A 72,089-nucleotide genomic window follows, 5' to 3' on the forward strand; every position below is an offset into this window, starting at 1 on the left:
ATGGTTGGAGTAGAGATTAGTTTGGAGGAAAAGATTTTACCTATTAGTGCTTTTGACCATTTAGATTGAATAAAGTTGAGTCCATAATAAGCTTAATGCTTGTGCATACCAATTAATTTACTTTTTGGTGCATAATTAAATTCGAATTTTTAGGGAATAATATGTTAACAAAGAAATGTTACCTAAAAAAGGGATGACCTGCAGTAGGAGAATAAGGAGAAGAACAAGATGAAAACTAATCCAGATAAAGGTTAAGAGATGAGAGGATTGAAAAAAGATATGAATAAGTAATAAACAGTTAGGTTAACAACAAAGGTTGGGCAAAGACATAAACAGGTAAAGCGATTGATAGTTAGGTTGACGAGAAAAGTTGGGCAAAGACATAAACAAGTAAAGTGATGGATAGTTAAATTGACGATAAAGTACGGTAAAAATAAGTTAATGGGAAGTCTAATAGAAGTATATTAAAAGATACTCTATAAAATAACATTGTTGGGAGGATATGAATAACTTGGACAAACTAACGCTTTTGATAGTAAAAATAGAGTACTACTTAATTTAAGAATATACAAAAGTGATATTTAAGGTAAACGAGGGAGGGAAACAAAAAACACAAACTCCGGAATAGAAAATTACCGACCTATTTTTTAATTTTTATGTACAAATTTATTATTATAAACTTTTTATTTAAAATGTATTTACACTATATTTAGTATCAATCATAATTTTGACATATATTAATTACAGCTCTTGTCATTTTCAACATTTAATTGCTAACCCAATATGAAATTATATTTTATATTAAAATGACAATATAGAGAAGATAGAGCAAGTTATATTTAGCTGTCCAATAAGACACTTCATGTGCACCTAATAGCCCCACACTCATGTCAAAACAACTCTTTCCTTTTCCAATTCTTACACACACACACATATATATATATATACATATACGATTTATCTTTCATTATTTCTTCATATATTACAACTAAACTAACGGAACTTGGTTCAGCTCATATTTTCATTCAACTACAAATTTCGGTTTTGGCTTTTACTTAGTTTAAAAAAAAAAAAATTCCCATTTTATTATTTATTAATTATTTTATATATTATTTAAAAAATTATAATAAAAGTTACATACAGATCGATAGTACTTTTTATGTTCTACAAAAATACTATTTTTTTACTTTATAAATTAATATTAATTGATTTATACTGTTTGATTTATTGAGACCAATCACTTAAGTTTATCAATATATTAATAGTGTTGCAATAATAAAGTTGGACATGAGTATACTAAGTTTCTGCATGAAATGAATATTTTAATTATAGTTAAGTTTTCTTATAGTGATAGTCACAATAAATTAAAATTTTTTAATTAACTTTTTATTTATTAAAAAAAATGTTTAAAATTTTTAAAGAATAATATATTTTCTTGCTATATTTCATATCTTGTTATTCTATTAATAAAAAGATAAATTATTAATTATATTAAAATAAACAATTATTTTTTAAAAATTTTAATTTAAAATTTCTGGATAATCATTTACCTTTATTAAATAAATTAGTCTTTTAAAAATTATTTAAGTTTTTAGTAATTTATTAAAATTATACTAATAAAACGGCGAGTTTTTAAAGAAAAAAAATAATATAATTCGTTATTGAGAAGAATTCTTAAGCAAAGTAGAAAAATATATTAATATTAGATTAAGGGTAATTATTATTGATTAATTAAGTTCTTAGTAGACATAATTATTTTTAACACCATATATTTAATTTCGTATTGGTTTATATAGTAATACAAGATTTTATTTTATTTTTTTTTGCATTGGAGAGATGAATTATTAGATACATAAAATTTTGTACATGATATTATGGATCCACTTTTTCCAAGCAGCCGACAAAACAACTAAATGTAGATACACAGTCGTGGAAATATCAAATTAGTTATTTTCATATTTTTGTAAAAAAAAAAAGGATCATATTAATTATTTGCATGTGGGTGATGTGAATTATATTAATATATATATATATATATTATTTTGTAAATAAATGCCAACCAAAAAAAAAAAAAAAAAGTGTGCTTGAAATCCGGGGTGAGCTCGGTGAATGGTGATCTGATCCACATGCAGCCCACCATCAGAAGCAGACGAGACTAAGATTTAAGTGGACCCACTTTCACAATCATATATATTTTTAACTACTTATAAATATTTATTATATATATATATATATTTAAAAAATTACTTGTCTTAAATAACTTAAAAGTACATTATTATTTTGGATGCATCTAATTTTAATAATCTTTAATTGTTAATTGAGTATTTTATTCCATATTTATTTGAATTTTTTAAAATAATAAATTTATTTAATAATTATTTTATACAAATAAATTTAAGTTAGTTAGTTAATTAGTTGGTTAGTTATTAACTACAATCAAGCATATATAAATCTTCTTTATTTTTATTCTTCATTCAATAAAAACTTTTATCTAAAAATAAATTTATTTGAATCTTATTTCATATAACCAATTTATTTAATAATTTTTTTCATATCTATTTAAAATTAACAATATATATACGTTTTACTATCTTTAAAAATAATTGTATATTTCTATAATCATTTCTTAAGTAAATGTCTATTTTTTTTTACATCGTTTTTTTTAAATTAACATGCATATTAATATAAATTATATATATGTTTTATTAATTTTTTGCCATAATAGTCATTTGTATATTTTATTTTTAAATAATTTTTTTAAACGCATAACTTCTTATTTTGACTTTAAAAAGTTTTTATTTTTAAATAATTTTTTATTATATTTTAATTGGTTTTGCTTAATCTATTTTTTATGTATTAAACGAGTAGATTATAAGTTAGATTATCAGTTACTAACTAATTTAAACTGTAAACATGTATGCATAAAACTAGTGTAATTTTCTTTGTTCTTATTCTTTAGTGAATGAAAAACTTTCTTTCTCCAATATTCAGTAACATGGTATATAATAGAGCAAAAATACTACTATGATTCTTGAAGTTTAATTAAATTTTTTTTCTCAATCTAGGCATTTAGTTGGACGACTTATATGTCTTTATCTCTTAAAATTGAATATTATTTTTTGTTATTTACATATTATCCAATATATATCTTAATATCACGAATTTTATTTTAGAATTATTCGTCATCTACTTCAGTATCTTAAATCAAATCCTGATCAAGATTTGTTTTTTGTCGTTATCTTCTTCTTTCAAATTATAAGTTTTTCATATGTTGATTGAGCGACAAATATATCATAATATTTGAGAGAAGAAAATAATGATAAACTATTTTTTTAGCATTATGTAGAATCAAAAAAGTTGTAAGAAATATGCTAAGAACAATGTTATGATATTTTTAAATTATTTAACATTCTCATCTATTTGTTTAGAATAATGTGCATTTAAATATGTTCTTACTAAGACATACATAATAATTTTTAGTTATTAGATATTTTACCATTACTAAAATAAATTTTATTAATTAATAATCAACTCTTAATTATTCAATATTTTCATATATTTATGTGGAAAGGTATATATTTAATTATAAGATATTTAATAATGACTTAAATAAATAACTATAATAAATAATCTTTTAATTTATGTGATACTTTCTGAGAGAATATATACTATAATTTATTTTTATTTAAGATTCTTATTTATTTATATAAATTTTTTTAAAATTATTAATGGTAGTATATGCATTGTATATGGTATCATTTTATGAAAGTCATTTGAAAAATTATATTTGTAAACTTTAAAAGTGTAGAAATGAATGACAACACAGATAATGAATTTGATAATAAATAACTCAAATTACTAATGGACCAAGGAGATATATGAAATTTTATACATATTTCAAGTACACGCAAGTGCAAGCATATGGTAGATGTAACAGCCCCGGAAATTTAGAATGAAATGTATATTAAAAATATCAAATGCGGAAGCGAAGTCAAAATTTCGATTAACATCCATTACACTAAAACCAAAAACGTGCTCACAAAATATAAAAGATTAAACTACCTAAAGGAGAAACTTGAAAGTAAAAGCTACGAATATGACTATGGAGTCTTTAAGCGTCCCCTTCGTCGTCCTCCTGTGGAACCGGCTCGGGAACGATGTCTTCCTGATCTGAAATGATTAAATAAAGAATGAGCTACACTAGCCCAGTAAAGACATCACGATATCTCACCGTCACGGAGGTAAAAGTGGGTAGAAAATAAAAATGACCAATGGAGCATAATTTATAACGAACTCGTTTATTAACATAAAAACTTTTACGGTCCACTTACCTCGGTGAAATTCATAAAACAGTGTACGAAAGTAATAACATTATCATCATCATGAAATCATATATAAACTGTATAACACAATACTTATCAAGCCTTTTGAAATTCAATCGTTACACAATATATTTTCCTCATTTACCAGCCCACTAGTATCCATGAGGATCCATAGGGGTCCCGCTACCCGTTAACCCTTAACACTTGAAATCAGATTCTAGGGCCGTCCTCATACCCCGTCCGATATGGGCGCCAAAACTATAAACCTCATTACCCCGTCCGGTATGAGGGTGAAACGGGCCGTCCCCATACCCCGTCCGGTATGGGCGCCAAAACACATAAGATCTCCATACCCCGTCCGGTATGGGAGACCACAATCCCGGTAGGGTTCCCTACGGACCCGGTCCGTCCACCATCTCCCAGGATATCTAGTCAGACTGACCACGTTATACAATTACCCATTTACATAATTTTTCATTCTCTTTTTCCTCAGTCAGCATCATCAATCCACATACAAACAAGCAAAATGGTAATTTATGCCAAACAGACAACATACAGCATCAATATCCCGGTCATTCAATCTATAATCAATAAAACAGTAAAATATGCACACGAAACTATAAAATGAAAACATCAAACCTCATACTGCATTTAAAACTGTAAAACATGCCAAATAACAGTTAACCGACAACCACACTAGACTCGGGCTCCATTAGCGACCTTAAGCAATTTCACACATTCGTTGATTCATGAAATACCGTTTTATCATTTATTGAACTTTAATACCGTGATAGGAAATAGGGTGAGGGGTCCTTACTCGTTTCGGGGTCCGAACACGGCTTCACAGTGCGCCTACAGGCTGTCCCTAATTTTCCCTAAATTTTTTCCGGGGAACTGAAACGCACTACTGGTACCTGCACGTGTTCCAAAAAATCTCAAATTAGGCCTAGGGCCCCTTTTTGGCCAATATCGCAATTCCGGCACGGCGGTTCCGCCGTGCTCCGGTGACGGCGCCGCCGCTTACGGCTGCGATTCGCCTCGGTTTGGCCGTTTTCGGCCGAATTCGGCCACACTTGCATCGATCCTTGCGATTAAACAACTCTAGGGCACTCGGGGGGCCAAAAAATTACAGAAAACCGAAGCTTATCGGCGGCGGTGCTCTCGGGTGCGGCGGCTCTCCGGTGAAGTTCGTGTTTTGGTGATTCGGCTCTGATCAACCTGTAGAGAAAAGAATGGTGATCACGGTGATATAAAAATTGCATTAAACGGAGGCCGGAAAGGGCCTCATCAGAGGCAAAAACCGAGGAGGGGCGCGGCGGCGCCGCTGGGTTTCGGCCGTGTTTTTCGGCTGTTTGGCCGGGATTTTGGCTCTGATTTGGCCATAGGGGAAATCAGCGTGGAAAAATGAGTCGGGGTATGAAATTTACCTCGATCGGCAGTCGGAAATCTCTCCGGTGCGGCGGCGGGTGGCGGCGGCCGGCTTCTGGTTCGTCTTCTCCGGCGAGGCCAGGCGGCTAAGGTTTTGTGGTCTGGTGTGGGGGTCTTATTTATACCCTTTTTCCTTTTGATCTCAGCCATCCATTTTGATTTAATCTGGGCCGTCCGTTTTTGATTGAATCTGGGCCGTCCGTGCAATTGCATCTGGGCCGTCCGATCGCACGCTTGATCTGGGCCGTCCGATCGCGCATACGCAGATCGCCAACGTGGCCCGTCCCGAATCGACGTGGTCTTGCCACGTGGCAGGTCTCGGTTGGCCGGGACTGCTGACTGGGTCTGCTGACGTGGCTGCTAACGTGGCCTCTCCCTTTTTTTTTTTTTCTTCTTCAATTTTCCGGGCGCTACAACTCTTCCCCCCTTAAAGAAATTTGGTCCCCAAATTTGCCTCGTTACTCTTGATCGAACAGATGGGGATATTGGGCCCTAAATTCTGATTCCAGTTCCCAATTAGCCTCCCTGGGCGTGTGGTTCTGCCACACGACTTTTACAAATGATATTTCCCGGTTGCGGAGTATTCTGCTCTCTCGGTCCGTGATACCGACCGGTACTTCTTCATAAGACAAGTTCTCTCGGAGTGGAAGCGGTTCATGAGCCAAGACATGAGAAGGGTCTGGATTGTACTTACGTAGCATAGATACGTGAAACACATTATGAACCCGGGAGAGCTCCGGAGGCAGTGCAAGTTTGTAGGCAGTGGTACCAATCTTGTCTAAGATTTCAAAGGGTCCAATATATCTGGGGTTTAATTTTCCCCTCCTGCCGAACCTACTAATTCCCTTGAAGGGGGTGACTTTAAGAAACACCCGGTCACCTTTCTCAAAGGCCAGGTCTCTCCTCCGGGTATCAGCATAACTCGTCTGCCTACTCTAAGTTGTCTGGATGTTCTTCTTGATCTTAACTATCTTGGACGTGGTTTCTTCTACTAAATCCGGGCCAAACAATCTTCTATCGCCCACTTCCTCCCAACAAATCGGTGACCTGCACGGACGCCCGTATAACGCCTCGTATAGGGCCATGCCGATGCTTGCTTGGTAACTATTGTTGTAAGCAAACTCTATCAGGGGTAGGTGGTCGTCCCAATGGCCCCCGGAGTCAAGGACACAAGCTCGGAGCATATCCTCCAGCGTACGAATTGTCCTCTCTGATTGTCCATCGGTTTGGGGGTGGGAGGCAGTACTAAGAGACAGCTTTGTTTCCATAGCTTGCTGGAAACTATTCCAAAACCGAGAAGTGAATCTGGGATCCCTGTCGGATACCACTGTCACTGGAATTCCATGCCGTCTGACTATCTCCCGGATATACATTCTTGCCAACTTGTCCAAATGATCAGTCATTCTGATGGCCAGGAAGTGGGAAGACTTAGTGAGTCGGTCAACAATTACCCATATAGCATCATGTCCCGATCGTGCCTTGGGTAGTCCCGATACGAAGTCCATGGTGATGTGTTCCCACTTCCACTCTGGAATCGGTAAAGGCTGAAGTAACCCACCTGGGCGTTGATGTTCTGCTTTGACCTGCTGACATACCAAGCACTTAGATACAAAGTCAGCTATATCTCTCTTCATCCCATTCCACCAAAACTGAGGTAGCATAGTTTGGTACATTTTTGTACTTCCTGGATGCATGGCAAACCTTGAACTATGGGACTCTGTCATGATGTCTCTTTTTAACTCACTGTCGTCTGGGACACACACTCTGTCCTTGAAACGAATCAGTCCGTCGGCAGAGATCTGAAATTCTGAGCTCACTCCATGTTCTGCATCCTTCTTGCGGGTTACTAGGGCGGGGTCGACTGACTGGGCTTCTTTTATTCTTTGGATTAACTCGGGTTGGACTGCTAGGTGGCCCAAACATGTGACTCTCTTCAGATCTCGCAGGCGAACCTGCTGTGTAGCCCCAATGGACCTACATTCTGAAACCATCAGATGGGCTAGGGTGCCTGCACTTTTCCTGCTGAGGGCATCGGCCACTACGTTGCCCTTACCTGGATGGTATAGGATGTCACAATCATAGTCCTTGAGGAGTTCCATCCACCTTCTCTGACGCATGTTGAGATCCTTCTGAGTGAAGATGTGCTTTAAACTCTTATGATCGGTGTAGATCTGAAAGGTCTCTCCATACAAATAATGGCGCCAGGTTTTCAAGGCGTGTATGATTGCGGCAAGCTCCAAGTCATGGGTAGGATAGTTCTTCTCATGATTCTTTAGCTGTCTAGACCCATATGCTATAACCTTTCCATGCTGCATCAGGACACAACCCAGGCCCAGATAAGAGGCATCACTATAAACTGTGTACCCTCCTGATCCACTCGGTAGAGCCAGCACTGGTGCAGTAGTCAGTCGCTTCTTCAACTCTGAAAAACTCCTTTCGCAGTTCTCATTCCATTCAAACTTTGCATTCTTCTTTGTGAGTCGGGTTAGAGGAGCTGCTAGACTAGAGAACCCTTCGACAAACCGGCGGTAATAACCTGCCATCCCTAGAAAACTGCGAATTTTCTTAACTGTTGTCAGCCTTTCCCAACCAAGTACCGCTTCAACCTTTTCGGGGTTCACCGACACCCCTTCCTTCGATATAACATGTCCTAGGAAGGCGGTTTGCTCGAGCCAAAATCCACACTTGCTCAACTTTGCATACAACTTTTTTTCCCTGAGTAACTGTAGGACTTGGGCAAGATGATGAGCATGTTCTTTCCTACTTTTTGAGTAGACGAAGATATCATCGATGAACACGATGACAAATTGATCCAAGAATTCTCTGAAGATCATGTTCATTAGATCCATAAAGATGGCCGGGGCGTTGGTTAGCCCAAACGGCATAACCAGGAACTCATAGTGTCCGTACCTGGTTCGGAATGTCGTCTTGGGGATGTCTTCTGCTCTCACTTTTACCTGATGGTAACCTGATCGTAGATCTATTTTAGAAAAGACCTGTGCACCCTGCAACTGATCGAAAAGGTCATCAATCCGGGGAAGAGGGTACTTGTTCTTAATTGTTAACTTGTTTATCCTTCTGTAATCAATGCACAGTCTCAACGTTCCATCTCCCTTCTTTGCAAAAGTAACCCCGGCACCCCATGGGGAAACACTGTGTCTAATGAAACCACTGTTTTGTAGCTCAGTGATCTGTTTCCTTAGTTCTTCCATCTTGATGCGGCTCATTCGGTAAGGAGCTACCGAGATGGGCTGGGTTCCTGGCTGTAAGTCTATGGTGAACTCGACCTCTCTGTCCGCTGGTAGACCGGGTAGTTCATCCGGAAATACGTCTGGAAAGTCTCGGACTACTGGAATCTCTTGGATACAAACTTCTTTCTTGGGTTTACCTAGTTAGAGAAAATACAAGATTAAGACACTGGGAATTAAGAAAAAAAGAATTTGCCATTAGGGGAAATCAGTACCGAATAATTTTATTAACTTGTAAATGGCTCCTCGTTGGGAGGATTAAATACAATTTTTTTGTTAAAGCAGTCTATGGTGGCGTGATACGCCGCTAGCCAATCCATTCCTAGGATTACACCAAAATCCCCTGGGTCTAACCCTATCAGGTCTACCCTCAATTTCCTATCTGCTATCTCCACGGCACATACCCTGTAGACAACCTCTCCTAGCAATGTCTCCCCCCCAGCGGTAGATACAAACAATAATGAATCAAGTCTATCAGGTGATACACAAATTTTGGAAGCAAGAACATGTGAAATAAAAGAATGTGATGCATCAGTATCAAACAAAACATGAGCAATGTGGCCAGAGATAGTATACATACCATGTACCACGTCCGGGTCTGCGTCGGCATCCTTCTGGGTAAGGTTGTAAACTCTGCCCTGGATTGGAGGCCTCCCTTGATTCTGGTTCCTAGGGCACTCCCTTGCATAGTGCTGGGCACTGCCGCATATGCGACAGGTGTTGTTGAGACAGTAGCAGGGTCGGTCCCCATGATCCCTGCCGCAGTACTGGCAGATCTTCCCACGTGCTGCCCCCGTAGCTTGAGGAGGGGCTTGGACGGCGGGTCTGGGCCTCTTACTGGGTTGGACAGGCATGGTAGGTGCTGGCCTGCGGAGCGGAGCTGAGGGTCGGGAACTTCCCGCTAGCTGAGGGCGGGTGTCGAAGCTCCTTTCTATGATCTGCACCTTTGCCAGGACTGCCGAATATGTCTCGAGCTCCATCACCAGTAAGTGCTGTCTGATCTCTGGGCGGAGACCCCACTGGAATTTCCTGGCCTTTCGGCCCTCATCCAACAATGTCTCCGGGGCATGTCGGCCCAGCTCCAGGAACTTACGGGCATACTCCGACACTGTCATATTTTCCTGGACCAATTGAGCAAATTCCATTTCCTTTAGATGTTGGATGTGTTTAGGGGGATACTCCGCATGGAAGGCCGCTAGGAACTGCTCCCAAGTAACTGGTGCAGGCAGGGTGGCCCGCTTGAGCTCCCACCAGCGTACTGCTTCCCCTACCAGCATGTAGGAGGCAATGGAAGCCCTCTGCTCAGGAACTACTCCCAAGGTCTCGAAAGCTCTCTCAGTCTCTGCCAGCCAGTATTGGGCCTCTTCGAAATAGGATCTCCCTGAAAAAGTAGAAGGGTTCAGTCTTCTGTACCTCTCTATAAAGCCGGGGTCGATCAAGGAAGGAGCGGGGTCCCGAGGTAGAGGGACTGGGGCCGGCAGAGGGTGAACTGGGGGACCCTCTGGTGGCGCCTGCTGATGTGGTGGGGGTACTGGAATGTGCTGTGGCTGCACCTGTTGGTACCGTGGCTGTGGTACCGGGGTGCCGGGTGGTATTGTGGAGGAACAAGCTCCTGCCGGGGTGGCTCGGGATCAGCCTGCTGTAGCGGGGGCTCAACCTGTGCTAGCGGAGGAGGTCCCGGTAACTCCCTTCTCTCCTCTTGCCTTCGCTGGGCAGCTACGAGAGCCTCCACCATCTCGAATAGTCTATCTAAATCCTCCCGCAGTGAATTATCTGGGGCCGCTCGGTTTAGTGGGGGCCTTCCTCTCCTCATTCCCGTATACCTGCATTCATAAGGAATTATTGAGTAACGATATATCGGTGAGCATTTCTCTAGGGCACTATTGTGTAAGGGATGGGTCCGAGGAAATGCAGCTCTGATACCAACTGTAACAGCCCCGGAAATTTAGAATGAAATGTATATTAAAAATATCAAATGCGGAAGCGAAGTCAAAATTTCGATTAACATCCCTTACACTAAAACCAAAAACGTGCTCACAAAATATAAAGGATTAAACTACCTGAAGGAGAAACTTGAAAGTAAAAGCTACGAATATGACTATGGAGTCTTTAGGCGTCCCTTTCGTCGTCCTCCTGCGGAACTGACTCGGGAACGATGTCTTCCTGATCTGAAATGATTAAATAAGGAATGAGCTACACTAGCCCAGTAAAGACATCACGATATCTCACCGTCACGGAGGTAAAAGTGGGTAGAAAATAAAAATGACCAATGGAGCATAATTTATAACAAACTCGTTTATTAACATAAAAACTTTTACTGTCCACTTACCTCGGTGAAATTCATAAAACAGTGTACGAAAGCAATAACATTATCATCATCATGAAATCATATATAAACTGTATAACACAATACTTATCAAGCTTTTTGAAATTCAATCGTTACACAACATATTTTCCTCATTTACCAGCCCACTAGTATCCATGGGGATCCATAGGGGTCCCGCTACCCGTTAACCCTTAACACTTGAAATCAGATTCCAGGGCCGTCCCCATACCCCGTCCGGTATGGGCGCCAAAACTATAAACCTCATTACCCCGTCCGGTATGAGGGTGAAACGGGCCGTCCCCATACCCCGTCCGGTATGAGCGCCAAAACACATAAGATCTCCATACCCCGTCCGGTATGGGAGACCACAATCCCGGTAGGGTTCCCTACGGACCTGGTCCGTCCACCATCTCCCAGGATATCTAGTCAGGCTGACCACGTTATACAATTACCCATTTATATAATCTTTCATTCTCTTTTTCCTCAGTCAGCATCATCAATCCACATACAAACAAGAAAAACGGTAATTTATGCCAAACAGACAACATACAGCATCAATATCCCGGTCATTCAATCCATAATCAATAAAACAGTAAAATATGCACACGAAACTATAAAATAAAAACATCAAACCTCATACTGCATTTAAAACTGTAAAACATGTCAAATAACAGTTAACCGACAACCACACTAGACTCGGGCTCCATTAGCGACCTTAAGAAATTTCACACATTTGTTGATTCATGAAATACCGTTTTATCATTTATTGAACTTTAATACCGTGATAGGAAATAGGGTGAGGGGTCCTTACTCGTTTCGGGGTCCGAACACGGCTTCACAGTGCGCCTACAGGCTGTCCCTAATTTTTCCTGAATTTTTTCCAGGGAACTGAAACGCACTACTGGCACCTGCACGTGTTCCAAAAAATTCCAAATTAGGCCCAGGGCCCCTTTTTGGCCAATATCGCAATTCCGGCACGGCGATTCCGCCGTGCTCCAGCGACGGCGCCGCCGCTTGCGGCGGCGATTCGCCTCGGTTTGGCCGTTTTCGGCCACACTTGCATCGATCCTTGCGATTAAACAACTCTAGGGCCCTCGGGGGGCCAAAAAATTACGGAAAACTGAAGCTTACCGACGGCGGTGCTCTCGGGTGCGGCGGCTCTCCGGTGATGTTCGTGTTTTGGTGATTCGGCTCCGATCAACCTGTAAAGAAAAGAATGGTGATCACGGTGATATAAAAATTGCATTAAACGGAGGCCGGAAAGGGCCTCATCGGAGGCAAAAACCGAGGAGGGGCGCGGCTGCGCCGCTGGGTTTCAGCCGTGTTTTCCGACCATTTGGCCAGGATTTTGGCTCCGATTTGGCCACAGAGGAAATCAGCATGGAAAAACGAGTCGGGGGTAAGAAATTTACTTCGATCGTCGGTCGGAAATCTCTCCGGTGCGGCGGCGGGCGGCGGCGGCCGGCTTCTGGTTCGTCTTCTCCGGCGAGGGCAGGCGGCTAGGGTTTTGTGGTCTGGTGTGGGGGTCTTATTTATACCCTTTTGCCTTTTGATCTCAGCCGTCCATTTTGATTTAATTTGGGACGTCCGTTTTTTATTGAATCTGGGCCGTCCGTGCGATTGCATCTGGGCCGTCCGATCGCGCGCTTGATCTGAGCCGTCCGATCGCGCATACGCGGATCGCCAACGTGGCCCATCCCGTATCGACGTGGTCATGCCACGTGGCAGGTCCCGGTTGGCCGGGACTGCTGACTGGGTCTGCTGACGTGGCATCTCCCTTTTTTTTTTTTCTTCTTCAATTTCCCGAGCGCTACAGTAGATGTAATGGAACAGGTGTGAAAAGAGTAAAATCACCTAAACTCAACCTACGACCATCTTAGATATGTTCATTTCTACCAATGTGCATGTAAATCTAATTTTTGTGTACTCATGAGATTTGGTTGTATTGATAAGGGTAGCAAAAAAATTTAAATAGACGAATTTTTATAAAAGAATAAAAGTTATTTTACAAAAAAAAAAAGAATGTACAAAGTATTCAAATACAATCTTCTAATCAGACCAATAATTATAACGACACGTATTTGTCTAAAGAAAGTGAATTGAGTAAAGTTATTTATTCAAGTTCTATTTCGGATATAAATTCTTAAGTCCACGATGTGTTAAAGATTGATTGATGTTGCTTGTTTATTATGAGTTGAAGATGATGAGATTTCAAAATGTACATTATTTGAAAATAATATATAATGAGTAATTTAATATGTATGTATTATTTTTTCCCTTCATATATTGCTTTTGACATGGGTTAACTAACAGTATAAAATTACAACCAAATAAACTAGACTCCATCATCTTCCCCCGGGCATTACCAAACTTAAAACCAAATAAATTTTTATATGAATTTTATTGATTATATATATAACACATACATAATAATAATAATAATACACTTTTACGAAATATATGAGACACCCAGTTTATAATTTAAAGCTATAATTTTATAAAAAATGGATAAAAATATTTATCATTTTTGTAATAAATCTAATTATAATGCACAATATTCAAAAAACGATATAATATAATCTGACAGATGTATTCAATGTAAACATATGTGTGGACATGTGCATGTGCAGTGGGCTACAGAAGGGTTATTTCGGTGAGATCAAAACATTCCACAACATCTCTTCCTATTAAAGATGGAATCGAAATCAACGTGGTGTATATACATATATATATATATAAAGTGCAGTGGTAATAACGATTTGAAATTACCAAAATGCCCCTGTAAGAAAAAAGTTACGGTTGATGTCGTGGGGTTTGCATGCTTTTTAGGAATGAAACCAAGCCATGTGACCATCTAACAGCTTTTGTCTTCACCATCCCATCACGCTATCAGACAAACCCAGATACGGATCATCTGGATTTGCATATACGCATATACATCGGGAGGGGCTTATTTGTAACTAAAACTCAAATTAATGGCAATTCTTGGTATTTTCCATAAGCCCCGGGGCTTTATTGCAAATACTCGTGTATATATAACCCCATCCCCTTCCTCTCGTTCCTCCTGCATTATAACGCTTCGTATTTCTCTCTTCTTTGACAGAAGAAAAAACTAAAAATGCGAGGGGTCACCTTCTCGTTCGTACTGCTGCTACTTTCCGCCACCGCCTTATCCTTTCGAGACGGTATTATCGATAATACTTACTTTACTTTCTTTCTTCTTCCGATAATACTCAGCTGCAGATCGAATTTCTATTATCTGTTTTCTCTTTGGCTATACATATATATATATATATACATAGAGAGAGAGAGAGAGAGAAGTGAATTACATCTATGTATATATGCTCTCTTCTTTGTTCGATAGCAACTACAGAAGTGATAAATATATACTTACATTTACATATTCAGCTTTTGAGATCTTATTATTCTTTTTAGTTATTTTTTGGAGGTTTTTGTCGATTTCAAGCGACGAAAACAGTGTTTCTCGGTCTGATTATTGAATTAAATGTGTAGGTTTATCTTTTGTCAATTTTCTGCGAAGTTAATTTAATCTCCTTGCAGATAAATTTAATATCCAGCAGGATCTCTGATGAAGATAGTTATCAATCTTTTTCTGATGACAGTTACTTGTTTTTAATTTTGAATTTTGAAATTTCTGTCTTAAATGTCAAAGTCAAAAATTCCCTAGTAGCAATTTGAATAAATGTTTATGTACGTATAGAATTAGTTAAATTGGGTTTCCAGCCCATCATCCGACAAGGAAGTAATGGCGTAGATGGGTATGTCGACGGCCCAGTGCCTGGCTGGTTTTGCAGATAAAGCCACATGATAAGATTTCAGTCTTCCGTCTCTAAATAAACTTACCATTATATTTCCCGGGTCGGGTGAATTTGACATGATAAGATGTTTGTTTGATTACCTGAATGTTGATTATTCCATGAAAGTAGATTGATCTCTGTTAATGGTAACTAAATTGATTATAGGACTGTTGCCGAATGGGGATTTCGAGTTGGGTCCAAAACAATCAGATATGAACGGAACACAGGTGATTGGGAAATTTGCGGTGCCGATGTGGGAGATATCTGGGTTTGTGGAGTACATAAAATCAGGGCAAAAGCAGGGAGACATGTTGCTGGTGGTGCCAAAAGGAGCATTTGCAGTGAGATTAGGGAACGAGGCTTCAATCAAGCAAACTGTTAAGCTCATAAAGGGCATGTTTTATGCTGTTACTTTCTGTGCAGCTCGCACTTGCGCCCAAGAAGAGCGGCTTAATATATCAGTCCACCCTGAATGGAGTATGCTCCCTATACAAACAGTGTATAGCAGTAATGGATGGGATTGCTATGCTTGGGGATTTGAAGCTATGTCTCAGTATGCCGATCTACTTATTCACAACCCTGGAGTTGAAGAGGATCCTGCTTGTGGTCCGCTTATTGACTCAGTCGCCATGAGAGCTTTACCTCGTCCCAGACGCACCAACAGTATATTATCTTCTTTTCTCTTCTTATTAACAATTTCATTAGTTTACATGCTACCCAGATCCAAAAAGGAAAGAAGGTTCACTATTGTGACACTTTTTGCAGAGAATATATTGATAAACGGCGGATTCGAAAGAGGCCCTCTGGTTCTCCGTAACACCTCATCCGGCGTTCTAATCCCGCCGATGATCGAAGACAGACACTCCCCTTTACCGGGCTGGATAGTGGAATCTTTAAAAGCCGTTAAATACATAGACTCCGATCACTTCTCCGTCCCACAAAAGAAACGAGCGGTGGAACTCGTCGCGGGAAAAGAAAGCGCCATTGCCCAGGTGGCTAGAACCGTGGAGGGTATGAGCTATGTTCTTTCCTTCTTGGTAGGTGATGCCAGCAACTCCTGCGAAGGTTCCATGGTTGTCGAAGCATTTGCAGGGAGAGAAACCATCAAGGTTCCTTATCAATCGAAAGGGAAAGGTGGATTCAAGCGCGCAGCTCTTAGATTCAAGGCGGTTGCCAATCACACCCGCATCATGTTCCTCAGCACGTTTTACTCCATGAGAACTGACGATTTCTCTTCTCTATGCGGGCCGGTTGTCGATGATGTCAAGCTGTTGAGCGTGCGCAGCCCATGAGCTATGCTGATTCAAGGCCTTGGATAATTTATATATCCGTGTTTCATATATTTCTTTTTCTTTTTTCTTCAAATACTAAGATTAATGTTTTCTTTTTCCTTTTTTTTTTTTTTTTTTTTTTTTTTTTCTTGAGGGTACTGCAAGGAATTATCAGAGTCGTCTGTGTGAGTTTAATCAAGTAGTGAATCTTAAAAATATGGATCACATATATATATATATATATAATACAGATATGAGAATAGCATATATATATATATAATTATAGTAGTGCTGATTTTACTGAGTGAAAGATGTAATTTAGCAAAATAAATTAAAGAAGAAAATAGCGGTTCTTTTTCTTTCTTGTGTTTCTTTGATGATTTTGCTGCTTCCTCTCTACTTTTTTCTTTTCAAATATCAATTATTATATGTACTCGTAATATAATAAATATTATTTTAAATAATTATTTAAGATTGGTTTCAAAGGCATTTATATACGTACATAATTTACTTAAAGGATAAAGGAAAATCAAACTAAAATATTCTAAATTTTAAAAAATATATTAAATGTCAAATTGAATTTAGTTCATCCTTAATCAACCCTTTCATTTCATACTAATTTAATATTTTAATTCATAAAAATTGTTAAAGCAATTAAATTATTCTATAAATGTAATTAATACATATTAATCTTTATTTTAATCATTTTTAACAAATAAATTAATCATATTTATTATATTTTTAAAACATCCCATCATATAAGTAGGAAAACAGAAACGAGGTACAGTTCCTGTTTTAATAATTATTTAAAAATATTGTCGTGTAGCTCAAAAGTGTTTATTTAAAAATCATAATTTAAAATCCATAATCATGACATATCGGATAATATACAATTAAAAAAGGGTTAATTATCGGATTATGTTCGCTAATTAATAATTTTTGTCCTTTCCTTCAACATCATAACTTCAAACTTCTTTAAAATAATACTTATTTAATAATATTTAAATTCTAATTAATTATAAAAAAAAATTAGACAATCTGATGTAGAATTTTATTTTCTATTTCATTTCTTTTTTTCCTTTTTATTTCATTTTTTAAATCTAATAATTCGAAAATCTATCTCCCTTCTGAAAGAACGCCCACACGTGAACTTATTTTCCCAGCTCGGCGCACTCATATCAACGGCCCAGATTGCTGCGTTACCTTAAAGCTATCAGACGACCCTCGAAAAGTCTCTCCATACATTCTCAGCCGTTAAATACAAACTCATCGATTTTTGACGCTTCTGATTTATTTACTTCCTGTACCGCGTTGCACATGATTTCCTCTCCACCACAATTAGGGTCTCCTTAAACCCCCCTTTATATAAACCCTCGTCTGGCTTCTTCTTCCCTCTCTCTCTCCCTCCCTCCCTCCCTCCCTTCCCATTGCTCGTTGTCCATACCTTCAAAAGATCAAATTTCAAATTGTGAACAAATGGTAAATTGTTTCCTCCCCTCTATTCTTTATCTTTCATGTTTTCTCCATTATTTTTTTTAAAATATTTGTTTTATCGAGTAGATCTTTGCTTCATCTTATCATTTCTTGGTGTAAATGGGGCTCTAGGTTTTCAAGTTTTCTGTCCTCACCGTTTTGTGATTTTCTCTTCCAGGCGTTGCCTAACCAACAGACAGTTGATTACCCAAGTTTCAAGCTCGTAATCGTTGGCGATGGTGGCACAGGTAATTTTTTGTTATGTATTTTTCCCACTCTAGTTTCTGTTTGGTTGCCCTAGAACTTTTTATTTAAGAATGTTTTTACTTCTTTCTTGCTTTAAATATTTTATTTTGTACCATCAGTGGGCCTTAAGACAAGGAATTACCACACCGGAGCATTTCTTTGGCGGAGGATTGGCATTTTCGTTTATTGCTATCTTATCCGATTGGTGTAGTTGTTTTAGCTTCACATTTAGGCTACGTGTAGAACAGAAGGACAATTAGATCCTTTCATTTCCATCATTAGGTGATTCTTTTATGTGACGAATAAATCATGAATTTTGTAAGATATTTTATGATCTATAGGTTTTTAGTAGTTGCATTTCTAGCCTACACGTATTTTGCTAGATGTATTCCAAGCTATGCATTCATGTTTCAGTCTATTTCACTCTTTTAAATCTTCATATTCATTTTCAAATGTCATTATTTTTTAACGTAATTTGAAATTTATCCCTTATCATTCCACTCAGACTTCATTTGAAGATGAGAATTGATGTTTAGAGCAGCTCTAAGCAGAGAAGTTAACGTTTACAAATAAGTTCCACAACTTTTTGCAAGTATGTTTATTCCCAATGGACCGAAAGCTCCATTCAATTGAGTACAGGTTATAGGATGCAAAAGGAAGGACTGTTTATTTTGTAGTAAATTTGGTGTTTAACTCTATTCTATAGGGTTCAGAAGTTTAGTAAAATGGTTGCTTTGTGGCCAAAACAATCTTCAAATGCTTATGCTGACAAATATTCCAAGATGAAAGATTTTCTGAATTGGAGCTGGATAAAGATCCTGCCTACTGATTTTTGAGTAATTGTTCTTGCTTAAAATGTTTTATATGATTGTTTAATTTTCCTTCTGATGTAGAATTATTTGTGCAATGCAGGAAAAACTACCTTTGTGAAAAGGCATCTGACAGGCGAGTTTGAGAAAAAATATGAACGTAAGTCTGATTTGCTTCCTCTGTGTTTTGTGATTATCATTTTGGCTTTGTCAAATTTACTTGAAATTGTTGAAATAAACAAGAAGCACGGTAGGGTTTTCAATATTAAAGTAGAAGAAGTTAAAATAATAAGTATTTAATAAAATTTTGTTTGGAAGTAATTATAATAACGGGAAGAGGGGGAGATTTGAAGTCCACTATTGTTTGGTTACAAAAGTGAGATATACTAAGGGTTTTACCAATGTGACAAACTCCTTGTTTATTAAAGGATGGTTGTTATGATAAATGAGGTGGTGGTATTTAAGAAATTTAATTAAAAAAATACTAATTGAACTTTTTCAACCCCACTTATCTCTCGATTGGGTGGTCAAATAGGGGTTTAGAGGAGTTAGGAGGGATACTGATAACCCTTCTACTCTGATTCACTCTTATTTTGTCTCTCTTAAAAAATTTCCAAAGAATGCTCTCTGACTCTTCTTAACACAAAAAAAAAAAAAACCCACCAAACAGGCTGGAAAGGGCTTTGGTGTTCCTACTATATAAAATTACTTTCTGGAATTCATCACTCTTTTATCATGTGCAGCAACAATTGGTGTGGAGGTTCATCCCTTGGACTTCTTCACAAACTGTGGCAAAATTCGCTTCTACTGCTGGGACACTGCTGGGCAAGAGAAATTTGGTGGTCTTAGAGATGGATATTAGTAAGTAATCACATTGTCTCTGTGATAGCAGATCTCCAGAGGTCATTGAAATACAAGGCTAAATTTGCTTCAAGAAGCTGTCTTATTTTATATGCTACTTGGTTCTTGAATTATTATATTTTAACATGTCTGTGCAAATGTATGTCATCTACAGTAGTAGGAGAACACTAAATTTGTTTGGAAACATACTTTTGTGTTGTTGGTATTCCTGAATGTAGATTTGGGAATTTATGCCCAACTGGAAAAAAATCTCTTTCTTGTCTGAGCTTGCTGTGTTTGCCAAAATGGAGAAACACTTGAAAATGAAAGATGGAATTTTTTTGTAATCCTTTTGTTCTCTGCTGCAGTATTCATGGGCAATGTGCTATTATCATGTTTGATGTTACTGCACGCTTGACATATAAGAATGTTCCAACATGGCACCGAGATCTTTGCCGGTATGAATAGAAACCAAATCTCTGTTTCTCTGCAATGTGAAATTGATGATTTTTACGGCTGTGGATGACTAACCGATTCTTCCACCTTGTGTTTTCAAGTGTTTGTGAAAACATTCCAATCGTGCTTTGCGGGAACAAGGTCGATGTTAAGAACAGACAGGTCAAGGCAAAACAAGTTACTTTCCACAGGAAGAAAAATTTGCAATACTATGAGATATCTGCAAAAAGCAATTACAACTTTGAGAAGCCTTTTCTTTACCTTGCTAGGAAACTTGCTGGGTAAGGACAGTTGGCTAGTGATATGGAGGCTCATGTTCTGTTGATAGTTAGCTGAAGTCTCAAGTATGATTCTAACTGATTATTGGTTTTTTGATAGGGATCCTAATTTACATTTTGTGGAATCTCCTGCTCTGGCTCCTCCAGAGGTGCAAATTGACCTAGCGGCACAACAACAGTAAGGATTCCTTTATAGATCTATAATACATAAACGATGAAGTGATTGTCAAGGAAAATGCTTTATTTCAAAAAAAAAATTGTCAACAAAAATTCTATGGTCTTCTGGAAGAAATGTTGAGAATGGCAGATACTAATCTCACATGCTAACAGTTTTGAACAGGACGTGTTTTCTTGCTAATAATCATTTCTGACATTATGTATGCTTGATAATTTTTGCAGACATGAGGCGGAGCTTGCTGCAGCTGCCAGTCAACCTCTTCCAGATGATGATGATGAGGCATTTGACTAGATGATGAAGGGCTTCATGGATGTCGAGCATGGGGCTTTTGAGTATATTGTGTTGAGGGGTTACTCTCTAGTTGGACATTGAACAATCTGGATTGTAGAATCACTATTCTGTCTATGTTGAGTTTGTTGCATGAGGATGTGTTAGTCTATTTGTTCATTTTGGCTCATACCTACAGGCGGTGGTTATGAGGAATTGGCCGTTTTAATTTTTCTGTTGGATGTTTTGGGTACCCGTGATCATTGGTTTTGTATGATTAAAACAATTAATTTGACTGCAAAATTTTCTAGATTACAGAAGTAGTGTTGTCCTTTTGGAGATGAGCCAACAGATTTCTATATTACATAAATTTTTATAGATGGATAAAGTGTTTTTATCTAAATTATGTGTTTAAGGGTGATTAGTACTGTTGCAGCCGAAGGCTCTTAGCAGCGTACTTAAAAGCTGCCATAAGGAATGAAAGACTTAATTGTTTAGTGAGTTGTGGTTTTGATGCCTCATACTAAACCACTTTGGGGGTTAAAGTTGGGCGTTACTAACAAACGTATCTCACATTTGTTGTTTATGTGTAAATATGGAAATTTTATAAAATAAAAATAAAAATAAAAATTTAATATGAATGAGTTAAAGTTTTAATTTTATATCCAATATAAATAAGATAAAATTGTAATTAATTTGAAAATACAAATTATATTATAAAACTTGAAATTGAGTGAAGTTGATTGAATCTGATGAAGGTTTTACCTCAAAAAATATGGTTATAATGGACCTAAACAAGCGCCCTTCCCTGAAATTAAATAACAGTATGTATGGGGACAACTCACGAACTGTTAAAATATGGTAGTGAAAGACTCTTAAAGCAACTGAGGCTGCTTAGAGGAATAGTTTTGCTTTGTCTTTAGCTGGGTTCCTTCCATTATAATCACAAACTTCCATAGAATAGACCCAAGAGCTACAAAACAATTCGCATATCAACTGCCAAAAAATATTCCATCAGAAAAAATTCCACGGAAAAGGAATAAAATTTCCTAGAAATGTTCCACAGAAGCAGAATAATTGTGTCTTGGATCTCGATTTGTTCAACCAAAATCCATACATATATCTATCTATCTGTTGATAATTTACATGCAATTACGTGATACCTAAAGACCTAGATAGCAGCATATTTGCCCTGGTCGATTATATGAAGATAGATGCCAAGCAATCTGCTTCTTACATGGGAGGATGATTCATATTACGATCACATTTTGCTTGCACCACTTTAAACTTCACCACCACGATAAAGAATCTCAAGATTGTCACACTCTGGCCTTCATTATCCCTACTGGTTGTTCCCATACATGAAAATACCTTGCTCTATTAAATTAGCCAGGAGTGAGAAAACTTGCTTACCTACCTTTTCTTCTATATTCTTTGCTTCATGAGGTGCACAGGCAAGAATCAGAACGCACCAAGCTATCCTCACTGCCTTACTTTACCAGTAAATCTGAATTCATGTCATCTTCATTCCGCTCTTCAAGTTAATCTGAACAAGTACATCACCAGCCAGAATGAGCGTTCCAGTCAAACACTACAAATCCATCACTTATTATCCATTTCTATACAACTTTCACCTTTCACCAATCAGCCTAAAAATTAGTCTCTTGGATCAATTCTAGTTTGAGATCAGTTCAGTCTTGGACTTAGATGGATGCATACTGGTGACTAATTTGACAATAGCAAGAGAACAATTTAGCACACCTGCACAAGTTAAGCCATAAAACTTGTAGTGGATTTCTAAAAGCTACAGGTGTATCCCGTACATGAAAATATATTTAGATTTTATTTCCTAAAATTCATATATGTTTTCATGTGTTTATTATGAGTAAACACCTCTATGATTACTTGTTCGTGAATAAATGGAAGTATAACTAAAAAGAAAAAGCAGTTTTCTAAAAGTCATTGAGAACAACTAATTCTGTCAAACCTATCCTCATTTTAACTCTCTTTCCTAAATGTAATTTTATTTTTAACTACCTTACGTGGTTTGTATGTATGAAGTATAAACATAAATGAATTTAGAAAATGAAAAGTAGAAAATATTTTTTGTACCAAACACACCCTAAAGTTTTTACCCTCAACAGACAATCAAAATAATGTGGCATCATACGAAGCAAGCAGCAACGGTCATGTACCAACTGCCCTAATCTTCTGAACAACTGGCAGTCCACTTTTTGGATATTCATCATCATGATGTTCTTATCCATCTATTCAAATATCAATATTATGAGTGTAAAATCCAACCATCTTCCCGGGGCTGTTTGGGGATCCAGATGTGGCTCTGCAAAGATGAATTGTCAAGTCATTAAGAAATGAACAAGCTGATAATTTTCAACACAAAGTACTACATAAGCTGCAAACTAGCCTAGTCAACCTTCAAGAATCCAACAGTCATGAGTAATAGTTGACTGTTAATGTTTATTCAACTGGCCAAGAGAATGTAACTCACATCTCTTTAATGGAGCTTGATGACTTGAGTTGGGAAAAAGCTGACACTTAGAAATTATGGGAAGAAATACTGTCATTTAGTACGTAGAAACTTTATGACTTAAGAGAAACAAAACTAATTATCACAGAAATTACCTGATGAAAACAAGTATAGTTAGTGAACAAAGACATCTCCTCATGAAGAATTGAAGAAGCCATTGTTTGTACATATCCTGTAAATGTGTCTTTCGAGCATTCACCCACTCTTATTCTCAAAAGCAGTTGCTTACAGGTCTATTCCTTCCATTTTCAATAATGAAAGCAGGAAATAAAATCAAAAAATTTCTAGCTTGATCTTGAGTTGTAAAGGACTGGGAAGGAACAACAATCTTAAAGGTTCTAACCTATCATGGCAAAAGAACTTCGTGCCAGAACATGCTCCTCAGGTATCCATGAAGGAATATTATTAGAAGTAGAAAATACCAGTATGCAATTCAAGAAATGCAACTAGTAAATAGAAGTGCTTTCTTTTTTTACTTTTGTAAGAAGAGATTGCTAAGAAAGTCATCAAGTAAAATTAATTACAATAGCACGCTCCTGTCCTGCAATTTGGAGGAAATGATATAAATCAAACCAAATCAATACCAAGAAAGAAACATTTACGGTCAGAGGAGTTTGTGAACTACTAGAAAGAAAGAAACATAAATCACCAAACAAGAGCGGTAGTGTTCTGCGTTATATGGACCAGAACTAGACATGACCTTCCATGTCAGAATTTCATGGTAGCATTTCCACAGTATTGCATTTACTTCAGAAGAAAACCTTGATGGTCCCACCACACCTTGAACAAACTACCGAATCAAAGTAGAGTAAAAGAAGATAAAAATAGTGGCTGGCCATAATTGTCCTATTTGTAAAGAACTGGATGCAGTACTGCACCATTTACTATGTCAAGGGGACAGCCGTAAACCCCAGCATCATTGCTAGACCTTTTGGAAGCAAGGTATGTATGCCTCCAACACTGGCCCTGGAAAATGCAGGCTATCATCAATAAATTCAGAGTGGAACTTTCTATATTATTAAGTGTTATCAAGAAACCCAGCTACAGTAAAAAATTGGATATAACAGGATAGCACACTGCAATAGACTACAAATGTAAGGAAGAAATGAAATACAACTTCCATAACTGAGACAATAAGATAGATCTCAACATCCAGGCTTCTCACTCCACACAACCACAAGATACAAAATAACTTCCAAATTCCTCCTAAAGAAATGTCATATTAATCATGATTCAGTTTAATTAAAATTGACAAATGACCTGCCAATTTCACCTGTGAATATACATTTACAACACATTACATAAACATTAGAGACATTCACAGACACAAAACCAAGAAGATAAGATATTAAACTTATCCCTTAAATCTCCCACCGTCACATATTAATAGGGGTTTTATAGATATAAGGGTCCAAGACAGTTCCCTTAACAGCAAGCAATTATTCGGCTGAAACTGGCCTGGAAATAAGCCTTGTGCTGATTGAAGTCAAGATCTTTATTAAAATATTTGTTATACAGGAATTTGAAGAAAATGGGCAGGAGAGAGAGAGAGGGAGAGAGAGAGAGGGAGAAAGGGAGAGAGAGAGAGATAGAAAGAGAGAGAGAGTACAAAATGGTAACACTATAACAGTAAAAATTTGATTCCCAATTACAAGATTCCACTGTCTAGATTGCCATAATTCAAACAGTTTTGACATGCTACAAGTTGTGACAATTTATTCTGCTTACAATGTTTCCAGGTCTTTACAGCAAAGTAAAGAAGACATGACTGGCAAGAGGGGGGGGTAAGAAAGAGACATCTTACCTACTATTACTAATATAAGAGCTGGTTCCAACAGAAATTAAGTTCTTTACCTCCATCAAATGTTCATCATTTGAAATGTTTAGTGAGAGTCGGAGATTTGTCAATAATGCTTCTTGTTCCCAACTTAAGGGCCCAGAAGCGAACAATGCCTCTAGGGTACTGCGATATGCATGCAATTCTAATCTATGTATTCTTGCTGCAACATCCTCTTCTAAAGGAGAAGTGCACTTTTCTTCATCTCCACAGCCATAAAAAGAGTCAGCATCACTACTAAGGGTATCTACATCTGCACTAGAACCTGCTAAAATTCGACTAGACATCATACTCTGATTGTAACTACCAACACTACAACTACCAACAGAGCATGCATCACTATCAGAATCATTAGCTTCTGAGCTTCCTGCACGAAGATACTCAACAACAAAATTTGACTGTCTTCTCTCCATTTCACAATATCCATTTGAGTGTTTTTTAGAGGAAGCATGCATGTATATTTTACCCAAACTTTCTCTTGGGCAAGCAACAGCATCTACCTTTTTCAGTACGGAGGAAGGATATCCTGACATTACTCGTCGGCTCAAACTCTCCCTATCAATTACTATCACTTTACGAGAATTTCCACAAGCTTCAGCACGAGAGGAGCCAAAAGGTGAAACCCTCTTTAATGTTCGAGCAGATACAACATTAGTCTCCAGACAACCATCATTGTTCTGAACAGCCGAATAACTATCTCCTGGTTCAACTGCTTGCCAGCCTTGATCATAATTCGGAATCAATTTTTTAATAGACTTCCCAAATCCAGCTTCACGATCCTGAAAACAATGTCAATATAAGTCAGTCAAGAAACAGTGTACAGGGAAAATCAAGGCACATGCTAATATTTTCCTGGATGCACATATCAAACTTAGGAGTAGTTTAGAATAAATTTTTTTTGAAATAAAAATTGTAGTTTAAAATAAAGAACATGGAATGTGAACTTGCTTCCAAGGGAATACTATGGAATCCATTTGAAACTGAATTTCTATACTTGAAATAAAGCATATATTTACTAAAATTCAATTGAACTATTATGTTTGAAACAAATTCGTTTCAAGTTTAATTTCTGTTTGCACAAAAATAGTCCTCATATCCTTAATAATATATTTCATTGAATTCGCAGTTATTTTAATTTTCAATTCTACTTGTTAAATTACACAAATTGGTTTTCAGCAAATAAATCTTTCAAGTGTATGTGTACATATGCACATCTGCGAATATATTTTAATAGAAAAGAATTTCCTAGTTATTTTTTCAAAAGGATATCTTTTTACTTGTTGCTTAATAATTTTTAAAGTGAGAGTGAGAGTTTATAATGATATATGAGGGTATTTTAGTCAGTTTCTTAAAAATCCAAATTTTATTTCCAAATTCTATTAAAATTGATATAGTTTGGTGTTAACTACAGTAAATCCTTGTGGAATTCGTTTTCTTTAGTTCGAAACAATTTTATTTTAAAATTTAGAATTGAAAATGAATCCCACAAATTTTTGGGTTCGTTTGTTCCAAGAACAGCACCGAATTTACTTTACAAAAAAAAAGCAAATAAACAAGACCAGAAACACACACATTCCAACAGACTCTCGTTCAAAGAGCTTGGTTGCAGGCTTGATAAAAGTCCAAACTACCAAGAGACTGAGTATTAGTCTAAAAATGGAAAAGAACATAATTCAAGTGAAATGACTTACGACAAAAGGAATAAATTTCAAAGGACGAGACCATTTCACAAATAAATATATGGATACTAAAAGCTATGAGCAAGGATAATAATGAGAATATGACCAAATCATGTGCAAATAACATAATAATAGACAGATATTTGGTCAAAATAATGTCAAGTGACAAAACATAAAACCAAACTTTGGCACATTGACAGCTTGATAAAGAGATGCAAAACAATGGTTTTCTTTTTTGCAAAGGAAAAAGGAAAAACAATATGATAGATGCTTTTTTCACTTTAGAGAGAACAAATCCCTAGACATCATTTTATTCTTTGGTATCCAGGAGCTAGAATACTTTGGGATTCCACTCTCTCAACCTGCTTGTCATCATCTGATGGGTCTACTAAGGCTGAACTGAGGGCGTGGGCAGGCAAGCTTAAGAGGAAATCTGTGTCCCTCATCCCTCTAGCCATATTTTGGGTGGTTTAGACACGAAAAAGGAAGAGAAGAGTATTCGAAGGCATTTTTCCACTTTTGAGAGGATTACAGGTGCTGGTCCTGATCTCAGTTAGGGACTTGGTTGAGGGTCCTTTATTGATGTTTTTTCCTTCTAAGTTTATTTTGCCTGGGTGGCAGTCCCTGCATGCCTTGCGAATACAAGTCTTTTTCCCTCAAAAAATCCAAAAAAAAAAAGTAAATGGCAAACAGATGAAATGAGCAGGAAGAAATTTACCTTTCCAATCACGGACCATTTATCATATTGCCATGTTTGACGCACTCTGATGTCAGTCTTGGAGACTTGCAATTCCTTTAAAGATCCAACCAATCTAACCAAATAGTAGTTCCCACCCATATTGCTAATAACAGTAGCAATTTTCCAGGAAAGATCATTAAACACCTCTACCATTTCCCCTGCTGCCCAGTTCTTCACAGCAAAGGCAGGCGGGGAAGGCCTTATTATCTTCCTTGGTACTCTGTCCACAGCTGCCTCATTCATTGAACCGGGGGGACAATCATATCTAATGCTGTAAGTACGCCCATTACCAGAGACAATTTCAGCACACCTCCATGAAGGCACGTCTTTGTTGATGAATATCTCAACTTTACTCCCTCTCTTAAATCTCATGATGTAAGTTAGTACAAACGCAATTCAAAGAACCTGCAACAGTCAATGACTTCAATCTAACTAATAGATTCATGCTACTCTTTTGATTAAAAAAAAACTAACAGATTCATGCTACAAACTTAACAAGTAGTTTAAGCATTAACAATCCAACCAATCTCCATATTTCAGAATTTATAAATGCGTGAGACTGACAAAGATCACGAGTTCATCATCTTAAAATATATAGTAAAACAGACGTTACTGGTCAGTAAGAAGCGCCACTAACATTGTGAAATTGCAATCTTGCGAACAAATTTAACGAAAGATATATTTTATCAAGGGAATTTAGTCCTCTGCATAAATATATTTATTCAATTTACTACCAGGGAAAGACCCAAAAAGAAAGAAACAAAAATTATATAATCTCAAAACAGAATTCTCCTCAATAACATAAAAGTAACCGAGTAACCCCTCAAAAGATTAGATCACTGCAATGTATTAATAAAAAGACACTGAAAAAAAAAAAAAATGAAAATAATAAAATAATTAATCAAGATTAGATTTAACGAATCAAACTTGATATTGCCAATCATGTCCAAACCCCAATTTCTTCAAAAAGAAATCCAAGTATGAGGTAAATAAATACAATCACAGGAATGAACAGACAACCTTTTGTAGTTTAATCAATGAAAACCTAGAAAACTTGATTGAATAAAACACAAAATACTTTACTGACCTTCCTCAATATTAAGCAAACTTTAAAGGCGTTGAGACTTCGCTTTTTTCTCTGTATTTTTCTGTATTGTTTCGTCCGAGAGGTTGAAGGAAATTGGAAATTAGGGTTTGCAAGGATGAAAAATACAGGATTATCAGATACAGAATGAATATATAAATTTTTAATTTAATTTAATTTAATTATATCCTTTCTTTTTATACGTGGGAATTAAGTTTATTCTCAACCAGAAACGGGGAGGTGCATAGTCCGCATCCCCCTTGGACTTTGAATAGGAAATTAATTACATTTTTTTTTTCTTCCAATAAAAACTAATTAGATTTTTTTAATCATAATTTAGTTTCTTAATTTATCTTCTTAATAATATAATTATATTTTCCATTTTATATTTGATATAAATTAAAAATCATAATTTAATTTTGGAAAACATTTTTATTAAGAATTATCAAGTGAGTAAAAAATAAAAATTATATATTATAAAGTTGATTTTAACTTAAAAGTTTAAAATTCATAAATGATCATATCTAACAATAAAATTTAAAAATTTATATCGTGTATATTCTTATATAAATTTAGGTCGTACAAATTTAATTCACGAATTATATTTATTATCTATATCATATTTTTTACCAATGTATTATTAAATAATTTTGTTGAGTTTTAATCAATTGTTTAGGATTAATGCAGTTTTTATTGTGTATAAAAAATTATCAATTTAATTAAATTTATTTAAAAGTGATATATTAAAATTAAATATATATTAAATTTTTAATACATTAAATAAAATATGAGTCTTTTTATATACAGATATTAAAAGTGTTATTTTTAATTTTATAATTAGTTAAATTAAAAATAATAAAAAAATGTAAATAAACCATTATAGTTTTTAAATTACACGTAGAATTTTTTTTATTATGTCATCTCATCATTAGAAAAGAGAGAATGTGATAACTTTAAAGAACCACGTATTAATTTGAAAGATCTACCGCAGAACGTATAAATTTCTTATACTATGAATTTAAATATATTTATATTTTATATTTAATTTCTTTAATTTGATATGAGCACGATTATTTATATTCAAATCTATTTTATGAAATCCTTATTAAGAATTTGAGAGATTTAATTATAAACAGATAATTTTTATAATTATTAGTTATACTCTTGACATCACTATAGTTTTCCTATATTCTATTCCATCTAATTAAAATTTATATTTAAATAATTAAAACTGTTTAATGAAAAACCTTATAATAAAAAACATACGATGATAAGTTCTGGCTTTCTAATTAAAAAATTATAAAAAAATTAAAATTATCTAACTAAAAATTTTAGTGGTATTAAAATTGACATAATTAAAAATTAGAACAAAATCAAAATGGATGTGTTACAATAGTATCTATCACTTTAAACTAAATCTTATTAATTATCTAATTCTAAAATTATAATTGTCAAACTAAAAATTTTACTTAAAACTAAAATTATATAACTAAAAAAATGTATTTAATTTCTAAATTTAAAATATTATATTTTAATTAAAATTGTTATAACTGAAACAATTAAAAAATTGTAATGAAATTAATTGATGTAACTACATTATACTAAAATTTAAACTCATGTAATTAAAAATTTTATTATATACTTAATTAAAAAAATTATACAAACAGTATAATTAAAAATAACACGTCATAATTATATCAATAAAAAATTTTACACAAATTAAAATTTTTACGACCAGAAATTTTAGATTGCACTCAATATCACAATTGTATTTTAAGTAAAATTCTGAAAAACTGAAAATTGTCTAATTAAAGTTTAGTTTAAAATTATATTAATAAATGTCTAAGTAAAATTATTTACCGAAATTAAATATCTATACAAATTTTAAATTATAGTAGATGTCAACTAAAAATTATATTAAATTTTAAAAATTTTATTTTAAAGCTTTATTTAATTTTTAATAATTAGACTAATAACCTAATTAAAAATTCTATTGCAATTAAAATATATAACTGGAACAGACAAGTCCAACAATTTTATTAATTAAAAGATGTACAGAAATTAAAATTGTGTAATTATAATTTTAATTGAAATTAGAAGAGCTTAATTAAAATTTTCATTGTCTAAACAAGTAAAAGGCTTAAAATAAGATGGTTGTAGTGTAACACCCAAGTGTTAATATTTTTTTTATTTTGTAATTATTTGATTTTTTTTTTATTTTTAATTAATTTAATTTGATTTAATTTAATTTAATTTTATGAAAATAAAAATAAAAATAATGATAAAATTGGTTAAAAAATATTATTTGGATTTAATTGAAATTGATTTTGAGAAAAAGTTGTGAAAATTTGGATTCTGGGAGTGTTTTTGAAAAGAAAATCGAAAACTGGGGGTCAAAACGCAATTTAGAAAAGTTGTGCCACGTCAGCGGCCCGGTCAGCAGCCCCGGCCAACGAGGACGCGCCGCGTGGCAAGGAAACGCTGACCAGGGGACGGGCCACGTGGGCGATCCGCGTGCGCGCGATTGGACGGCCCAAATCCGTTCCCGCGCGCACGGACGGCCCAGATCAAACATGCGAACGGACGACCCAGATTCACGCGCACGGACGACCCAGATTCAATCAGGCACGGACGGCCCATATTGCATCGCGATGGACGGCTCAGATTTAATCCCAATTAAATCGCGATCGAACGGTCCAGATTTAATCTTAATGGACGGTTGAGATTAAAAGGCAAAGGGTATAAATAATCCCACCCACACCTGACCACAAAAACCCTAGCCGCCAGTGCCTTGCTAGAGAAGAAGAACCAGACGCCGGAGGAGCCGGCTGCCGCCACCCGCCGCCACACCGGAAAAGTTTCCGACCGCCGATCGAGGTAAATTTTCTCCTCCTTGCTCGTTTTTCGATGCTGAGTCCGCTTATGGCCAAACCGGAGCCAAACCACCAGCCAAACGGCCAAAAAACCCAACCGAAGCCCAGTGATGCCGCCGCGCCCCTCCTCGGTTTTTGCCTCCGATGAGGCTCTTCCCGGCCTCCATTCGATGTAATTTTTATACCACTGTGATCACCGTTCTTTTCTCTATAGGTTGATCGAAGCCAAACATCAAAACGCAACTCACGCCGGAGGAGCCGCCGCACCCGAGAGCACCGTCGTCGGTAAGTTTTGGTTTTTCGTGATTTTTTGGCCCACCGAGGGCCCTAGGGTTATTTTATCGCAGGGACCGATGCAAGTGTGGCCGAAAACGGCCAACCCGAGGTGAATCACCGCCGGAACACGTTGGAGCCACCGTGTCGGAATTCTGATATTGGCCGAAAGGGGCCCTAGGTCTGATTTGGGATTTTTTGGGACACGTGCAGGTACCGGTAGTGCATTTCAGTTTTTCGAAAAAAATTTAGAGAAATTAGGGACAGCCTGTAGGCGCACTGTAGAGCCGTATTCAGACCCCGAAACAAGTAAGGACTCACCCTATTTTCTATCACGGTATTAAAGCTAAATAAATAATTAAACTGTACTGTGTGACTTTATAGATGTATAATTGATTAAGGTTGCCAATGGAGCCCGAGTTTGATACAGTGTTGGTATGTTATTGTTTGATTTAATTTTCAGTATTAAATGCAGCATGATGTTTGATGTAATTATGTTATGGTCTCGTATGCATGAACTATGGTTCCTTTTATTATAGTTTGTATTATGGTGAACCCGGTACTGTATTGTCTTATTTGGTGTCAATTACTGGTTTACATATTTTGTATGATTGGATGATTGGGATTAAGGAAAAAGGCAAAAGGGTTATGTGAATTGATAAGTGGAAAATGTGGACAGCCTGACTAGATATCCTAGGAGATGGTGGACGGACCGGATCCGTAGGGAACCCTACCGGGAACGTGGTCTCTCATACTGGACGGGGTATGGATACCTTATGTGTTTTGGCGCCCATACCGGATGGGGTATGGGGACGGCCCGTTTCACCCTAATACCGAATGGGGTATTGAGGTTCATGGTTTTGGCGCCCATACCAGACGGGGTATGGGGACGGCCCGTTTCACCATAATACCGAATGGGGTATTGAGGTTCATGGTTTTGGCGCCCATACCGGACGGGGTATGGGGACGGCTCTAGAATCAGGTTGTAAATGTTAATGGTTCACGTGTAGAGGGGAACCCCTATGGATCCCCAAGGATACTAGTAGGCTGGTAAAAGAGAAAATCTGTTTCCTGATGATTGAAATGTAAATGTGTGATATATGTTATGTTATAAAGTGTGTATGATTTCATGATATTATAAGGTTATTATTTTCATATGTTGTTTTCATGGATCTCGCCGAGGTAAGTGGACGGTAAAGGTTTTTATGTTAATAAACGAGTTTGTTATAAATTATGCTCCATTGGTCATTTTTATTTTCTACCCACCTTTACTCCCGTGGCGGTGAGATAGTGTGATGTCTTTATTGGGCTGGTGTAGCTCATTCCTTATTTAACCATTTCAGATCATGAAGACATTGTTTCCGAGCCCGTTCCGCAGGAAGACGGCGAAGGGGACGCCTAAAGACTCCATAGCTATATTTATAGTTCTTATCTCTGAGTATCTCTTTTAGTTAGTTTGTTCTTTCATGTTTTGAGTACGTTTTGGTTATTGTGTAAGGGATGTTAATCAAAATTTTTATTACGCTTCCGCATTTGACATTTTTAATACGTATATTTCATTTAAATTTCTGGGGCCGTTACAGTTGGTATTAGAGTCGCGTTCCTCGGACCCATCCCTTACACAATAATGCTTAGAGAAATATTCACCGATAAATCGTTACTCAACAATTTCTTATGAAATGCAGGTGCAGAGAGATGAGGAGAGGAAGACCCCCACTAAACCGAGCGGCCCGGGATAATTCATTTCGGGAGGATGTAGACAGGTTATTTGAGATGATGGAAGGATTCATAGCTGCCCAGCAAGGGCGAGGGGAGAGAAGGGAGTTACCCGACCCTCCTCCACTATTGCAGGTTGAGCCTCCGCTACAGCAGGCTGATCCCAAGCCACCCCGACACGAGCCTTCTCCTCTATAGTACCACTCGGCACCACTGCCGCAGTACAACCTGGTGCCCCAGCCATGGTACTACCCGGCACCGCCACAGCACGACCCAGTGCCCCCAACATATCAGCAAGTGCCACCACAGGACCCCACAGTCTATCCTCAGCTGGGTCCAGTCCCTCCTCCACGGGACCCTGCTCCTTCCTTGATCGACCCGGGCTACATAGAGAGGTACAGGAGACTGAACCCCTCCACCTTTGTAGAGGGATCCTCTTTTGAAGAGGCCCAGTACTGGCTGGCGGAGACTGAGAGAGCTTTCAGGATCTTGGGAGTAGTTCCTGAGCAGAGAGCTGCCTTTGCTTCCTTCATGCTGGTAGGGGAAGCAGGACGTTGGTGGGAGCTCAAGCAGACCACCCTGCCTACACCAGTCACTTGGGAGCAGTTCCTAGCGGCCTTCCATGCGGAGTATCTCCCTGAGCACCTCCGACACCTAAAGGAAACTGAGTTTGTTTAACTGGTTCAGGGAAACATGACAGTATCAGAATATGCTCGTAAGTTCCTAGAGCTGGGTCGATACTCCCCGGAGACATTGATGGATGAGGGCCGAAAGGCCAGGAGATTCCAGTTGGGTCTCCGCCTAGAGATCAGGCAACACTTGTTAGTACTGGAACTCAAGACATATTCAGCAGTCCTAGCAAAGGCACAGATCGTGGAAAGAAGCTCCAGCACCCGTCCTTAGCCAGGAGGGAGTTCCCGACCCTCAGCTCCGTTCCGCAGGCCAGCACTTACTACATCTGCCCAACCAAATAAGAGGCCCAGACCAGCCATCCAGGCCCCTCCTCAGGCTCCAGGGGCAACATGTGAAAAAATCTGTCAGCACTGCGGCAGAGATCACGGGGACCGACCCTGCTACTGCCTCAACAACACTTGTCGCATTTGTGGCAGTGCCCAGCATTATGCCAGAGAATGCCCGAGGAACCAGAATCAAGGGAGGCCACCTATCCAGGGCAGAGCTTACAACCTTACCCAGCAGGATGCCGATGCCGACCTGGATGTAGTACAAGGTATGTATACTATCTGTGACCATATTGCTCATGTTTTATTTGACACTAGTGCATCGCACTCTTTTGTTTCACATAATTTTGCTTCAAAAATTAATGTATCACCTGATAAACTTAAATCATTATTGTTTGTGTCTACTGTCAGGGGTGAAACACTACTAGGGGGAGCTATCTATAGGGCTTATGCCGTGTAGATAGCAAATAGAAAACTGAGGGTAGACCTGATAGGGTTCGACACGGAAAATTTTGATGTAATCTTAGGAATGGATTGGCTAGCGGCGTATCACGCCACCATAGATTAGTTTAACAAGAAAGTTGTATTTAATCCTCCTAACGAGAAGCCATTTACAAATTAATAAAATTATTCAGTACGTATTCCTTGATGGCAAGTTTTTTTAACTTCTAGTATCTTAATCTTGTTGTTTTCTCTGACTAGGCAAGTCCAAGAAGAAAATTTGTGTTCAAGAGATTCCGGTAGTCCGAGACTTTTCAGATGTGTTTTCAAACGAACTGCCCGGTCTGCCAGTGGACAGAGAAGTCGAGTTCACTATAGACCTACAACTAGGTACCCAGCCCATTTCGGTTGCTCCTTACCGCATGAGCCGCATTGAGATGGAAGAGTTGAGGAAACATATCACTGAATTATAGACAGTAGTTTTATTAGACATAGTGTGTCCCATTGGGGTGCTGGAGTCACTTTTACAAGGAAGAGAGATGGAACGTTGAGACTGTGCATTGATTACAGAGGATTGAACAAGATCACGATCAAAAACAAGTATTCCCTTCTCCGGATTGATGACCTCTTTGATCAGCTGCAGGGTGTACAGGTCTTCTCTAAAATAGACCTACGATCAGGTTACCATCAGATGAAGATAAGAACAGAAGACATCCACAAGACGGGCTTACGAACCAGGTACGGACACTATGAGTTCCTAGTCATGTCGTTCGGACTAACCAATGCCCCGGCAATCTTTATGGATCTGATGAACAGGGTCTTCAGAGAGTTCTTAGATCAATTTGTCATCGTGTTCATCGATGATATTTTAGTCTACTCAAAAAGCAGAGAAGAACATGCTCACCATCTAGCCCAAGTTTTGCAGGTCCTTAGAAACAAGAGGTTATATGCGAAGTTGAGTAAGTGTGGATTCTGGCTTGAGCAGACCGCCTTCCTAGGACACATCATATCGAAGGAAGGGGTATCAGTGAATCCCAAAAAGGGAGAAGCTGACATCAGTTAAGGAAATTTGTAGCTTCCTGGGAATGGCAGGTTATTACCGCAGGTTCGTTGAAGGATTCTCCAGTCTAGCAGCTCCTCTAACCCGACTCACAAAGAAGAATGCCAAGTTTGAGTGGAATGAATACTATGAAAGAAGTTTTTCAGAATTAAAGAAGCGGCTGACCACTGCACCCGTGCTGGCTTTACCGAGTAGATCGGGAAGATATACAGTTTATAGTGATACCTCCTATCTGGGCCTGGGTTGTGTCTTGATGAAGCATGGAAAGGTTATAGCATACGGGTCCAGACAGTTAAAGAATCATGAGAAGAACTACCCCACTCATGTCTTGGAGCTTGCCGCAATCATTCATGCCTTGAAAATTTGGCGCCATTATTTGTACGGAGAGACCTTTCAGATCTATACCGATCACAAGAGTTTGAAACATATATTCACTCAGAAAGATCTCAACATGCGTCAGAGAATGTGGATGGAACTCCTTAAGGACTATGATTGTGACATTTTATACCATCCGGGTAAGGGCAACGTGGTAGTAGATGCCCTCAGCAGGAAAAGTGCAGGTATCTTAGCCCATTTGATGGTTTCAGAATGCAGGCCAATTGGGGCCACGCAACAGGTTCGACTTCATGATCTAAGGAGAGTCACATGTTTGGGCCGCATGACAGTCCAGCCCGAGTTAATCCAGAGAATAAGATAAGCCCAGACAGTTGACCCCACCCTGGTAGCCTGCAGGAAGGATGCAAAATAGGGAGGGAGCTCAGAATTCCGAATCTCTGCCGATGGATTACTTCGTTTCCAAGACAGAGTATGTGTCCCAGATGACAGTGAGTTAAAAAGGGACAACATGATGGAGTCTCATAGCTCGAAGTTTGTCATGCATCCAGGAAGCACCAAAATGTACCAAAGCATGCGACTCCAGTTTTGGTGACATGGGATGAAGAGAGACATAGCCAACTTTGTATCTAAATGCTTGGTATGTCAGCAGGTCAAGGCAGAGCATCAGCGCCCAGGTGGGTTACTTCAGCCTTTACCGATTCCAAAGTGGAAGTGGGAACATATCATCATGGACTTCGTATCGGGGCTACCCAAGGCACGTTCAGGACATGATGCCATATGGGTAATCGTTGACCGACTTACCAAGTTTTTCCACTTCTTAGCCATCAGGATGACCGATTCATTGGACAAGTTGGCAAGGATGTATATCTGGGAGATAGTCAGATTGCATGGGGTTCCAGTAACAGTAGTATCCGACAGGGATTCCAGGTTCACTTCTCAGTTTTGGAGTAGCTTCCAGCAAGCTATGGGAACAAAGCTGTCTCTTAGTACTGCCTTCCATCCTCAGACTGATGGACAATCAGAAAGGACAATTCGTACGCTTGAGGATATGCTCCGAGCATGTGTCCTTGACTCCGGAGGCCATTAGGACGACCATCTATCCTTGATAGAGTTTGCCTACAACAACAGCTACCAAGCAAGCATCGGCATGGCTCCATATGAGGCGTTATATGGGCGCCCGTGCAGATCACTGATTTGTTGGGAGGAAGTGGGCGATAAAAGATTGTTCGGCCCGGAGTTGGTAGAGAAGACCACGTCCAAGATAGTTAAAATCAAGAAGAACATTCAGACAGCTCAGAGTAGGCAGAAGAGTTATGCAGATACCCAGAGGAGAGACCTAACGTTTGAGAAAGGCGATCGAGTGTTTCTTAAGGTCACTCCTTTCAAGGGAATTAGTAGGTTCGGCAGGAGGGAAAAATTAAACCTCCGATATATTGGACCCTTTGAAATCTTAGACAAGATTTGTACTGCTGCCTACAGACTAGCACTGCCTCCAGAGCTCTCCAGAGTCCACAACGTGTTCCACGTATCCATGGTACGTAAGTACAACCCGGACCCTTCTCATGTCTTGGCTCATGAACCGCTTCCACTCCAGGAGGACTTGTCTTATGAAGATGTACCAATCGGTATCACGGACCGAAAGAGCAGAATACTCCACAACAGAGAAATATCATTTGTAAAGGTCGTGTGGCAGAACCACACGCCTAGGGAAGCTATTTGGGAGCTAGAATCAGAATTTAGAGCCCAGTATCCCCATTTATTCGTCCAAGAGTAAGAGACAAATTTGGGAGACCAAATTTTTTAAGGGGGGGAGAGTTGTAACACCCAAGTGTTATTATTTTTTTTATTTTGTAATTATTTGAATTTTTTTTATTTTTAATTAATTTAATTTAATTTTATGAAAATAAAAATAATAATAATGATAAAATTGGGTAAAAATATTATTTGGATTTAATTGAAATTGATTTTGGAAAAAAGGGGTGAAAATTTAGATTCTGGGGGTGTTTTTGAAAAGAAAATCGAAAATCAGGGGTCAAAACGCAATTTAGAAAAGTTGTGCCACGTAAGCAGCCACGTCAGCGACCCGGTCAGCGGTCCCAGCCAACCAGGACGCGCCGCGTGGCAAGAAAACGCTGACCAGGGGACGGGCCACGTGGGCGATCCGTGTGCGCGCGATCGGATGGCTCAGATCCGTTCCCGCGCGCACGGACGGCCAAGATCAAACGTGTGCACGGACGGCCCAGATTCACGCGCACGGACGGCCCAGATTGCATCGCGATGGACGGTCCAGATTTAATCCCAATTAAATTGCGATCGAATGGTCAAGATTTAATCTTGATGGACGGTTGAGATTAAAAGGCAAATGGTATAAATAACCCCACCCACACCTGACCACAAAAACCCTAGCCGCCAGTGCCTTGCCGGAGAAGAAGAACCAGACGTCGGAGGAGCTGGCCGCCGCCACCCGCCGCCGCACCGGAAAAGTTTTCGACCGCCAATCGAGGTAAATTTTCTCTTCCTTGCTCGTTTTTCGATGCTGAGTCCACCTATTGCCAAACCGGAGCCAAACCACCGGCCAAACGGCCGAAAAACCCAGCCGAAGCCCAGCGGCGCCACCGCGCCCCTCCTCGATTTTTGCCTCCGATGAGGCTCTTTCCAGCCTCCGTTCGATACAATTTTTATACCACTATGATCACCGTTTTTTTCTCTACAGATTGATCGGAGCCAAATATCAAAACGCAACTCACGCCGGAGGAGCCGCCGCCGGTAAGTTTCGGTTTTTCGTAATTTTTTGGCTCACCGAGTGCCCTAGGGTTATTTTATCGCAGGGACCGATGCAAGTGTGGCCGAAAACGGCCAACCCGAGGCGAATCGCAGCCGGAGCACGGCGGAGCCGCCGTGCCGGAATTATGATATTGGCCAAAAGGGGCCCTAGGTCTGATTTGGGATTTTTTGGGACACGTGCAGGTACCGGTAGTGCATTTCAGTTTTTTGAGAAAAATTCAGGAAAATTAGGGACAGCCTGTAGGCGCACTGTAGAGCCGTATTCAAACCCTGAAACAAGTAAGGACCACTCACCCTATTTCCTATCACGGTATTAAAGCTAAATAAATAATTAAACTGTACTGTGTGACTTTATAGATGTATAATTGATTAAGGTTGCCAATGGAGCCCGAGTTTGATACAGTGTTGGTCTGTTATTGTTTGATTTAATTTCTAGTATTAAATGCAGCATGATGTTTGATGTAATTATGTTATGGTCTCATATGCATGAACTATGGTTCCTTTTATTATGGTTTGTATTATGGTGAACCCGGTACTGTATTGTCTTATTTGGTATCAATTACTGGTTTACATGTTTTATATGATTGGATGATTGAGATTAAGGAAAAAGGCAAAAGGGTTATGTGAATTAATAAGTGGAAAATGTGGACAGCCTAACTAGATATCCTGAGAGATGGTGGACGGACCGGGTCCGTAGGGAACCCTACCGGGAACGTGGTCTCTCATACCGGACGGGGTATGAAGACCTTATGTGTTTTGGCGTCCATACCGGATGGGGTATGGGGACGGCCCGTTTCACCCTAATACCGGACGGGGTATTGAGGTTCATGGTTTTGGCGCCCATACCGGACAGGATATGGGGACGGCCCTGGAATCAGATTGTAAATGTTAATGGTTCACGTGTAGAGGGGAACCCCTATGGATCCCCAGGGATACTAGTAGGCTAGTAAAAGAGGAAATATGTTTCCTGATGATTGAAATGTAAATGTGTGATATATGTTATGTTATAAAGTGTGTATGATTTCATAATATTATAAGGTTATTGTTTTCATATGTTGTTTTCATGGATCTCGTCGAGGTAAGTGGACGGTAAAGGTTTTTATGTTAATAAATGAGTTTGTTATAAATTATGCTCTATTGGTCATTTTTGTTTTCTACCTACCTTTACTCCCGTGGCGGTGAGATAGTGTGATGTCTTTATTGGGCTGGTATAGCTCATTCTTTATTTAACAATTTCATATTAGGAAGACATTGTTTCCGAGCCCGTTCCGCAGGAAGACGGCGAAGGGGACGCCTAAAGACTCCATAGCTTTATTTATAGTTTTTATCTCGAGTATCTTTTTTAGTTAATTTGTTCTTTTATGTTTTGAGTACGTTTTGGTTATTGTGTAATGGATGTTAATCAAAATTTTTATTACGCTTCCGCATTTGACATTTTTAATACCTATATTTCATTTAAATTTGCGAGACCGTTACATGTAACATGACAGAAATTAATGGTCTATCTGAAGATGCCATGTACATAAAATTTTTACACATGACATCCAACATTAACAATTTTGGATGTTTAGTTTCGGAATTTATCTGATTTCAGAGGCTTGCTTTCTCCATGTTGCATACATTCTCCGCAACGATAAGTCAGAGAATTCGACCTTTTTTCAAGACTTAAAAATGTTGACTACGAACGTTGAGCACATTTAAATCTATTGCCTTTCTTGCTAAAGGAATTGGTGCGCTGACCGCCTGCAGTAAGTTTTGATTTCAGAACCCCCCCCTGACTCAAGCAAATATGCTTACTAAGGATTTGACAGGCTTGAGCCTTAGTTTCTTCTTTCTCCCATTGAAAACTCAAAAAGAAAAAGAATATAACAAACCAAATTAATCAGTGAAGACAGCATTTATCAAGTCCAATGATGATAAGATCTGTAATCTGACATTCGTAAGGGCAAATGCCAATACTAACAAGGAGGGTATTGGAGAGAGCCACATTTTTAAATAACTCACATAAGAGAAGAACATAAAAAAAGATTAGATATTGTTGTTACCTCCCAAAAATTACTTGCCACGATTGTTTATCTAAAATAAAATACAATGCTTCTCTCGCAAACTTCATGTATGGAGCATGTTACAACTTGGGACTTGCTCATTGTACATATCTTCACCCTGATTACAGCTCAAACCAAACTTGGCATGAGAAGAACCACCCTCCAATGTGGGCTAGCATAGTCCGACTACCAGTCTCTTCTGTCTTAGGAGAGCAAGAAGCTACTGTCACTTTTGAAATAAATGCCGATGGATTATATTCATACAATGACTTGCGGAATCCAGTTGTCACAGAAGCAAAATATTAGATTTGCATGAACCTTCAATCTCTTTGCTGTTGAGTTTGAATTAGCAAATTAGTGATGTCTTGAATGCAACATCGCCATTAGACAAAGATGGCAGAGGATGTATGTTCACAATGGAAAAATTCTGCGCATCGGATTGAATAATTATGATGGTTGGGCAAAGAGATAGCAGAGCAAGGCAGCAACCACAGCAACACTTAAACTGTTTCCCAGCATTGCATAACTGCAGCAGAAAATGAAGAGTCAAAGGTATTAACTGGGATAAGAGTTTCTTTTCCACCTTCTATACTGAGAGTAGAAGTTCTTTTGCCCTTGGAATATATACAAAAACTAAATTGATTCAGCAGAAGCAAAACTTCCTTACTATCTCACAATGCCTAACCATACACAGAGCAAAGAATTTTTGTTTTGAAATAATATACAGAGCAAAGAATTGATATAACTTTCTAGCATGTTTGTAAGTTTAATTAGAGTTTATTTTCAAATTCTGTTGCAAACCCCATTGGAGGAAATATAAGATTACTCACCTCTGCCTAAGGTTTATATGCTCTGGAAATCGAAAATCTTCCGGGAAAGAATGCAAGTTAGCAACCTAATAGTTCAGAAAGAAAGAAAAGGGGCCTTTTCAAATGACAAAAAGATAATTTAGGAGAATAAATGATAAGTACAAGCAAAACCTACACACCTCCTTGGGGGTAAAATATCTAAGACCTTGCTCCTTTAACGAAGAAGTTTTTCCCTTGTTCTCTGGCTGTATGTTCATAAGTTGCAAAAGTCAAATCTGATTCCAGATTCAGAAACTATAAAATTTTCCAAATGCTAAAAGGAACAAGATATAAGGCTTAAAGTTAGGATTAGGCTTAAAATCAGGATGTCGCAAATGACAACCATGACTGTGTTAAAAAAGCAGAAACTGGCTAAAACAGAAACTATCCAATTTGTAATAATTTTGACTATAATATGTTAAAAGGTAAATGCTTCTTCTATGATAAAGTGGGTATGGTCTATAAGCTACAATTATACTAACAAATGAAGGTTGCTGCATCTATATATATATACATGTATACATTTCTGTGTGTTTGTGTATACATGTACATGTCTTTATGTAACTAAATATTCCTTATAGGAAATCCTACCTGGATCGTTGCCAAAAGGGAGCCAGTACCCTTCACATATCGGTAATAGCTTTTTGTAAAACAACAACATCTTTTTGAATCTGGGTAGACAACATCTAAACCATATTAAGGATTTAATACAGTTCAAGAAAATGAAAACAGCTTGTTTCAAATATCAGCGACAATAAACAAGGAAAAAGATTAAGGATACCCATGGCACTTCCCCATCTATCTATCAAGCTTGAAGGAACAAGATAGTGATCTGCAGAGAAAAAGTCAAATCCATTTCCTTCACCGCTTGAAGCTTCAAAATTTTTTGTGGAAATACCAATAGTAGCAAAATTTCTAGATGTTATACCTACTTGTTCATTGCAATCCCTGAGTTCAAGAAACCTCTCTATTGGCTCACAACATTGAAGTAACTTATCACAGTCTTCTGGTTCACCATTTTCATGGATTGTCGTACTGTCATTATGCTGCAATAATGGCCTTGAAGACCAAAGAAGCAGATCATTGAAGTGTTGGAATTGAAACGATAAAGGTTTTCTTTTTGCCTGCACATATACAAAAATGAATTAATCCTGTCATTAGAGCTCATGAAGGTTGAAGGAAAAACAAGAAAAATGTGGGCATACAAGTTTAAAACATTTCCATAATAAATGACTAGGAACTAATAGGATAGAGATGCAATTATTACTTATTACTTATACCACGATATCGTTGTAATACGGTAACAGCATATTGGTTGAATTTCCTGTTCAATCCTAGTTAATCCTAAACCCGAATTTCCATTATACTCTTGTAACTTCTTATATTAATGCTACTCTTACCATCATCTTCAATCTTTTAGGGGTTACAATTCAATCTTTCAAAATTACTATGGAAAAATTAGAGATGAAATTAACCAAGAATCGGATGATAATTGCACAAACCTAAATGCACCATATAATTCAATTGAATAGATAAGAGAGAGGTTCTTTTCATTAAATTTACTATATCTGTAACTAGATAAGGTTCTTTTTGTCAAAAAATTTCTCTCTAAAACCTTAATCCCGATTCGACTTCTAGTCGGCTGCCGCCGACCACCTCACCCAAGTATCTCCATGATCTCATATGGACAAAGGTATCTCGTTATTGAGGATAAATCCTTCGATTTATGCTGCAAAGGGAAGAAGGCAGAAGGATTGCGAATCACTGAAAACGGGCGCGGGTTCCGAAGGTCAATCTTCTTAGACAAAGAGGAGCATGGGTGATTCCTCGATGGGCTCGATGATTTCTGGTGGATAAGCCAACCAGGCATCTAAGCAAAGCACTTAATGAAGAGGAACTACGAACTATGATTGTCGTATGGAACAAACAGGCAAGGGGAATATTTAACCTTAACTATCCAAGGAGACCGAAGAGTGAAAAGAATTTTCTTTTCGGGAGGAATGCAGGCAAGAGGGTAGTGGAAGCTGATGGTGGCAGCATTTGAACTGGCAGACAAACCGGTAAAAAATCCTAAGATTGCTGATTAAGGGGGAGGGAGAAAAATGGGGCATCCAAAGGAGAATAAGAACCAGAAGAAACCTCCATGGAAAGCCTCCTTTCACTGTCTGCACTGCAACACACCGATCAACATCCCGCTGGAATTTGAGGGCATCAGAACATACGCGGTGGCGCTATAAGTTGTCGAAGGCAATGCAATTCAGGTAGGGCAGAGGAAACCTGAATGCGTTTCAAATCGGGTTGGCCCGAGTGGACAAAACCGAACAGATAACGGGAGCATGGATAGAAATCAAAACGGTAGATTCAAACGCCATTTTGGTAAAAAGGGTGATAAGGCTATATTTTCATTGGGTTGATTCCAAAATGACAAAAAAACTGGGTTGGGCGAAAAGAAACATTTTACATGGAGAGAAAAGAAGAAATGGAAAATGAAGGCTAATATTACTGGGGGGCCTATAACATGCCTGGATTCGAGTTTTTCTTTTAACCCGACCCGGGGTGAATCATTTGGCACAAAGGAAGTGGAAGTTTTTATACCTGTGGATTCGAATAAAAATAGATAAAAAGGAAAGTAAGAATTAGGACTCGACGAAGAGAAAAAGGCTGAGGGAAAACATGAAAAAGTTTCTGATGTTGAGTGTTTGCCGGTGAGAAAAAGAGAAGAAGAAGACCTCTATTCAGTTTTATCTACTATGGAGGACTTTGAAGGAGAAGGAAGGACTGACATAGATTTTCCGTGTGAAGAAAATGAAGACCCGAGGATGAACCGTGATTTAATGGTTGTAGAGACAGATGCTATGGCCCTGGATTCAACTTTCAATCTGGAAATTGAAGAAATTATTCAGCTAAGTCTGGAGGAGTCAACATCTCTGCCCGTGAAGTAGATTACTGTTCTCAGTGGGTCATTAATAACGTGAATAAGTCATCAAGAATATGGGTGTTTCATTAGAAGATATGGAAAATTTATCGTATTCTTTTTTCTCTGAAATAGAAAAAAGGAGAGTGTTTTCGAGTAAAGCAGGGTCTGCTTTAAAAGAGAAAATGAAAGTGAGTTGCTGTACCCCTAGGGAGCTTAAAAGATTGGAGTCATTCATAAACAATGATAGAAGGAAAAAAGAGGGCAAGGCAACTGGCGGGATTAAGACGATTTGTGAATGATAGGGAAAATTGTGTTTTGAAATGTCCGTGGATTGAGCAATAGGGGTAAAAGACTAGTTATTAAAGAATGTTTGAAAAAATCGAAGCCTGCAATTGTGCGTTTGCAAGAAACGAAAATCGAAGATCATTCCTCCAATGTGATAAACAGTTTATGGTGTGAGAACAAATGGGATTGGCATGCATTACCTGCTAAAGGATCAGCTGGTGGGATGATTATCTTTTGGAAGGAGGATTGTGTGAATTGTGTGGATGTAATCAAAGGTGAATGTACCATGTCCTGTATTTTTAGAAATTGTAAAGGGGATGTTGATTGGATGTTCACAGGTGTTTATTGTAGAGGTAACAAAGTGGAGAAAACAATTCTATGGGAAGAACTGGAGAAGTGCAGAATCAAAGGGGAGGTAAGTGGATTATCCGGGGTGATTTCAACATGACATTAAGAAGGGAGAAAAGAAGTGGTAATAATTTTTCAGCAACAGAGGCTTCTGAGTTTAGAGAGGTTATAGAAAGGATGGGGATGGTTGATTTGTCGCTGTCTAAAGGGCAATGGACTTGGTCCAATCAAAAGAATAAGTCCAGAATTGATAGATTTTTTGTTTCCTCCAATTTCTTGATGGAGTTGTCAAATGTGAGCCAAAAAACATTACCTTGTCCTACATCTGATCATTATCCAATATGTCTGGAGGCTAGGGGTATCCAGTGGGGACCTGTACCACTTTGGTTGGATAACAAATGGTTGAGGAAGGAAAAATTTCGTAGGCTGGTGGAAAATTCTTGGCTGAAATGTGAGGTTTAGGGATGTGTCAGTTTCAAACTAGCTTACAAACTCATAAACTTGAAATGTGTTATTAAAGCTCGGGCTAAAGAGGAGATGATGAACGACAAAAGAAGTTTTGAAAATATTATGGATGAGATCAGTTCGCTAGATTCTAAAGAGGAAGTTGATGGGTTGAATGATGAAGAAAGAAGTAAGAGGTGTAATTTAAAGATACAACTTGCCTCTTTTTTGAAGGAGGAGAAAATGATGTGGAGACAAAACCCAAGGGAAAAATGGTTGGAGGAAGGTGAACGAAACACGAAATATTTCCATGCTATGGCCTCTCACCGATGCAGAATTAACTACATTGAGGAGATTGTGGTTGATAACAAGAAAATTGGGAGGAATACTACTTTGCTTGAGGCTGCGGGGGCCATTTTGAAAATCTGTATATGGAGACCCATGATTGTCGGCCAAAAATGGACGGTTTGCCATTTTGTAGTATTTCCAATGAGAGCAGACACTCTTTGGAAGTTGAGTTCACTGCAGAAGAGAGTTTAAAGGGGTTAAAATCTTGTGATGGCAACAAAGCAGTGGGTCTCGACGGTTTTAGCATGAGTTTTCTTCAGAGTTTCTGCCCCCTACTGAAAGAGAACATTCTGAATAGTTTCAAAGATCTGCACACTAAGGGTAAGTTTGTTAAATCTTTAAATACTACTTTTATTACCCTCATTCTTAAGAAAAGTTGTGCGAATGAATTCAAAGACTTTAGGCCAATAAACTTGGTTGGTTGCATCTACAAACTTATTGCTAATGTGTTGGCTAGAAAATTAGTTAAAGTGACGGGGGAGATAATTGGAGAATGTCAACATGCTTTTGTGGGTGGAAGACAGATTTTTTATGCTGTAATGGTTGCTAATGAGACGGTCGATGATTAACAAAAAGGATGGTTCGGTGTGCAAACTCGATATGGAAAAAGCATATGACCATGTGAATTGGAATTTGAGGATTATATGATTTTCAGAATGGGTGTCGGTCTAAAATGGAGAAAATGGATGCAATTTTGCATCATTATTACTTCTTTTGCTGTATTAATAAATGGGGATCCTTCAAATTTTTTCAACGCTTCAAGAGACTTGAGACAAGATGATCCACTATCCCCTCGATTGTTTACAATGATTATGGAGGGGTTACTTAAAAGGACATATGAGATGCAACTGATTAGGGGTGTTTCGGTGGGAAAAAGAGAGAATACCATTGAAGTATCTCATTTATTCTTTGCTGATGATACTTTAATCTTTTGTCAACCGGATTTGAAGAGCATATTGCATTTGAGGTGTGTACTATGTACTTTCAAACTGTTTCGGAACTCAAGATTAATTTACACAAATCTGAATTGGCAAGAATTGGTGACAGTGAGAAAGCTGGGTCTTATGCTAAGATCATGGGGTGCAAAGAGGTAAAATTTCCATTCAAATAACTTGGTCTTCCACTTGGTGCTAAATATAAAGATCAAGTATCTTGGGAGCCGGTGATTGAATTATTTAAAAGAAAACTTGTAGATTGGAAGAAAAATTTCCCTTCCAAGGGGGGCATATATACTTTAATAAAAAAAAGCATCCTGGCAAATCTTCCAATATATTATCCATCAACGATTACGATCCCTGTCAAGGTGGCTAAAAGATTGGAAGCAATACAGTGTAGATTCCTTTTGGGTGATAATGATGTGGAGAGAAAATACCACCTTGTGAAGTGGGATGATATTAAAGAACCTATCATATACGCCGGGGGGGGGGGGGGGTCTTGGGATTAGATCCATGTTAACATGAATATTGCACTCGAGGGGAAATGGCTTTGGAGATATTTGAAGGAAGAAAACAGGCTATGGAGACAGATTGTTTTCTCTCGGTGGGACATATTTATGGACAGGAGGGATGACAGTAAGATTTCGAGATCACATCGGAGAGGCTTGTGGAGAAAAATTTTGATGCAATGGTTCAACTTTCAACAATGTATCACTTGGAAACTGGGGAGAGGAAAAATTTTGATGCAATGGTTCAACTTTCAACAATGTATCACTTGGAAACTGGGGAGAGGAAACAGGATTATTTTTTGGGAAGATGATTGGATTGGGGATGACTCTCAGAAGGAGATTTCTCAGAATTTTCAATATTGTCCAATCTAAGATGATGGTAGTAGAAGCTGCATACCGGGCAGCAAATGATAGAATTGTATGGCAATCAATGTTTGTCGGAACTTGAATGATTGGGAAGTTAATGAATTTGAGGAATCAATGAAGCTGCTGGCCGAACAGATTGTGTCAAACAGAGATGACCAGATCTTATGAAAAATTGATAAAAATGGCAATTTTTCTGTTAAGTCATACTATAATTACCTACGCAGAAAAGAGAATGAGACTAGTTTTAATTTTCCAGCAAATCAAATTTGGAAAACCAAGGCTCCTCCTCGCATTTCTTTTTTCGCTTGAGAGGCTTGCCGGGAGAAAATATTAACTATCGACAAGCTGAAAATCAGAGGACGGATGTGGTGAACAGTTGTTATTGCTGTTTAAAAGCTGAGGAAACATGTAATTACCTTTTATTGTGGTGTCTAACTACTTACAGTTTATGGTGCATGGTCTATGGTCTTTTGGGGATTGATTGGGTCATTGTTGGGTCTGTTCAGGGAGAAATTTGGGCTTGAGATGATTTATATGTAAAAAATAAGATAGTTAACTTGATTCCATTGACTATCTTCTGCATCATTTGGAAGGAGACAAATGGTAGAACTTTTGATAGTGTTGAGAGTAGTATTAATTGTTTAAAAGATAGCTAGATTCAATATTTTGGGTCTATTTTGTTGGATCATGACATTAGTGATGTGGATTTTGGAAATATCATAGATAAACTAACACGTTTGTAAATCTATTGTACATGGGTGGTACCCCCTTTTTGGTACCCTGTTAATATATACTACACATTTTTATTTAAAAAAAAATAAGTTTTTTTCATTACTTTTATACTGTATCAGAGCATCTTTATTTTTTAGTCTTGTCTAGTTTTTCATAAACATAATGTCTTGTTATATAGGACCTCATATGGAGTTCTATTTTCAATTATCAAGAACACTGAACCAGTCATAAACAACAGCCTCCTAAACTCTATCATACTCTCATCTTTACAATATTTGTGAATTGCAGCAAAAAGTCTACAATTCAACACTTACTAATGATTCCAAAGTACAAGGTTTTGAAAATAAAGGTTCTTGCACCTCTTCAGGTAATTCATTAAAGATAACCACATGAATTAATTGCTCTAAATCACAGTTTAGCTACCAACTTACAATGCCCATTGAGTCCAACAATTTAGCATTTTCTATTGCACCCAAAAAAAAGCTGAAAAAGCACATTCGACATGCAAAGGGCAAAGGAAAAGGTGACAGAAAAACAAAATACATGATCCCAGTGTAGGGAGAGAGAGAGAGAGAGAACAAGAGAGTAACAACCAGACAAAAATACCGCGGTCTAGAATATGGCACCCCAAACTGTAACGGGCTCAAGATAAATTCTTGTGTAACATAATCAAACTTTGCTAATGTGTCTTTCATTTTTGCATGTGTATCTGAGACCTGCAGCAAAATCACAACCCCAGCCACAGAAGAAAAAGAGGAAAAGATAAGGAGAAATTAAAAGAAAATGAAAATAATTTATTATGGCTTACATCACTTTTGAATTATATTTTTTAGTTTGTCCAAGAAGAAACAAACCTCAAATCCAACAACATTCTCCACGAATAACATGAGCGGAGGCTGGGAAATGTAAGGTATAAGTCCAAGAATTCTGAGAAATGAAAATGCGCGAGCATCACTGGACTGCTTTTGGAGACCTAATATTTTTTGAAAAAAGCTTAGTGCCAATCAATAATGAACCTATAAGACTGAATAAGAAATTGAAGAAATAAGATGCACCTTGCCGAGTGTATGGCTGGCAAGGAGGGGAAAGAAGCCATGCGTCTGCCCCATAGCTGTCCAGATTAGCAGCAGTTAGGCATTGGATGTTACCCTATGTCAACAAGATAAGTCAGTAAAAAATTTTAAGCTTCAGTATGTTCTACTTTCATCCATTTACCTCAAAAATATATATTTATATGTTCTACTTCCATCCAAGAAGTTTTAATAGGGAAGAAAAAAGAGAATAATTCTGTGCTTACAATAAATTTAGAATTTTTTTGAGATCCATTCAACTTGAAAAATGTAAAACTACGCTCTCTAAGTGCCAAACACTGACCTTCTATGAAATTTCACATAGGTATTCAAAACTCTATCAATTTGACAAAATTAAAAATGCATTATAAATAATTATACATGAAATTCAGAATAAAGCCCTTTTTTTATCATCTTCTAATAAAGTGTGAATTTACATATAATTCTAAAAAATTTCTAAATTTATTCCAAACATAGCCTAAAAAGAAGAATTCCACACACTAAATTTTGCCGAAAAGAACTAGGGAATCTTATTTTAGCTGAGGTGAACAGATGCTAAAATCCTTCAAATACTCAAATCAAATAGTTGTAAATGAAATTCAGTCTTTGACCATCCTAAAGAAACAAATATCAAAAACCCTCAAACAAACTTTATGTGTAAACCTCTATAACACAGAGCGTGAGACAGGAATTTTCATTCAAGACTCAGCAACATGGATAAATTCGAATTAATGCACATAGAAAACTGCACTAGCACGAGTAACAGTTGTTCCCATATGTCTTTTAAAATGGTTTAGCTACATTAAGTTACATCACAAAAGTACGAAATCCAAAAATTTTAAACAATAAATTACCAGCTCACATCTAAAATTTCAGTTATCTATATGTTATCCTAAGAGGGTTACTTCACAGTAGCAATTCACAGCTCCGATTATACCAAAGAGTAACCAAGATATTGATTCAAATAGTAAGTAACCAGAAAGGAAGGAACAAGAAGAAGAAAAGAGAGATAAAAAAACCTGGTAGGGACGATGTCCGAAATTGTGTTGGTAAACATCATTGGCCACATTGTTTATGTCAAATGCTTCCACTACTTCGGCGTTGACACCAGCTTTCATCAACGAGTACCTCTGAAAAGGGAAGAACACAAACAAATCAAAAAGGAAAATACATTCACCAGAACCTATACAAGCACACGTATGCGTACAGATATCTGCAAACAAATACATATTACCCTATCAAGAGAGAGAGAGAGAGAGAGAGAGAGAGAGGATTAGGGTTGAGGCTAGAGTACCATGCCGCCAATTCCACTGTAGAACTCCAGGACCCTCCATGGCTTGTCTCCCCTCTGCAGACTTTCCTCCATTGTTGTTCTTTTTAGTTTTACTTATCAAACCCACTGTTCTCACTTTGCAAAAGAAGCACCAGAGAGTACCTCGACGGAAACTTTGTTTAAAGCCATGGTTAAACGCGAGTAACGAGCTGTGTTTAACCAGAAAAAAAGAAAACCCTGGCTAAACGCGTCGTTTTGTCGTGGGAAGTAGAGAACGGCAATGAACTCGCTTTAATGCCCCGAATGGAACGGGTAGAGACCCAAAATTAATAAAATATAAAACATTCCAAGTAAGTATGAAATTCAATGATAATGAGCTTTAGTTGACCCGCCCCCATCCGCCCAACCCACTATCTATATAATAATTCTTAATTTTTTATTTTAATTTTGTTCAAATAAATTAAATTTTAATTACTACAATCTAATATTATATATTATAATATTATTTTATATTTATTATTGAGTGTTATATTTAAATATGATTTAAATTATATTTTACTTTAACAAGTACTTAAATTATTGAGTATTGTATTTTAATTCTTGAACCCAATCAATATTTAATAAAATTTTAAATCTAAATTAGTGGTTAAAGACTTTATTGACCATTGTCATGCGTGACTGAAATATTTTCGCTCTCTATATCATTGGTTATATACTAAATGCGTTAAGAGTTTCGTCTTTATAATTGAAGTCTTTTTTACCTCTCTATAGCTTAAAATTTACCAACGATCAAATTTTATTTTAACTTCCAATAATTATAATAGATTAAGTTATACCACATTCTGCATTAATTCTTATAGTATGCAAATTGAATGGATGGAAAGTGAACTAAGCAATTTATGAATGCAACATATTATGGAAACAATACATCCATCTACAAAAATACAACAATTCGTACACGATCTCCTTCATTGCACGTTGGATTGTGATGCTTATAAAAGTCCTTTTTTTTCCACGTGTTCATATGTTGTCATATCCCAATAATATTTCTAAAACTGACTACATTATTTTTTAATTCTCAATATAAGCCTACATTATTTAACAATAGCATGTGTTCGTATTTTAGTTAACTTTATTTCTCGTAATTACTTTTTTTTAGATCCTCATCATATAATTTATTATTGTTTTACTCATTGCAATCAAATATTCCCCCACGTTCAAAACTAAATAATCCAAGTATGCACCGAAGATAAACTATAAATTTCATAAATCATAATTTAAGACTTATACGACATAAAATATTGTTAAGTCAATTATATATTACAAATATTTTAATTATTAAAAACACATAAGTATCACCTCAAGGTCCTTTTAGTAAAATTGGAGCTCACATTACATTTTCATAATTTCAATCATAAATAAAAGTATTTGATTATGATTAATAAAGTTTTATCTAGTGTACTATAACGAAGTGCACTAGCTACTTCAGTGTTATTTCCCTTTGCATATTCATCTTTGAATAATTAGGAGAAAAACTCTATTTTTTCTTTAGAAATCACATTTTTTTTCTAAGCTTTTTTTTAACGTCATAACTATCTTCCCTATCGAAAGCTCCCACTTTTTTTTTGTAACGACCCCGGAAATTTAAAATGAAATATGTGTATTAAAAATGTCTAAATGCGGAAGCGAAGTCAAAATTTTGATTAACATCCTTTACACTAAAACCAAAAACGTGCTCAAAGTATAAAAGATCAAACTAACTAAAAGAGAAACTCGAAAGTAAAAGTTATGAATATGACTACGGAGTCTTTAGGCGTCCCCTTCGCCGTCTTCCTGCGGAACGGGCTCGGGAACAATGTCTTCCTGATCTGAAATGATTAAATAAGGAATGAGCTACACCAGCCCAGTAAAGACATCACAATATCTCACCGTCACGGAGGTAAAGGTGGGTAGAAAACACAAAAAGACCAATGGAACATAATTTACAACAAATCCTTTTATTAATAATAAAATCCTTTACCATCCACTTACCTCTGTGAAATTCATAAAACAATATACGAAAGCAATAACATTATAATCATCATGAAATCATATAAACTGTATAACATAATACTTATCACGCCTTTTGCAATTCAATCATCACACAACATATTTTTCCTCATTTACCAGCCTACTAGTATCCATGGGGATCCATAGGGGCCCCGCTACCCGTGAACCTTTAACACTTGTAATCAGATTCCAGGGCCATCCCCATACCCCGTCCGGTATGGGCGCCAAAACTATAAACCTCAATACCCCGTCAGATATGGGCGCCAAAACGGGCCGTCCCCATACCCCGTCCGATATGGGCGCCAAAACACATAAGGTCTTCATACCCCGTCCGGTATGAGAGACCACAATCCCGGTAGGGTTCCTTACGGACCCGGTCTGTCTACCATCTCCCAGGATATCTAGTCAGGCTGACCACATTATACAATTATCAATTTACATAACCTTTTATTCTCCTTTTCCTCAGTCAGTATCATCAAATCACACACAACAAGTAAACTAGTAATTTATGCCAAACAAGACAACATACAACATCGGGTTCTCAGTCATTCAACCCATAATCAATAAAACAGTGATATATGCACACGAAACTATGAAATGAAAACATCAGACCTCATGCTGCATTTAAAACTGTAAAATAGGCCAAACAACAGCTTACCGACAAACACACCTGACTCGGGCTCCATTAGCGACCTTAAACAATTTCGCACATCTATTGATTCATAAAATACCGTTTTATCGTTTATTGAACTTTAATACCGTGATAGGAAAAAGGGTGAGGGGTCCTTACTTGTTTCGGGGTCCGAATACGGCTCTACAGTGCGCCTGCAGGCTGTCCCTAATTTTTCCTGAATTTTTTCTGGGGAACTGAAACGCACTACTGGTACCTGCACGTATCCCAAAAAATCCCAAATTAGACCCAGGGCCCCTTTCGGCCAATATCGCAATTCCAGCACGGTGGCTCCGCCGTGCTTCGGCGACAAGCGGCGGCAATTCGCCTCGGGTTGGCCGTTTTCGGCAGTTTCCGGCAGAATTCGGCCACACTTGCATCGGTCCCTGTGATAAAACAACCCTAGGGCCCTTGGGGGGCAAAAAAATTACGAAAAACCCAAGCTTACCGGCGGCGGTGCTCTCGGGTGCGGCGGCTCTCCGGCGAGGTTCGTGTTTTGGTGATTTGGCTCCGATCAACCTGTAGAAAAAAGAATGATGATCACGGTGATATAAAAATTGTATCAAACGGAGGCCGGGAAGGGCCTCATCGGAGGCAAAAACCGAGGAGGGGCGCGGCGGCGCCGTTGGGTTTCGGCCGTGTTTTTGTAACGACCCCGGAAATTTTAAAATGAAATATGTGTATTAAAAAGGTTAAATGCGGAAGCGTAATAAAAATTTTGATTTAACATCCCTTACACTGAAACCAAAAACGTACTCAAAGTATAAAAGAAGAAACTAACTAAAAGAGAAACTCGAAGATAAAAGCTATAAATATAACTACGGAGTCTTTAGGCGTCCCTTTCGCCGTCTTCCTGTGGAACGGGCTCGGGAACAATGTCTTCCTGATCTGAAATGATTAAATAAGGAATGAGCTACACCAGCCCGGTAAAGACATCATACTATCTCACCGTCACGGAGGTAAAGGTGGGTAGAAAACACAAAAAGACCAATTGAGCATAATTTATAACAAATTCTTTTATCAATAATAAAACCATTTATTATCCACTTACCTCGGTGAAATTCATAAAATAATATACGAAAGCACTAACATTATCATTATCATGAAATTATATGAACGGTATAACATAATACTTATCACACCTTTGCAATTCAATTATTACACAACATATTTTTCCTCATTTACCAGCCTACTAGTATCCATGGGGATCCATAGAGGTCCCGCTACCCGTGAACCCTTAACACTTGTAATCAGATTCCAGGGCTGTCTCCATACCCCGTCCGGTATGGGCGCCAAGACTATAAACCTCAATATCCCATCCGGTATGAGGGTGAAACGGGCCGTCCCCATACCCCGTCCGATATGGGCGCCAAAACACATAAGATCTCCATACCCCGTCCGGTATGAGATACCACAATCCCGGTAGGGTTCCCTACGGACCCGGTCCGTCCACCATCTCCCAAGATATCTAGTCAGGCTGACCACATTATACAATTATCAATTTACATAACATTTTATTCCCTTTTTCCTCAGTCAGCATCATCAATTCGCACACAAACAAGCAAACTAGTAATTTATGCCAAACAAGACAACATACAACATCGGGTTCTCAGTCATTCAATCCATAATCAATAAAACAGTAATATGTGCACACAAAACTATGAAATGAAAACATAAGACCTCATACTGCATTTAAAACCGTAAAATAGGCCAAACAACAGCTAACAGACAAACATACTAGACTCGGGCTCCATTAGCGATCTTAAACAATTTCACATATCTGTTGATTCATGAAATACTGTTTTATCATTTATTGAACTTTAATACCATGATAGGAAGTAGGGTGAGGGGTCCTTACTTGTTTCGGGGTCCGAACACGGCTCCACAGTGCGCCTACAGGCTGTCCCTAATTTTTCCTGAATTTTTTCCGGGGAACTGAAACGCACTACTGGTACCTGCACGTGTCCCAAAAATCCCAAATTAGACCCAGAGCCCCTTTCGACCAATATCGCAATTCCGGCACGGCGCCTCCGCCGTGCTCCGGCGACGGCGCCGCCGCAAGCGGCGACGATTCGCCTCGGGTTGGCCGTTTTCGGCCGAATTCGGCCACACTTGCATCGGTCCCTAAGATAAAACAACCCTAGGGTCCTCGGGGGGCCAAAAAATTATGAAAAACTGAAGCTTACCGGCGGCGGTGCTCTCGGGTGCGGCGGCTCTCCGGCGAGGTTCGTGTTTTGGTGATTCGGCTCCGATCAGCCTGTAGAGAAAAGAATGGTGATCACGGTGATATAAAAATTGCATCAAGCGGAGGCCGGAAAGGGCCTCATCAGAGGCAAAAATCGAGGAGGGACGCGGCGGCGCCGCTGGGTTTCGGCCGTATTTTTCGGCCTTTTGGCCGGGATTTTGGCTCCGATTTGGCCACAGGGGAACTCAGCGTGGAAAAACGAGTCAGGGTATGAAATTTACCTCGATCGGCGGTCGGAAAACTCCCTGGTGCGGCGGCGGGTGGCGGCGGCTGGCTCCTCCGGCGTCTGGTTCGTCTTCTCCGGCGAGGGCAGGCGGCTAGGGTTTTTGTGGTCAGGTGCGGGGGTTTTATTTATACCCTTTTTCCTTTTGATCACAACCGTCCATTTTGATTAAATCTGAGCCGTCCGTTCTTGATTGAATCTGGGCCGTCCGTGCGCGTGCATCTGGGCCGTCCGTGCGATTGCATCTGGGCCGTCCGTGCGCACGCTTGATCTGGGTCGTCCGATCGCGCGCACGCGGATCGCCCACGTGGCCAGTTCCCGGGTCGACGTGGTCTTGCCATGCGGCAGGACCTGGTTGGCCAGGGCTGCTGACTGGGCCGCTGACGTGGCTGCTGACGTGGCAATATTTTTCTAAATTGCGTTTTGACCCCCGGTTTCTGATTTTCTTTTCAAAAATACCCCCAGAATCCTAATTTTCACCCCTTTTTCCCAAAATCAATTTCAATTAAATCCAAATAATATTTTTACCAAATTTTACAATTATTATTATTTTTATTATTATATTAAATTAAATTAAAATAAACTAAATAAAATAAAATAAATAAAAATAAAATAAATAATAATAATAATAATAATTTCAAAATATTTGGGCATTACAACTCTCCCCCCCTTAAAGAAATTTGGTCCTCCAAATTTGCCTCTTACTCTTGGTTGAACAAATGAGGATACTTGGCTCTAAATTCTGATTCCAGTTCCCAAGTAGCCTCCCTAGGCGTGTGGTTCTGCCACACGACCTTTACAAATGATATTTCTCGGTTGCGGAGTATTCTGCTCTCTCGGTCCGTGATACCGACCGGTACTTCTTCATAAGACAAGTCCTCTTGGAGTGGAAGCGGTTCATGAGCCAAGACATGAGAAGGGTCCGGGTTGTACTTACGTAGCATAGATACGTGAAACACGTTATGAACCCGGGAGAGCTCGGGAGGCAGTGCTAGTCTGTAAGCAGCGGTACCAATCTTGTCTAAGATTTCAAATGGTCCAATATATCGGGGGTTTAATTTTCCCCTCCTGCCGAACCTCCTAATTCCCTTGAAAGGAGTGACCTTAAGAAACACACGGTCGCTTTTCTCAAACGCTAGGTCTCTCTTCCGGGTATCTGCATAACTCTTCTGCCTACTCTGAGCTGTCTGAATGTTTTTCTTGATTTTAACTATCTTGGACGTGGTCTCCTCTACCAACTCCGGGCCGAACAATCTTCTATCGCCCACTTCCTCCCAACAAATCGGTGACCTGCACGGGCGCCCATATAGCGCCTTATATGGAGCCATGCTGATGCTTGCTTGGTAGCTGTTGTTGTAGGCAAACTCTATCAGGGGTAGATGGTCGTCCCAATGGCCCCCGGAGTCAAGGACACAAGCTCGGAGCATATCCTCAAGCGTACGAATTGTCCTCTCTGATTGTCCATCAGTTTGGAGGGTGGAAGGCAGTACTAAGAGATAGCTTTGTTCCCATAGCTTGCTGGAAGCTATTCCAAAACCGAGAAGTGAATTTAGGGTCCCTGTCGGATACCACTGTCATTGGGACTCCATGCAATCTAACTATCTCCCGGTTATATATTCTTGCCAACTTGTCCAACGAATCAGTCACTCTGATGGTTAGGAAGTGGGAAGACTTGGTAAGTCGGTCAACGATTACCCATATGGCATCGTGTCCTGAACGCGCCTTGGGTAACCCCGATACGAAGTCCATGGTGATATGTTCCCACTTCCATTCCGGGATCGGTAAGGGCTGAAGTAACCCACTTGGGCGCTGATGCTCTGCCTTGACCTGCTGAGATACCAAACATTTAGATACAAAGTCAGCTATATCTCTCTTCATCCCATTCCACCAGAACTGAGGTCGCATAGTTTGGTACATTTTGGTACTTCCTGGATGCATGACAAACTTTGAACTATGGAACTCCGTCATGATGTCTCTTTTTAACTCGCTATCGTCTGGGACACACACTCTGTCCTTGAAACGAATCAATCCGTCGGCAGAGAGCTGGAATTCTGAACTCACTCCCTGTTCTGCATCCTTCTTGCGCGTTACTAGGGCGAGGTCGACTGACTGGGCTTCCTTTATTCTTTGGATTAACTCAGGTTGGACTGCTAGGTGGCCCAAACATGTGGCCCTCTTCAGATCTCGCAGTCGAACCTGCTGCGTGGCCTCAATTGACTTGTATTCTGAAACCATCAAATGGGCTAGGGTGCCTGCACTTTTCCTGCTGAGGGCATCAGCTACTACGTTGCCTTTACCTGGATGGTATAGGATGTCACAATCATAGTCTTTGAGGAGTTCCATCCACCTTCTATGATGCATGTTGAGATCCTTCTGAGTGAAGATGTACTTCAAACTCTTATGATCGGTATAGATCTGAAAGGTCTCTCCATACAAATAATGGCACCAGGTTTTCAAGGCATGTATGATTGCGGCGAGCTCCAAGTCATGGGTAAGATAGTTCTTCTCATGATTCTTTAGCTGTCTGGACCCATATGCTATAACATTTCCATGCTGCATCAGGACACAACCCAGGCCCAGATAGGAGGCATCACTATAAACTGTATACCCTCCTGATCCACTCGGTAGAGCTAGCACGGGTGCAGTAGTCAGTCGCTTCTTCAATTCTGAGAAATTCCTTTCGCAGTCCTCATTCCATTCAAACTTTACATTCTTCTTTGTGAGTCGGGTTAAAGGAGCTGTTAGACTAGAGAACCCTTCGACAAACTGGCGGTAATAACCTGCCATCCCCAGGAAGCTGCGAATTTCCTTAACTGTTGTCAGCCTTTCCCAACCAAGTACCGCTTCAACCTTTTCGGGGTTCACTGATATCCCTTCCTTCGATATAACATGTCCTAGGAAGGCGGTTTGCTCGAGCCAAAATCCACACTTACTCAACTTTGCATACAACTTCTTTTCCCTGAGGACTTGTAGGACTTGGGCAAGATGATGAGCATGTTCTTCTCTACTTTTTGAGTATACTAAGATATCATCGATGAACACGATGATAAATTGATACAAGAACTCTCTGAAGATCCTGTTCATTAGATCCATAAAGATGGCCGGGGTGTTGGTTAGCCCAAACGGCATGACCAGGAACTCATAGTGTCCGTACCTGGTTCGGAATGCCGTCTTGGGGATGTCTTCTGTTCTTACCTTTACCTGATGGTAACCTGATCGTAGATCTATTTTAGAAAAGACCCGTGCACCCTGCAACTGATCGAAAAGGTCATCAATCCGGGGAAGAGGATATTTGTTCTTAATTGTTACCTTGTTTATCCCTCTGTAATCAATGCACAGTCTCAACATTCCATCTTCCTTCCTTGCAAAAGTAACTCTGACACCCCAAGGGAAAACGCTGTGTCTAATGAAACCACTGTCTTGTAACTCAGTGATCTGTTTCCTTAGTTCTTCCATCTCAATGTGGCTCATTCGGTAAGGAGCAACCGAGATGGGCTGGGTACCTGGCTGTAAGTCTATGGTGAACTCGACCTCTTTGTCCACTGGTAGACCGGGCAGTTCATCCGAAAATATGTCTGGAAAGTCTTGGACTACTAGAATCTCTTGGATAGAAACTTCTTTCTTGGGTTTACCTAGTTAGAGAAAATACAAGATTAAGGCACTGGGAATTAAGAAAACTTGCCATCAGGGGAAATCAGTACTGAATGATTTTATTAACTTGTAAATGGCTCCTCGTTGGGAGGATTAAATACAATCTTTTTGTTAAAGCAGTCTATGGTGGCGTGATACGCCACTAGCCAATCCATTCCTAGGATTACATCAAAATCCCCCGTGTCTAACCCTATCAGGTCTACCCTCAATTTTCTATCTGTTATCTCCACGGCACATGCCCTGTAGATAACCTCTCCTAGCAATGTCTCTCCCCCAGCAGTAGATACAAGCAACAATGAATCAAGTCTATCAGGTGATACACAAATTTTGGAAGCAAGAACATGTGAAACAAAAGAATGTGACGCACCAGTGTCAAACAAAACATGAGCAATGTGGCCAGAGATAGTATACATACCATGTACCACGTCCGGGTCTGTGTCGGTATCCTTCTGGGTAAGGTTGTAAACTCTGCCCTGGATTGGAGGCCTTCTTTGATTCTGGTTCCTCGGGCATTCCCTTGCAGGGCACTGCCGCATATGCGATAAGTGTTGCTGAGGCGGTAACAGAGTCGGTCCCCGTGATCCCTGCCGCAGTGCTGGCAGATCTTCCCACGTGCTGCCCTCGTAGCCTGAGGAGGGGCCTGGATGGCGGGTCTGGGCCTTTTACTGGGTTGGACAGGCGCGGTAGGTGCTGGCCTGCGGAGCGGAGCTGAGGGTCGGGAACTCCCCACTAGCTGAGGGTGGGTGTCGAAGCTCCTTTCTATGATCTGCGCCTTTGCTAGGACTGCTGAATATGTCTCGAGCTCCATTACCAGTAAGTGCTGTTTGATCTCCGGGCGGAGGCCCCACTGGAATTTCCTGGCCTTTCACCCTCATCCATCAATGTCTCCGGGGCATATCGGCCCAGCTTCAGGAACTTACGGGCATACTCTGACACTGTCATGTTTCCCTGGACCAATTGAGCAAACTCCATTTCCTTCAGGTGTTGGATGTGTTTAGGGAGATACTCCGCGTGGAAGGCCGCTAAGAACTACTCCCAAGTAGCTGGTGTGGGCAGGGTGGTCCGCTTGAGCTCCCACCAGCGTACTGCCTCCCCTACCAGCATGTAGAAGGCAATGGCAGCCCTCTGCTCAAGAACTACTCCCAAGGCCTCGAAAGCTCTCTCAGTCTCTGCCAGCCAGTATTGGGCCTCTTTAAAAGAGGATCCCCCTACAAAAGTAGAAGGGTTCAATCTTCTGTACCTCACTATGAAGCCGGGGTCGATCAAGGAAGGAGTGGGATCACGGGGTAGAGGGACTGGGGCCGGCTGAGGGTGAACTGGGGGACCCTGTGGTGGCACCTGCTGATGTGGTGGGGGTACTGGAATGTGCTGTGGCGGTGCCTGGTGGTACCGTGGCTGTGGTACCGGGTCGTACCGCGGTTGTGGTGCCGGGTGGTACTGTGGAGGAACAAGCTCCTGCCGGGGTGGCTCGGGATCAGCCTGCTGTTGCGGGGGCTCAACCTGCGATAGCGAAGGAGGTCCGGGTAACTCCCTTCTCTTCTCTCGCCTTTGCTGGGCAGCTACGAGAGCTTCCACCATCTCAAATAGTCTGTCTAAATCCTCCCGAAGCGAATTATCTTGGGCCGCTCGATTTAGTGGGGGTCTTCCTCTCCTCATTTCCGTGTACCTGCATTCACAAGGAATGGTTGAGTAACGATCTATCGGTGAGTATTTCTCTAAGGCACTATTGTGTAAGGGATGGGTCCGAGGAAATGCGGCTCTGATACCAACTGTAACGGCCCCGGAAATTTTAAAATGAAATATGTGTATTAAAAAGGTTAAATGCGGAAGCGTAATAAAAATTTTGATTTAACATCCCTTACACTGAAACCAAAAACGTGCTCAAAGTATAAAAGAAGAAACTAACTAAAAGAGAAACTCGAAGATAAAAGCTATAAATATAACTACGGAGTCTTCAGGCGTCCCCTTCGCCATCTTCCTGCGGAACGGGCTCGGGAACAATGTCTTCCTGATCTGAAATGATTAAATAAGGAATGAGCTACACCAGCCCGGTAAAGACATCACACTATCTCACCGTCACGGAGGTAAAGGTGGGTAGAAAACACAAAAAGACCAATGGAGCATAATTTACAACAAATTCTTTTATCAATAATAAAACCCTTTATTATCCACTTACCACGGTGAAATTCATAAAACAATATACGAAAGCAGTAATATTATCATTATCATGAAATCATATGAGCGGTATAACATAATACTTATCACACATTTGCAATTCAATCATTACACAACATATTTTTCCTCATTTACCAGCCTACTAGTATCCATGGGGATCCATAGGGGTCCCGCTACCCGTGAACCCTTAACACTTGTAATCAGATTCCAGGGCCGTCTCCATACCCCGTCCGGTATGGGCGTCAAGACTATAAACCTCAATACCCCGTCCGGTATGAGGGTGAAATGGGCCGTCCCTATACCCCGTCCGGTATGGGCGCCAAAACACATAAGATCTCCATACCCCGTCCGGTATGAGAGACCACAATCCCGGTAGGGTTCCCTACGGACCTGGTCCGTCCACCATCTCCTAGGATATCTAGTCAGGCTGACCACATTATACAATTATCAATTTACATAACATTTCATTCCCTTTTTCCTCAGTCAGCATCATCAATTCGCACACAAACAAGCAAACTAGTAATTTATGCCAAACAAGACAACATACAACATCGGGTTCTCAGTCATTCAATCCATAATCAATAAAACAGTAATATGTGCACACGAAACTATGAAATGAAAACATAAGACCTCATACTGCATTTAAAATCGTAAAATAGGCCAAACAACAGCTAACAGACAAACACACCAGACTCGGGCTCCATTAGCGACCTTAAACAATTTCACACATATGTTGATTCATGAAATACCGTTTTATCATTTATTGAACTTTAATACCGTGATAGGAAGTAGGGTGAGGGGTCCTTACTTGTTTCGGGGTCCGAACACGGCTCCACAGTGCGCCTACAGGCTGTCCCTAATTTTTCTTAAATTTTTTCCGGGGAACTGAAACGCACTACTGGTACCTGCACGTGTCCCAAAAATCCCAAATTAGACCCAGGGCCCCTTTCGGCCAATATCGCAATTCCGGCACGGTGGCTCCGCCGTGCTCCGGCGACGGCGATTCGCCTCGGGTTGGCCGTTTTCGACCGAATTCGGCCACACTTGCATCGGTCCCTAAGATAAAACAACCCTAGGGTCCTCGGGGGGCCAAAAAATTACGAAAAATCAAAGCTTACCGGCGGCGGTGCTCTCGGGTGCGGCGGCTCTCTAGCGAGGTTCGTGTTTTGGTGATTCAGCTCTGATCAACCTGTAGAGAAAAGAATGGTGATCACGGTGATATAAAAATTGCATCAAGCGGAGGCCGGAAAGGGCCTCATCGGAGGCAAAAATCGAGGAGGGGCGCGGCGGCGCCGCTGAGTTTCGGCCGTGTTTTTCGGCCGTTTGGCCGGGATTTTGGCTCCGATTTGGCCACAGGGGAACTCAGCGTGGAAAAACGAGTTGGGGTATGCAATTTACCTCGATCGGCGGTCGAAAAACTCCCCGGTGCGGCGGCGGGTGGCGGCGGCCGGCTCCTCCGGCGACTGGTTCGTCTTCTCCGGCGAGGGCAGGCGGCTAGGGTTTTTGTGGTCAGGTGTGGGGGTTTTATTTATACCCTTTTGCCTTTTGATCACAGCCGTCCATTTTGATTAAATCTAGACCGTCCGTTCTTGATTGAATCTGGACCGTCCGTGCGCGTGCATCTGGGCCGTCCGTGCGCGCGGGGACGCATCTGGGCCGTCCGATCGCGCGCACGTGGATCGCCCACGTGGCCCGTTCCTGGGTCGACGTGGTCTTGCCACGCGGCAGGACCTGGTTGGCCAGGGCTGCTGACTGGGCCGCTGACGTGGCGCTGACGTGGCAATATTTTTCTAAATTGCGTTTTGACCCCCGGTTTCCGATTTTCTTTTCAAAAATACCCTCAGAATCCTAATTTTCACCCATTTTTCTCAAAATCAATTTCAATTAAATCCAAATAATATTTTTACCTAATTTTACAATTATTATTATTTTTATTATTATATTAAATTAAATTAAAATAAACTAAATAAAATAAAATAAATAAAAATAAAAATAATAATAATAATAATAATAATTTCAAAATATTTGGGCGTTACAGTTTTCCGGCCGTTTGGCCGGGATTTTGGCTCCGATTTGGTCACAGGGGAACTCAGCGTAGAAAAACGAGCCGGGGGTATGAAATTTACCTCGATCGGTGGTCGAAAAACTCCCCGGTGCGGCGGCGGCCGGCTCCTCCAGCGTCTGGTTCGTCTTCTCCGGCGAGGGCAGGCGGCTAGGGTTTTTGTGGTCAGGTGTGGGGGTTTTATTTATACCCTTTTGCCTTTTGATCTCAGCCGTCCATTTTGATTAAATCTGGGCATTCCGTGCGCGTGCATCTGGGCCGTCCGTGCGATTGCATCTGGGCCGTCCGTGAGCACGCTTGATCTGGGTCGTCCGATCGCGCGCACGCGGATCGCCCACATGGCTCGTTCCCCGGTCGACGTGGTCTTGCCACGCGGCAGGTCCTAGTTGGCCAGGACTGCTGACTGGGCCGCTGACGTGGCTGCTGACGTGGCGCTGACGGGGTACAATTTTTCTAAATTACGTTTTGACCTCCGGTTTCCGTTTTTTTTTTCAAAAATACCCCCAGAATCCTAATTTTTACCCCTTTTTCCCAAAATCAATTTCAATTAAATCCAAATAATATTTTTACCCAATTTTACAATTATTATTATTTTTATTAAATTAAATTAAACAAAATAAAATAAAATAAATAAAAATAAAATTAATAATTGTAATAAAAATAATTTAAAATTATTTGGGTGTTACATTTTTAAATCAAAATTCCTATATCTCTTTTTTTTTTCCTTATTCCAATGTTATTTTGATCTTATACTTTTTTTTTATAGACAAGACTTTAGACTTTTATCCATGTTTTTTTATACTTTCAATATTTATTGCTCTCAATATGAGGAGAATTGCATAGGTCAAACCTATTGAAGCTCACATAATATTTTTATTACCTTTTCTTTTTTATTTTCATATTCATTAACGCATCAAGTCGTTTATGTTTCCTTGAGTTTTTTCCCCAACTTGTCTTCTCACATATGTTTCCTCTTTTTGAATATTTTATGCTTATAAGCTTTTGCTTTTATGATATTTTTCATTTAAACTTCTATATTTTCGCTTCTCTTGTTGAGTTTTTCTATTTAATGCAAAGAGACTCATGTATATGATGAGAGGGTGTAGTTTTTTATATTGATAGATAATCTAATAAAGCAATCAGAATTTATAGAGGTCTGGAACTTGAAGGAAAATAAATATATAAATTTAATGCAGAAACGATTAATAGAGTTAGAGTTTATATTCTTTACACAATAATTTTGAATGCCTAATAGGATTACGGGAATGTCAATTCTAAAAGACAAACAGAATTTAAAGAAATAAAACGAAAAACGAATAACTAAATATCCTATGACAACCTTCACTAGCACTTGAAGAGAGTTTGAATAGTGAACTACTTACGACCTTCTTACTGATCAAGATCTGGATCTTGATCCTCTTGATCTAAAATAGTTAATGAAATGGTGAGGTACACCAGTCTAGTAAAAATATCATATTAATTACGTATATAAAAAACTGAAGATTAATAAAAATCATAAAATAACTAATAGAGCACTTAATTTGAGTAAATTCATTTAATATGAAGAATATCGTTTATTATGTACTTACCATAACTAGTTTTTCAAAAATAACTTATGAAGACCCTTATTCATACCACTTTTTATTTTCACGAGTAAGAGAATAAGGGACAATAACTTTATTTTCTTATCTATTTACTGGTACTCTTGGGGTTCCATAGGAATATCCTCATACTCGTGAACCCAATATCCAATTTTAATAATTAACCAGCTGTCTACATATCCCGTACGATAAGGGACACCAAACATTTCATCGCATCGATCCCTCATTCAGTATGAGGGTGAACCATATCTCCCAAATTTTTTATGTAAGGGATTTCTCAGCTCCATCTGACTGAGGTAACATTCATGGTATAATTCCTTATGTACCTGACCCGTTTGCCATTTTTTTAGATAACCAGCAAGTCTTTCACATATAGATCTTTATCAACGAATAATTAACAAACTCATACCAATATCTTATACCACATTCATAAATCAATTAAACTACATTCATGTTGATGGTATATAAATAAAATAACCAAATAAGTTGATAAGACTATTGAACTATAAATTAAAAATATATGTTATACGAAAATTAAGTAAGTAGGAAAGTACAAAAAAATAAATAAAAATCAAGACAATTTTGAACTAATTGATTATGGTTCCACTTGTAACATGTAATTATTTTTAGAGTTTTATAATTGTTTACAAAATACAAAATTATACATCGTTAAGCCTCAATTTACAATAATAGAGAACATGGTGAGGAATTCTTACTTGAATCGATGTTTCAAGATGTCGAACTATCTACTACACCTCCTAACAGGTACTGAGTTTTCTAATTTTTTTTGTAGAATTTAAAACACTCGTCACATACCTAAAAATACTCTGAAAATCTAAAATCGGTGTCCAAAACTCATTTCGGCCAATTTTGGGGTTCTAGCACGGCGCTGCCGCCCACGGCAGCAGTTCGCCTTAACTTGATCGATTTTGGCTAGTTTTAGCTATATCCCTGCAGAAAAATACGTTAGAGGCTTTGGTTGGCCGAAAAATCACAAAAAAATCGAACTTACCGGTGGGGGGACGTCCGAGTACGGCGGTTTTACCGGTCCTCCTTCGCGGCTGAGGTTCTTTCTTCACTACCCTATACAAAAAAAGACGGTGAACACAATGATCAAAAAATCATGTAAAACAGAAATCGAGAAGGGGCTTATCGGAAGGATTTTGGGGTTTTAGCCGCGGCGGCTACACCGGATTTTGCCCGCAGTTTCTGGCTCATTCGTCGTCCCTCTTGCTCCGATTTGGCTAGAGGGGCACTTAGAATCGAATTTTGAGTGGGTAGGAGGAATTTTTACTTTCTTTGGCGATCGACGATGGCTCTGGCACGGCGGGGGTCGGCAATTGGCCCCCTTCTTTGGCGTCTGGTTCTTCTTTTCCGGTTGGGGCTGGCGATTAGAGTTTAGATTCTCGTATGATGCGAAATATTTATAACTATTTTGAGTTGATCTGGATCGTCCATCGTGATCAATCTTGTTCGTCCGATCGCGCTTAAGAAGGAAACAAATCTGAACCATTCATCGCGATTAATCTCAATCGTCTAATCGCACCTAAAGAAGAAACAGATCTGGGTTATCCACGCACGCAGGATCGATCTTAGGTTGTCCGATCGCGGGGCACGTGGATCGCTAGTATGGCCTCCCGCGTGGCACTGACGTCAGCGTGCCTTGCCACGTAGCGCGCTCCGATTCGTCGAAACTGCTGACTCTGCAGTCCTACATAACCGAACTTTCTCTATTTACACTTTGGGTTCCTGTTTCTAATTTTTCTTTCAAAAACACATTTAAAATATAAATTTTCACCCTTTTTTTCCAAAAATATTTTCAATCTCGTCCTTAATTTATTTTTTCTCAAAATTTTACTTAAATAAAAATAAAATAAATTAATCAATTATTTTAAATTAATAATTAACAAATAAAAAATTTATCTCGGATTATTTTTTAGGCCCGGGTATTACAAAATTATGATATTTTTTTTACATTTGAACTTGTGACAAATATAAGAGATGTTAAGATTACTAATATCTCTATAATTAAATATGAAGCTAAATAAGAAAAATGAGCTCAAAGGAATCATTTTTATTTTTGTGAGATCGAGAATGGACCAATATTTTTCGGTCTCATTCAATTTGAAACAAAATATATAAGATATTCATTAATTTTAAAATTTATTAAAAATCAATAAAAGTATACTAAAAGTTAAAAGCTATTTAAAATAAATAAAAAAATTAATAAAAAATACATTTTTTTTTGTCATAGCCATATCATAAACAACTAAAATTTTTAGTATATTTGTACTCATATCGAGGATTGAAACACCATTAAATGTAGTTTTGGTATCAAAACTTATTCCCTTTAGGCTTGGTTAATTAGGATATGGACTTGGGGCGATTGAGTTGGGTAGAAATTTTAGGTTTTGCTTGAGCTAAAGGAAGATACATAGGTTGTTGCTCGATTTAAGTGTCGAGCATAATGATTTTCAAAAGTAACTTGCATCGTTTGTCCTTTATTTGTTCTTCTTTATTTATTTTCCTTTTTGTAAGAAGGCAATAATAATTATAATATATATACTACTATTGTGAAGTAATCAAATAAATTTCAATTATTTTTTCACATCTATCTTGCTTTAATTTAATTTTTGTTTTTCATTTTTAGATCGAATAAATTACTATATGTGTTTGATTTGATAGTAATTTGTTTAGTTTTTACGAAAACATTTGTGCTTAAGTCAATGAGTGCTATTTCTTTTCCTTATATTTTCGTTATTTTTTCTTATATTTTGGTTAATTTTCTACTTAAAAAGAATACGATATCAAATATACATTATTAAATTTTCTATATATAATGGTTAAATAAATATATAAAGGGGAGGAGAGAATGAAAAATTTAATTGTCCATAACAAAGCATATATATAAATTTTGGAGATAATAACACTAAGAGCAAAATAATCAAGCTATTTTTTTAATGTAACTAATTTTGTACATGCAAGATAAAAGAAATATAAACTAAACAATTTATTTGACAAGTAAATAATATTCGACAGACATTGTATGCGAGACCTCGATAAAGTATACAAATTCTAAAAATATTGACATTAAATAGAAAAATACTTATTTTATCTTATATATAAAATTAGGTACAATCTCCTTTTAGGTTTTTTAAACAAATGAGCTCAGTGTGGGTTTTACTATACATAACAGACTATCAATTTATAAGTTCGTTTAAAAGTGATCAAATACGGTTAAACGAAATTGGACCATAATGTATCAGATTTAGGTATGAGTTTAATGTGTGCAGATACCATTTTTGTAATTTTTTATTTTATGATGGATAAAATGAAAAATACAAAAGTATATTGATATAAATAAGCAGTTATGGTTTCCAAATTACATGTGCACCATTTTATTTTTCTGAAATATTGTCACCAGAGAAAAATAATTTTTGAGCCCGTGTGTTGATTCAGAAGTATCTACCGCATGATGCAATCAAATCTTCCGCGATGGATCCAAATATGCTTCTGTTTATCCTTTCTCATTGATTTGATACAATATTGATTTATCAGATCTAGTTTTATTTGAAAAAAATTTATAACAATTGGTATCAAAGCTTTTCTCGTATTGAATTTTTTATATTCAAGTTTTTTTTTTATTGTGGATTCATAATTTAGAATTAGAAATATATACATATATGTATACATATATACGTGTATATACATATACATGAATGAAATTCTTCAAAGCCATTGCACGAAAAAACAATGTGTTGTGTTGATAAAAAATAAAAGCAGTGGCCAACCATCGCCGCATGAAGAAGAAAACTAAGTAGCAGCCATGGCTGCCGCATATGAAGAAAAAATGAGAAAACCCAGCTAGATCTGCAGCCGAAGAGGATCGGCTCGGTCATGCGACCGTTTGACAACTAAAACACCTGCCAAATCTCACGTGTAATAATCGATTTTTTCCAACCATTACAGAAATAGCCCGAACACCTTCGGGCATGAGAAAGAAAAATAAAATATTTATATATTTTCTAGTTAGGCTTTGGGCCGAATGCCCAAAATGGTTTTCTTTGGGTTTTCTTTTAATTTTTAATTTGAAGTTATATGCGCTCAAGTCAAAAAAGAAAATGAAGAAAAGAAGGAAAGAAAAAAAAAGAGGCTCGTCTGTGTGTGACCTACAGCCTATATAGGGTTTGGGCTAGGTCAAACCGCTCAGTACCGACCCATTTGACCTGATCTGAAGTTGATCAATCAACGATTAACATTGAATTTGATAGGTCAACAGTCAACCATTTGACTCAAAAAAAAGGAATAATATTTTTTAAGTTATTTTTAGTCAATTTTATGGTTGATTTTTTTTAATTCAGTTTAAATTTAGTTTTAATCTTGAATTTAAATATTGATATGTGTATATACATATTGAAATAAATCGATTTACACAATATGTTACCAAAGTGACATCTTTTATGAATAATTTATTTATTTCATAACACAAATAGTTGTATGAATGTAATTTATGTGAATGTTAATTTGCTCAAATAAATTTTAATATTTAACATGATTGCATTTCTATTTGGAATAATAAATACATGATAATTGTTAGTATAATATGTGAATTTTAAATCGACGTAAATAAATATTTATTATTTGATGTATTCTTACTATCTGTATTTAATTATTATTACAATATACTACTTACAAGTTAATATTCTGTTCAAAAATAAAGTGTTAATGAAGTATTCGGTATTTTAATATGGGATATACCTTTATTTAAAATTCATTATTAAAGTTTATGGTTTAATATTTTTATATAAGTATTAATTAATTAATTTTTATATGTTCTCTGTTCAATTCTCTTTACTGCTAGGAGTATCACTGCAAATATAAATTCCATCTCAATGCTGAATGACACAAACTTCAAGTAATTGAAGAATAGTGTTCAATTTGTACTTGGAGTTATGAATCTAGATTGACTTTTATGGGTTGATCAACTCGATCAGATTACTCATGACAGTATCATTAAGGAAAAGAATGAGTTTGAAATATGGAATCGGTAAAACTGTATGAGTATATTAGTTATGAAATAGGTCATTTCAGAGGTTTTTCTGGATAATATATCCGATGGAATCACAACAGTTAGAGATTTTCTTTAGCTCTATAACAACGTTTTCCCATAAGTGATAAGACCGATACATGTACACTTCTGTCGACTATTTTTTTCATGAGGTATAAAGAAAAACATCATAGCATACATAATGGAGATGTCACATGTACATGCAAAACTTAAAGCACTTAGAGTGAAATTGTCATGAGAAGTACTCGTCTACTTTATTTTGATTTCTCTTCCACCACAGTTCAATCATCTCAAGATGACATACAACTGTCAAAAAGTATCTTAGAATCTGAATGAGCTTATTTTATACTGAGTTTGAAATGAGAAAATACTCAAGTCTGAGAGGACAAAGAGTGTTCATTTAGCAATGATCTCAAATGATAAAAAGAATAAGAAAAAAAAAGGTAAATCTATTGTAATTCTAGTACAACAGAAGAAGCAATAGAAAATTCAAACCGAAAATATTTGTTTCTTCTGTAAAGCTCTAGAACACCAGAAGAAGTAATGTGTTAACTATCATGCGTGGTGTGTAAATAAATATATACTTCTTAAATTTGTTTGTTTTAAGCTTAATTTAACTTTTTTACCTACACACCTGGTGAATAAATTTTGGTGCCATAACTCATATCAGTGTATCTATGTAAGGTTGCTTCAATTGCTGCAAGCCAAGTGATAGTGCCAGATTCATTTATGTGGGCGATGGTAAACCAATCGAGATAGAAGCAATTGACAAATTTAGATTGTTGTTAAGAACTGAATTTTATATGGATTTAAAAAAGACTTTTATAGTATCGTTATTTAGATGGAATGTGATTTTTGTTTTTATGTTAGACAAATTTGGTTATTTATGTTCATTTAAAAATAAAAATTTCAGTTTTTTTCTTAATTCAAATTTGG

General features: G+C 38.3%; 4 protein-coding genes across 30 annotated transcripts; 2 read left to right on the forward strand and 2 right to left on the reverse strand.

Annotated features, from left to right (window-relative positions):
• Positions 1-14,384: 14,384 nt before the first annotated feature.
• Positions 14,385-16,680, forward strand: LOC110823546 (protein DUF642 L-GALACTONO-1,4-LACTONE-RESPONSIVE GENE 2-like). The gene is made up of 3 exons (XM_022053946.2): positions 14,385-14,509; positions 15,308-15,805; positions 15,908-16,680. Exons 1-3 carry the CDS (start codon positions 14,443-14,445, stop codon positions 16,432-16,434), a joined length of 1,092 nt encoding a protein of 363 aa, XP_021909638.1. The 5' UTR covers positions 14,385-14,442; the 3' UTR covers positions 16,435-16,680.
• Positions 16,681-17,737: 1,057 nt separating this feature from the next.
• Positions 17,738-21,280, forward strand: LOC110823537 (GTP-binding nuclear protein Ran1B-like). The gene is made up of 8 exons (XM_022053935.2): positions 17,738-17,892; positions 18,065-18,134; positions 19,045-19,101; positions 19,685-19,802; positions 20,150-20,239; positions 20,339-20,518; positions 20,616-20,693; positions 20,915-21,280. The coding sequence occupies exons 1-8, from the start codon at positions 17,890-17,892 to the stop codon at positions 20,982-20,984; spliced, it is 666 nt and encodes a 221-aa protein (XP_021909627.1). The 5' UTR covers positions 17,738-17,889; the 3' UTR covers positions 20,985-21,280.
• A 704-nt stretch (positions 21,281-21,984) lies between these two features.
• On the reverse strand, positions 21,985-29,008 carry LOC110823466 (Plant Tudor-like RNA-binding protein). 22 transcript variants are annotated; one of them, XR_002541424.2, is made up of 7 exons: positions 28,851-29,008; positions 27,743-28,168; positions 25,363-26,124; positions 24,387-24,474; positions 23,604-24,288; positions 23,470-23,509; positions 21,985-23,301 (listed from the first exon to the last, which is right to left on the reverse strand). XR_002541424.2 is itself a non-coding variant. In XM_022053856.2 (5 exons), the coding sequence occupies exons 2-5, from the start codon at positions 28,133-28,135 to the stop codon at positions 24,113-24,115; spliced, it is 1,419 nt and encodes a 472-aa protein (XP_021909548.1). In that variant the 5' UTR covers positions 28,136-28,168; positions 28,851-29,008; the 3' UTR covers positions 21,985-24,112. The 22 variants fall into 22 exon arrangements, 1 of the variants encoding a protein (XP_021909548.1); XR_002541419.2 differs by having other exon boundaries at positions 23,395-23,509; XR_002541418.2 differs by having other exon boundaries at positions 23,470-23,515.
• Positions 29,009-41,167: 12,159 nt separating this feature from the next.
• On the reverse strand, positions 41,168-51,715 carry DNMT2 (DNA methyltransferase-2). 6 transcript variants are annotated; one of them, XM_088207345.1, is made up of 11 exons: positions 51,431-51,714; positions 51,156-51,266; positions 50,122-50,177; positions 49,921-50,039; positions 49,660-49,782; positions 43,111-43,306; positions 42,964-43,014; positions 42,774-42,868; positions 42,323-42,388; positions 42,165-42,229; positions 41,168-41,860 (listed from the first exon to the last, which is right to left on the reverse strand). In XM_088207345.1, the coding sequence occupies exons 2-11, from the start codon at positions 51,203-51,205 to the stop codon at positions 41,782-41,784; spliced, it is 900 nt and encodes a 299-aa protein (XP_088063471.1). In that variant the 5' UTR covers positions 51,206-51,266; positions 51,431-51,714; the 3' UTR covers positions 41,168-41,781. The 6 variants fall into 6 exon arrangements, with proteins under 6 accessions (XP_088063471.1, XP_088063468.1, XP_088063466.1 ...); XM_088207342.1 differs by having other exon boundaries at positions 42,774-42,853; positions 50,122-50,215; XM_088207340.1 differs by having other exon boundaries at positions 50,122-50,215; positions 51,431-51,712.
• Positions 51,716-72,089: the final 20,374 nt, after the last annotated feature.

This window comes from Carica papaya, chromosome 7 (genome assembly GCF_054855325.1).
Source record: "Carica papaya isolate Zhongbai chromosome 7, ASM5485532v1, whole genome shotgun sequence".
In the NCBI taxonomy this organism is placed as follows: domain Eukaryota; kingdom Viridiplantae; phylum Streptophyta; class Magnoliopsida; order Brassicales; family Caricaceae; genus Carica; species Carica papaya.

Bases quoted from the DNA above. Each gene is read 5' to 3' on its own strand.
- LOC110823546 (XM_022053946.2), top strand. From the start codon at position 14,443: ATGCGAGGGGTCACCTTCTCGTTCGTACTGCTGCTACTTTCCGCCACC. The intron at 14,510-15,307 runs GTATTATCGATA...AATTGATTATAG, and splicing joins CGCCTTATCCTTTCGAGACG to GACTGTTGCCGAATGGGGAT. The intron at 15,806-15,907 runs GTATATTATCTT...CACTTTTTGCAG, and splicing joins TCGTCCCAGACGCACCAACA to AGAATATATTGATAAACGGC.
- LOC110823537 (XM_022053935.2), top strand. The intron at 19,102-19,684 runs GTAAGTCTGATT...TATCATGTGCAG, and splicing joins GTTTGAGAAAAAATATGAAC to CAACAATTGGTGTGGAGGTT. The intron at 20,519-20,615 runs GTAAGGACAGTT...GTTTTTTGATAG, and splicing joins CTTGCTAGGAAACTTGCTGG to GGATCCTAATTTACATTTTG.
- LOC110823466 (XM_022053856.2), bottom strand. From the start codon at position 28,135: ATGAGATTTAAGAGAGGGAGTAAAGTTGAGATATTCATCAACAAAGAC. The intron at 26,125-27,742 runs GTAAATTTCTTC...CATTGTTTTCAG, and splicing joins AATGGTCCGTGATTGGAAAG to GATCGTGAAGCTGGATTTGG. The intron at 24,475-25,362 runs GTAAAGAACTTA...TGCATTTTCCAG, and splicing joins ATGATGAACATTTGATGGAG to GGCCAGTGTTGGAGGCATAC.
- DNMT2 (XM_088207339.1), bottom strand. From the start codon at position 51,502: ATGGAGGAAAGTCTGCAGAGGGGAGACAAGCCATGGAGGGTCCTGGAG. The intron at 43,307-49,659 runs GTTGTTACTCTC...GTATATGTGCAG, and splicing joins GACCGCGGTATTTTTGTCTG to GCAAAAAGAAAACCTTTATC. The intron at 42,389-42,773 runs GTAGGATTTCCT...ATGAACATACAG, and splicing joins CCCTTTTGGCAACGATCCAG to CCAGAGAACAAGGGAAAAAC.